Here is a 72,089-nt window from a genome sequence, read left to right as displayed (position 1 = left end):
GTCCCTTCCTCACTCACCCTGGATCCTGGGCTCCAAAATTACTGCAGACAGTGACTTCAGCCATGAAACTGAAAGACACTTGCTCCTTGGAAGAAAAGCTATGACAAATCTAGACAGCATATTAAAAAGCAGAGACATTACTTTGCCCACAAAGGTTCATCTAGTCAAAGATATGGTCAAAGTATGAATGTGAGATTTGGACCATAAAGAAAGCTGAACACCAAAGTACAGATGCTTTTGAGCTGTGGTGTTGCAGAAGAATTTTGAGAGTCCCTTAGACTGCAAGGAGATCAAACAGTCATTGTAAAGGAAATAAATTCTGAGTATTCATTGGAAGGATTGATGCTGAAGCTGAAGCTCCAATACTTTGGCCACCTGATGCAAAGAACTGACTCATTAGAAAAGACCCTGATCCTGGGAAAAATTGAAGGCAGGAGAAGGGGATGACAGAGGATGAGATGGTTGGATGGCATCACTGCCTCAATGGACATGAGTTTGAGCAAACTCCGGGAGATAGTGAAGGACAGGGAAGCATGGCGTGCTGCAGTCCATGAAGTCGCAAAGAGTTGGACACAACTGAGTGATTGAACAACAACAACCCCCATTCAAACACCCTGAACACTTTAGAATAAAATTCCCAACATATGCTAAAATGCAGGAGTCTGGTGATATTTGCATGAGGCAACAGTGGCACCTAGTGGTTACATAAGTTTGTCATACCCGTGCTCAGCTGAAGTGAAAAAAAAACAATAAAAAACCAACCTTTCTTCCCATCCCTTTGTATCTCTTATGCAACCAGATGGGTGGGAAGTTAGTTGGAAAATAGAAACTCAGTAAAACAGAGAATCATTAAAATGATGCATAAAGAACTTACTAAAGAAGAGAATGGCAAACCACTCCAGTATTCTTGCCTGGAAAATCCCATGGACAGAGAAACCTGGTGGGCTACAGTCCATGAGGTTGCAAAGAGTTGGACACGACTGAGCGATTAACACACACACACGCACAAACTCTTAATATAGCTAATGATACTTTCATTTAGCCGTAGATATATATCAACACACTGCAATATCCTTGCCTTGAAAATCCTATGGACAGAGCAGTTCATAGAGTCGCAAAGAGTCGGACACAACTGAGCGACTAACATGCACACACATATATCCAAGGTTTCTTTACTGAATGCAGATCCATTAAATCATTGCTAGTCTATGTTGCATAAATCAAACATCATACATCACCTAAAAAGGTCCAGTTTTTGTTTATTTAAATAGTAGAGAATCTTAAGTCTTGTGAAACAAAATTCCCTCCACTGAATTTTTTGAGTTTTTTCCCTTTCATAGTTGTCCCTCTTTACTTTTTCTTTTTTTAACAATCATAGTCTTTCAGGTTCAAAATTAACTTAAGGAGGAGAGATGAGTATGGGTTTGGGGAGCTTGGGTCCATGTGGCATCCCCCTTATTATGGGTGTCAACAGCTGTTCCAGTCGACCCTGACTCAGGAGTGGGGAGACCTAGTCAGCGACACATCTGATTCTCCAGTTGCCTCTTTCATGAGATCCAATTTTTAGGGGGAGGGCTGGGATGGGCCGCAAGAGGGAAAGAGCAGGCACCGACTTCTAGAAGCACTGTCACTAGGTGGTTTAGGGATTGAGAACTGGAACCACACTCCCTGGGTTCAGTTCCACTCTCTGCCACTTTTGAACTCTCTGACCTTGAGAATATCACTTGTCCTCTCTAAGCCCAGGTTCCTCATATGTAACCTAAAAAGGAACATTAGTACCCACTCTTAGGATGGTTATGAGAGTAAAATGAGGTAATCCATGTTAGGCCCTTAGCACAGAACCTGTCAAACAGGAAGTACTCATAAATAACTATTGTTATCTTGCATTTATTTTCTTTCCGTACCCCATGGACCAGCAGTTCTCAAACTTCTTGGTATCAGGATCCTCCTAAATTCTCAAACATTTTCTTAAAAATTATAAGGACCATACAGAGCTCAAAGCTTATATAATTTTATATTTACTTTTTTATGTGAATTCAAAATATCTGAATTCTTTTTAAAATGACAACAATTAATCCATTAACATAAACATTTTACAAAAAATAGCTTCACTTTCCAAAACAAAAATATCTGATAAGAAAGTAGCATTGCTTTACACTTTTGCAGATTTCTTTCATGTCTGGTTATCAATACAGCTGGCTTTTGCATTCAGTCTGTTCTAATATCTCACATTAGGTAGCCTCTGAAAAACTCCGTGTACAATCATGAGAAAATGAGAGTGAAAAAGACAAACACTATCATAGTGTTGCTATTAACATAAACATAGTTTTGATCTCAGGAACCCCATGAAAGGACCTCAGCGACTTGCAGGGTCCCCAGACCGCACTTAGAGGCTTGCGGCTGTAGCCCACAGCATCAGTCCAGATTTTCCACCGTCAAGATCAGTAGGGTAGAGTCACGGGTCTCATGGACCTGGATATGAAAACGCAATTGCTGGTGCAACCATGGCCTTGCTCTGCTGAAAGGTGGCAGCAAGCCCTTCCATCCAAAGCCTGCCTTACTCTATCTGGTTCAGAAACTCAGACCCAGTCGTGCAGAAGTCCAGATCCCCATTTCTCTACTGCACAGACAAAGCTTGGTTCTGACTAATAATACTTTTACAGGATCCCAACCAATTCTCTGGGTTAAGCTATGCAGCTGTTTCTATTGTTTTTCTTGTTTGTTTCACTTTCTTTTTTTTTTGGAAGAGAGTCAGTTCAAGGAAAATAAGATATTCACTTGGCATAATTTCTTTTTTAGAAAAAAAATTTTTTTAATCTGGAAATCCAATGGTTGGGTGTGACTTGATTATTAATTTGTTATTTTTATATCATCACAGGTTGACTTGTTGTTTGTGGCAAGCCTTTATGCAAATCTTGATGTTGGGTGAGACCCTATAAAAGTGTTTTACTTATTCTCTCTTGACCTTTCAAGCTACGTCAGTATAACTACCCCGTGCCATCATATTTACTGTGTCCCTCTGTGATACTCCAAATCCCATATGAGGCCAACTCAAGCAATGGAGGTGCTTCCTTCCAGAGTTTATCTCTAAGAGAATTTTCAAAAGGAAGGCAGAACCAGACTCTCTGGAGCTGACTGCTTTGGGTGCAGAGCCTCTGTTTTACCCTCCACAGGTTCTACAGCACCTCTTATCTCTCCCACTCCACTATCACTAATTATAGAAATTTTAAAAGTTACCTTATCCATCATCATCTTGAGCTGCTGGCACCAAAATCCATATCAAAGCAGCTGAAGTGACGAGGGATTTCTGGAGGAGATGCTCATTTACTGGAAACACTTTGCAATGTTTCCACTCAGTCCAGGAGCACTATGAAAACAAATTAAAAGACGCTTACTCCTTGGAAGAAAAGTTATGACCAACCTAGACAGCATATTCAAAAGCAGAGACATTATTTTGCCAACAAAGGTCCGTCTAGTCAAGGCTATGGTTTTTCCAGTGGTCATGTATGGATGTGAGAGTTGGACTGTGAAGAAAGCTGAGTGCCGAAGAATTGATGCTTTTGAACTGTGGTGTTGGAGAAGACTCCTGAGAGTCCCTTGGACTGCAAGGAGATCCAACCAGTCCATTCTGAAGGAGATCAGCCCTGGGCGTTCTTTGGAGGGAATGATGCTGAAGCTGAGGCTCCAGTACTTTGGCCACCTCATGCGAAGAGTTGACTCATTGGAGAAGACTCTGATGCTGGGAGGGATTGGCGGCAGGAGAAAGGGGGGACGACAGAGGATGAGATGGCTGGATGGCATCACCGACTCGATGCACGTGAGTTTGAGTGAACTCTGGGAGTTGGTGATGGACAGGGAGGCCTGACGTGCTGCGATTCACGGGGTTGCGAGGAGTCGGACCCGACTGAGCGACTGAACTGAACTGAACTGAACTGATGAAAATAAAAACAGTATGATGTGTCAACTGTTGGCTGTGAACTTTCTTTTTAAATTTATTATTTTTAATTGGAGGATGATTGCTTTACAGTGTTTTGTTGGTTTCTGCCATATATCAACATGAATCAGCCATAGGTATACATGTGTCCCCTCCCTCCTGAACCTCCCTCCCACCTCCCACCCTATCCCACCCCTCTAGTCACAGAGCACTGGATTTGAACTCCTTGCATCATACAGAAAATTCCCCCTGGCTATCTATTTTACATATGGTAATGTATATGTTTCAATGCTACTCTCTCAATTTGTCCCACCTTCCCCTGCTGTGTCTTCAAGTCTGTACTCTGTGTCTGCATCTCATTGCTGCCCTGCAAATAGCTTCATCAGTACCATCCTTTTAGATTCCACACATATGTGTTAATGTACGATATTTGTCTTTCTCTTTCTGACTTAACTTCACCCTGTATAATAGGCTCTAGGTTCATCCACCTCATTAGAACTGAGTCAAATTCATTCCTTTTTAAGGCTGAGTAATATTCCATTGTGTTTATGTACTGTGACTTCTTTATCCATTCATCTGTTGATGGACATCTAGGTTGCTTCTAGAAGTAGGATATATATGCAATAGACTACTACTCAGCCATTAAAAAAATGAAATAATGCCATTTTCAGCAACATGGATAGACCTAGAAATTTTCATACTAAGTGAAGTAAGTCAGCAAGACAAATATCATAAGATATCACATATATATGGAATCTGAAAATACAACACAAATGAACTTATATGCAAAACATAAATAGACTCACAGACACAGAAAACAAACTTTTGGTTACCAAAAGGGAAAGCGGTGAGGTAGGGATAAATTAGGAGCTTTGAATTAGCACATACAAACTACTATATATATATATTTTTTTTTTTTAAAAAAGATAAACAAGGTCCTGTATAGCTTTGTTATTATACAAGGAACCTTATTCAATATCCTGTAATAAACCATAATAGAAAATACATGAAAAAGTATATGCGTAACTGAATCACTTTGCTGTACACCAGAAACTAAGACAACACTGTAAATCAACTACACTTCAATTTAAAGATTTAATTATGAAAATGAAACCCAAAACAGTAGTAGAAGAAAAAAGAGAGACTTTTCAAATAAGCACAAGATGTGGAAAAGGCCCTTCTAAATGTCACACAAAATCCAGAAGATATAAAAGAAAAGACTGATGAATTTGAAAAAAAAAATGTTTCTTAATATATGTCAAAAATTAATATAAACAAATTTAAAGATAATCAGCAAAATGAGAAAAATATCACAACTCATATAACAGACAAGGACATTTTTCTTGCATAAAGAACTGGTATCCTGCTATATTGGGCTTCCCAGGTGGCACATTAGTAAAGAATCCGCCTGCCAATGCAGGAGACACTAGAGACATGGGTTCAATCCCTGAGTCAGGAAGATCCCTTGGAGGGGGAAATGACAACCCATTCCAGTATTCTTGCCTGGGAAATCCCATCGACAGAGGAGCCTGGCAGGCTCCATGGGGTCACAAAGAGTCAGATGGGGTCCATGTGCCATGGGGTCACAAAGAGTCAGACACAACAGTGCACACACGCATCTTGCTATATTTAAAATGAATAACTAACTATTGTATATCAATAGTATCAATAGTTATATCAACTATCAACTAACCATACAACCAACTATTGTATAGCACAGGGAACTCTGTTCATTATGTTGCAGCCTGGATGGAAGGGAATTTGGACGAGAATGAATACTGTTTATGTGTGGCTGAGTCACTCTGCTGTGCACCTGTAACTATCACAAAGTTCTTAAGTGGCTATACCCCAGTATAAATAGTTTTTAAAAATACAATTAAAACATATGCAAATTGTCCACATATGCAAATTCTAAATAAAATGCAAATACATTTAAAACAATATGCAAATACAATTAAAACATATGCAAATTCTAAATAAAATTCTAAATTTTATTTAGAATAAAACTGTATTTTAATTTTTTTTAAAAAAGAACTGGCATCAACAAGGAAAAAAGAGCAAAACTGAGCAAATGCTATGAACAAACATATAAAGAATTTTTAAATGAATGTTAACTTCATGCATGTTTTTAAATGCACATTAAATACCTGATAAAAAGATTTGATAAGATATTGAGTAATATGAGGGTAGGAGAAATTGGGCATTTTCACACATCTCCAACGGAAGTCAAAATTTATACACAGAACAACTGTAGAGAGTAATTTGGCAACTTGATCAAAACCTAAAATGCACACAGTTACCAGATAATTCCATATCTAGGAACTTATCCTATAGCTAAACTTGCTTGCTTGTAATATAACAACACACATACAAGGATATGTATACTCATCGATAAGGAACTAAATACTAAGTTGCTTCAGTCATGTCCTACTCTTTGCAACACCATGAATGGACTGTAGCCCGCCAGGCTCCTCTGTCCATGGGATTTCCTAGGCAAGAATACTGGAGTGGGTCACCATTTCCCTCTCCAAGGGATTTTCCTGACTTAGGGATTAAATCCGCATCTCTTATGTCTTCTGCATTGGCAGGCGGATTCTTTACCACTAGCACCACCTGCTTAGTACAGGTATGGAACTGTAAGCAATCAAATTAGCTAACAAAGGCCAAAAGAGTAAATTCACTGTGTACAGTAAGTTGAAAATTAAAGCAGCAATAAAAAGAAAAAAAAAAAAAAGGCTGAGGTTGCTCCCTGCACTCTTATAGAATCACCTCCGTGATACATAAGTGAAAAAGAAGGGTTCAGAAGGTTCTTATGCCACTACCTATGCAGATGCGTGTGTATGAAAGTGCTTGAATATGCATAAAATCTCTCTGGAAGGAGCTGCAACAAAGCAGTGGCAGTGGTTTCCAGTGAACAGGGAAACTGCTGGCTAAGAGACACGGTATGGAGGGAGACTTAGTTTTTACCATATGCTTTTTGTACATTTTGAATTTTCAACATGTGCAAATATTACTTATTTAAAGTGAAAGTTTACATGGAGAGAGTAGCATTTACATATATACATTGCGTAAAATATATACCATGTGTAAAACAGCTAGCTAGTGGGAAGATGCTGTATAGCACGGGGAGCTTAACTCTGCGCTCTGTGATGACCTAGATGGGTGGGATGGGGTGGGGGGAGGTCCGAGAGGGAGGGGATATATGTATACATAGAGCTGACTCATTGTTGCACAGCAGAAACTAATACAATGTTGTAAAGCAAATATACTCCACTTTAAATAAATCAGGAAGTAAATTTTTGAAACAGCTCCATGCTCTCTGGGTCTGACATTTAGTGATTTCATTATTCCGATACGAACATTTTTGTTAAATAATTCCATGACTCGGTGATTTGTTTCCCACTTGAAAAACGTACTAGAAACTCCAGTCCATAGCTCCATATGGGGGAAAAAAAAATACTTTAAAGCTTTTCACCATCTGCTAGGTTCTGTTGCATATACACTTGTGGAATTTAGCACGTATGTGTGATACAGGTTATATGTAACCTGACTTTTCACAGACTCAGCAAATTTTTGGTCCACATAGGGTCCCTGTAACAATGACTCAAACCACTGTTCTCTAAATGTGTGGATACCAATAGGGAAAGGGGTCGGGTGGAAGAAACTAGGAGATTGGAATTAATACATATACACTATTGATACTATGCAAAAGTAGACAACTATTGAGAACCTACTATATAGCATAGGGAACTCTACTTAATGCTCTGTGGTGACCTAAATGGGCGGGAACTCCAAAAAGGAGGGGATATACCTATATGTACAGCTGATTCATTTTGCTATGCAGTAGAAGCCAACACAACATGGTAAAGCAAACATACTGCAATAAAAATTAATTTAAATTTTTCAAAAACCATTGTTCTCACATATTTTGAGGCAGTGGCTATAAGGTCTTTCCATCCCCTTAACACCAGGCAATGTTTTCTTGAAATCCTCACAAGGTGCTCCTCTTTTTTTCCCAGAAGGTGTGCTCCTAGTGGGTGCTCCCAGTGGATGCTGCAGGCCCCCAAGAGGCCCACCCACCCCCATCCAGCCCTGCTACTTCCCAACAGATGCCATCAGAGCTGCTCCAGAGCCTTCCCTGTGAGAGAGCTGAACAGGCTCCTGAGGGAGCAGGGGGAGATGCCCTTGGATTCCATCACACCTGGGGAAGGAAGTTCCACACACAGGCTGCCTGGACGCCCAACTTTTGTGGAATTTCATTAAAATAACCCTTTTGTGACTTGCTTACAGTTATTTTGCTCCCCACAGGACTCAGCTGTGAACAAACATGGGGCTGGAATGAGAGGTGAAATTGGTGGAAAACTGCTTCATACTCAGAATCACCTCTCCTGCCACAAGGAGATACGAGGCCAAAGAAGATTCAAAGGTTGGAGGAAAGAACCCCATTCATAAAACGAGAATCACACTTCCTGTCACCAACTTACACTATCCATTATTAGGATGGGGAGGACAGAGCCAGAAATCATGGAGAGAGCTCAGGAGATGTCTGAGTCACTGTCAACAAAAGCTAGTAGCTCCTTATTAGTCATGGTGCCTACTATTTTGCCTTTTAACCTGTTATCCTCATAAAATGGCTATTCCAATTAACAGGTTGTTAATATGAATGATAAAAAAAACCTGACTAAACCAGGTTAAAACCAAAAACTGGAAGGTTGGCTGATGTAATAAGTGGTGTAGAGAGAGTAATTTTGCTTCAGGTATGGTCTGATCCAGGGGTCTCTGATATAAAAAGAGCCAGGTTTCTGTTTCTCAGCTCTGCTTGCTCAGTCTCAATTCACTCCTCCAAGAATCTCTCCCTGGATGAGGAGATGTTACAAGATGGTTGCTAGCAGCAGCTCCTTGGCTTTTTCCTTCCAGGTTCAAATCCACTAAAAATGAGCAAATCAGCTTTCCCCACAAGTTCAAAACAAGAGCCCAGGAATTGAGATTCTTTGTCTGTGTGCTTGGCCATGGGTCAGACACCATGGCTGGGAAGGGGGAGGATGCTGAATGGCTTAGCTTGGACTGCGTGCTCCTAGGGCATCAGCCTCACAGAGATGTACGTGGCGAGAGGAGAACAAACCTCTCCAGGACATTACTGCCAAAGGAAGAATGTTAATTCTAGGTCAGCAAAAATCACAGAAGTCTACAACAAACCTTGTGAGATTGAAATTATTATCCTCATTGTACAGATGTGGAAAGAGAAGGTTAAGAAACACACACAAAATCATACTATTGGCAAGTGTCAAGGGGTGGAGCTGATGCTATTAATGCGTGTGATAAGACTAAAAGGGTGGGTGGGTGGGTGTTTTCCAAGCAGACTGGAGCAAGGAGTGAGCTCAGGGAAGAGGTTAACAAATACACAGTTACAAGGGTGTTGGGAGAGTAAGAAGCTTTCAGGGCATTTCAAGTTGCTGTATGCAAAGGTCTCAGACGGTGCAGATAGTGCAGAGAGCTTGGGCTCTGGTGTCAGAAGGACCAGGACTCTGCCAGTTACCATGAGGTGACTGTGGTCAAGAATACAACCACTCACCCCACTTTTATCATCTCTAACACAGGAATAATATGTTTGTGGGGTTCTTAGGAGGGATATGCCAGCAAGATAACACAGATAAAGGAGCTAGTACAGTGCCTAGCAGATAAGATCTCAGCAAAGGGTTGACATTATTGTGCTGATGACGACACTGCAGAAGGCAATGAATGGGAAAGATGGTGGGAACAAGCTGGAAAAGTGACCATGGGCTAGATCAAGCTAAGGTAAGGGTTTCAACACTTGTCCTTCAGAAGATGGGAACCAACTGAAGGATTTTGACCAGAGGAATTGTCTGATGAGTTTTTCATTTTAGAAGAATTGCTCTGGCAGCAATATGTAGTCACACCAACAAAGAGAAGTGGGGTAGGCTGGGAGACTATTTGAAAGACCATTAAAACAGGTTGACCAGTGGTTGCCAAATCTAGTTCAGTATCAAAATTTCTAGGGGAGGTTTTTTGTTCTGTGGCTGCTTTGCTTTATTTCAATCCAGATTTATAGACTCTCCAGGGATTGGGAGACACCTGGGTTTGAAGTATCAGCTTATTTCCACCCAGAGAGCTAGTGGCCCCACGGGGCATTTGATCCACCTTCTTTTCAAGGATCAGCACTGCCTAAAGAAAAACTAGAAGTGTTATGGGAGTATATAGAAAGAAAGTATTAAGAAACAGTCAACTTTCTAGTTTTTTAACCTTAAGAAGAAGACTCTTGAGGCCCCTGGGATGCAGGGTGAAGCAGTCAGGTAAGGCTTGCCCATGCTGGAAGGAAGGAAGAGAATGGGATGGACAGTGACTTTGCAAAAAGGTCAGTGGGTTTGATCAGAGCTGCACACCAGGAAAGAAGTAGACTCCGCTTCAGGAGATGGCCAGCAGGGAACCTCATGGGAGCTGAACCAACCCCAAGTGTCCATGTATCTCCATTCAGTCCCCATTTAACTGAGCCCAGACTACCTCTGTGGAACAGCCACATTGCACGGTTCTGGTTTCAGCCATCATCCAGTAAGGGCCTCCCATTCATAGCTGTAGCCAGTGATTCTGTGATTCCAGATTTCGCTGAAATTTTCACCTGAACTGCCTCATGAAGGTAAGAGAACCACCATGTCAATGGTCCAAACACGCATGGGCCCTTACACTTCCACTTTGTAAATGAACCATAATTCATACAACTGTTATCCATGTCCTCAGATGTTTACATTATTTCCAAATTTCCTCTAGTAAATTTAATATTGCAATGAAAATTTGCACATAGGACTTTCATCACTATCACTTCCAACTCTAAAATACCTTAATATGCTTTGATGAAACTTGATAATAGCTATTTTCTCAAGTTCAAGATACAAAGTCTTAAGCATCACTTCCTTTTCAAACGATGTAATTTAGGGATCATTTGATAAAGTTAAATATGTGTTGATTTTTTAAAAACTCTTAGTGAGCAAAGAATAAAAGGTACTTTCCTTAACCTGTTAAAAGATACCTACCAAGAACCTCAGGAAACATTCTACTTAATGGTTTTCTTAAAAGTCAGGGATGAGATACGAATGCCTATTATCACTGTTTCTATCAATTCTGGAGGCCCTAGGGACAAAAAAAAAAAAAAGGCATTTTCGTTGAGTACTTCTGTAGTTACTTCAGTCTTCAAATATAGCAATTTGGAGGTGGAGATAAAAATATATACATATATATTTATATATATATTTTATATATATATATCTTATTTATATATCTTAGAAATTCACATATTTTCTGACCTTGCAACTCCATTTGGATGAACATACCCTAAGAAAATTCTTAGGTCTGTGCACAAAGATATAAGTGTTAGGGCAGTCTTTCCAGTACTATCTATAACCAAAAAATACCAGTTTGAGATACACCCTACCATATATAAAATAGATAAACAATGATTTACTGTATAGCACAGGGAATTATATTCACTATCTCATGTTAAACTATAATGGAAAAGAATCTAAAAAACAATATACAGATCTATGTATAACCAAATTAATTATTATATACCTGAAACTAACATAATATTGTAAATCAACTACACTTCAATATGAATTAAAAAAAAGACATCTCTTTTACAACAAGATGCTGTTGTGTGAATTCTGGCATGAACACATGATGAAATACTGGTCAATGAAATGCTGCTGTAGAGGAGCAGCATTGGAAAAACAAAGCTTCAACTAGTGTTCTCAATACACCTTTTAGTAGACAGTGGTGTATGTATACATGCAAACATAAACAAACAGCGGAGAGACCCATTCCAGAACACCGATGGTCCCTCGTGCTCTGTTTTCCAAATTTTCTTAACACATGTGTCACTTTTCTAATAAGGAAACATAGTATATTTAAAATGCTGCCTCAGATGTTGGCTGTATGTAGCAAAAAAAAAAACAAAAAAAAACAAGTAGCTCAGAAAGAGTCAAGGGAGATTTTATGAGGGGAGGCGGCAGCGGCTGTACGCTTGGCCACAGTTCTCTATTCATCTAGATTCCATAAGACCAGGAAGATAAACTACTGCTCTATTTTATTAAAACGAAGAGAAATGAAAGATCTACAGATTCATTTTATACACATACATTCACACACACGTACGCACATTCTTGAGCAAACTCTCTTACTCATGTTCAGGAACCCAGCATTCTGCCAAGTTCCTGGCAGATCATAGGCCACCTGGCAACCTAGCGATTAAACTGGGGTCACTGGAGTTTATTGGGCTGCTCCCTTGGTTCACATGAACAAAGGCCGGGGGGAGGCTGGGGGGAAGTTGACAGGAAGAGAAGAGGATGAGAAAAGTTGCGCAGCATTCTATGCAGGCGCTCAGATTAAACACCGCCACAATAGCTACAACAACGAGAACCTTTATGCATATATTTCTGTGATCAGTACAGTTCTTCAGAACAAGAGAGACAAAAAGAGGGAATACAATAGTCCAAACAGTTACAGCCCCATGTTGACATTACAAACTAGGTTTAGATTAGCGGGAGGCTTTTGTAAGAGGACTGAGGTGCAGAGACATAAATCGACTCCCAGAATAGTGCTGACGGGGTTACAGACATATCTTCAAATAAAGAAACCGCTACTTGGTAAGTACTTCTGGTGCTGGCGTACAGTGTCCAACACAAAGGAAGATAAAAGTCCACACTGGTCTTCGTACATGCTGTGTGTTACAGGCTACTGCAGATTCTTTATTTTCTAAAGTAGGCAAAGCTCACAAATTGACCAATTCACATGGTGATTACATGGTACAATTGCATGCACTTTAACAGGACAGAGTGCTTCAACAGGAATTTGTCAGTTTTGAAATCCCGATGTGGTCATTCTTACCTCAGAAGACTATTATCCTTTCAATAGTTTACTCATCATCAACACATACTTATCCCCAACTGCATGCCATCACATCCACCCTTTCCTCAGAAAGACCAACTGCAAGAAACTGGTACAATATGTGCTACAAACCCTAAGATAGGTAGCAGACAGCGATGGCACAAGCCTAAGAACTGCAGGAAGTACCCTCCACCTCATTACCCACCTCCCCAATCTCAGACCCCTCGGGGAGCTGGAAACTGACTCAAGAGAGGAAAAACAATTCTCTGTTCAAATCAGACATCCCTCCAGGGGACGGGACTCTTCTGACTCACTCGGGACAGGGGAGGAGAAAAGAATACAAGGTGGAATCATTCTTATCTGAAAGGCTGAGCAGATGGAAGAAAATCATGTCACTGGCTTAACATTGGAAAACATGGTCTCTTATGCAAAGTAATCCCGACTCTCCACCTACACTCTTCCCAAGACACAGGCTGTGGGTGTGGTTGCTTTTTAAGAAGCTGCATGCTAACTTTGGAGAGCACCAAATTCAAGACCCAAACTGCAATAACTTATTACTCAGATTTTCCATCTTCAATTCTTTAAGGGGTAAAAATACCACAAAAAGGATAACTCTTCTCATTGTATATATCATTCTCATATTTTCTATTCAAAAAAAGCCCACACAATCACATTCTCTATTTTATTCTAAAAATTAGTGCCTCTCCATAGGAAAAAAATCCTTTCTTAAGCTATAGTTTTGGTTTCAGAATTAGCAATCCTCCAATTAGGTCAAATGAATATTGTCTGCATCATCAAAACGTCTGCCAGCCTGGTCAAGGTCTTCCAGGGACGAGGATAAAATTGCTGAGTCTGTCTCTAAAGATGGTGGGAAAAGAGGGTTGTGGAGTGAGCCCTCTGTCCAGCCAAAATGACAGCTGCATGAAGTGTTTTGTTTTGTTTTGTTTTTTTTAATAAACTACCTTTTCAGATAAGCAGGTCAGAGCTGCTTTTACAAAATGCCATGACAGCACTCTGTAACATCTGGGAAAAGGTTCTTTGAGTCAGGAGGGAGTGCAGTGAATGGCTTCCAAGCCTTGGTTTCTAGAACCTAGGTAGCCAACGCATCTGTGTACAAAGAGCATGAAACCCGCTATTGCACTGGAGGAAACGTGGCTGAGTCACACTGAGTACCGAGAGTATTTACCTGGAGTATCTGAAGGGTTATTCACCTCTGGGTGACTCAGGGTTCCCATCTGCATAGTAGAGATAACAGGTACTATCTCTGAGGAGGAAGGGGTGAGAGAGAGCTAGAAAGTACTGGGGCCTTCTCCAGGAAAAGGCAGTGTTCAAGTAACAAAGAACTCCAACCTCCCCAAAAAAGCACAAAATTCAAGTAACAGAGTTGCAGGTACTATGTCCTGGCTTTTGAGCAGAAGCTTCCTGCATCTGTAGTGGAGAGCTGGTCGGTAAATGAGCTGAGTGGTGGAGAGTGCCAGAAAAGCTCTATGTAGAGCCCCTCAGAGATCCCACCACTGAGGACCTACACTCTCCTTAGGAGAAGAACATGGAGCTCGGGGAAAGCTTAGTGGAATCAGCAAGCTGTTCGGGGCAATTGCTTAATGTATATCCCCTTTGGGACCCCTGCATAAGATCTTCAAGTTGGTGATGAACCTACATTTCAACAGATGAGGGTTTTCTTCATTTTGCAGGTAGAAACAGAAAGTGAAGGAAAGGCTGTCTAGATTTTTCTTCTGAACTTCAGCACAAGAATAAAAACCAGTTTTGAGACTGGCCAAAACTCTTGAAGGAAAACTCACACATACAAACATTTCCCCGCTGCCCCAAATAGGGCATGAAGAGGGAAATTGGGAAGTTTTTTTTTTTTTTTTTGCAACTAAGAAATTAACTTTCTTTTTGCAGTTTCTGTTCTAGCCAGCTAGTGTGTGCATGCTTGAGTATTAATAACACCCAGAGAACTGGAAGTTTTGGGGGGTTGCCACTGGGACCCTGAAAGCCCTCAGAACAGGAGGGAAGGAAGAAGAGTTAACAGTCTAGATACAAAGTCTTTTCTAAACAGCTCACAAGGAAAAGTTGGGCAAACAATTTAAAACCTCAATATTTATTTTTCCACAAAAACCCACTGTATCAATAATCAGAAGACATCCCGGTTCTAGCGCCAATTATACAATTTCCAATTCCCATTTTTTAAGGACTGCTGCTCATCTCTGAACCTCTAGATTCACTCTCAGTGGACAATGGGAGCTCATCTGGAGCCATCCATCCAGCTGGAACCCTCTTGCCACCATGAAGAGGTGAATGTGGATAGTTTCTGAGAGAAGGTCACCGTTTCTTTGTGCTGCTGTTGCCACTGCTGGACTTGCTAAAGCTCCTGCTCATGTGAGGAAAGTGCACGGTTGGGGTTCTTTCTGTCGGACCATATAATCCCAAATTCCTGGCGGCGGTGGACTTCCGCAGTGGTTTAACGCTGGGAAAGGGGCTAAAGATGGGGGTCTTCGGGTGGCTACCACCTTGGGGAGCCTTGCCAGGGACCTTGTTTCCTCCCGGGGCATTGGGTGGTTCTGGGAAGTGCCGCTGGCTGGGTGGAGGCACCCTGGGCTCAGGTTCAGCAGCAGCACCCCTTGGGGTCAGTTCCAAGGCTTCTATCTTCACCTGGACCTCAGACACATCGGCATCTGCATCCCCAAACACCGGCTCTGGAGACTGCCCTTCGATGGTCCTGCCTGTGCTGCCGTTGGAGCAGCCGTCTTGAGCTGTCCCGACACAATCGGAAGGAGATGCCTTGGCCGCCCCCAGGGTGTGAGTCTTGGAGCCCTCGCTCTGCTCTTCTATCAGCCCGACCATGTCCCCGCAGCCCAGCTGGCTCTTGGTCCTGGCCATGTTCTTTTTGTGGACACGGATGTGGGTTCGCCATGGAGAATTGAGCTTGGTCCTAAGGTCTTCATAGGGAACGGGTGATATTTTGCCTCCTGTGTGACCAGGGATGTGGATGACAGCATTCTTGGCGGCTCTGTTTGACATTTTCATCTTCTTGCCTAAAAGAAGGTGGTTTATAACTGGAGAGCTGTTTACCTGAGACGGGAGAATGCTGGTCACCGGACCTTTGTCTGAAAGAAAGGTTGAAAGGTCGTGTGAAAGGTACCACAGAGAAAAACATCCATCTTGGAAGAGGAGTCAAGACAGGCTGTCCCCACCCGCTGCCCACATATTTCCCAGGTAAGGACAGAGTCATGTAACTGAAGGCAGCAGAAACTGAATTCAGTCCTTGAGCCTGGGGTACTGATTCCCTCCCTTCATACAGAGGAGACAAGGGGCTGAGGACACAAAGGAAACAGACTCTGACCCCTTATTACCAGTTAGAGTCCAGGCTCTCTAATGTTTTCTACAGAGAGCTTTGCTTCTGAGAAGCAACCTCCCAGGTTATATATCTAGGAAATCTTTGGAAAAAAAAAATTTTTTTTAAATAATAAGTCAAACACTATGACCATATGGATTACCAGCTGTCAGCATCTGAGAGGTGGGAAAACCACACACTGCATGTTATTAAGTGAGAGACAGCAGAATGAGAGAAGTGATACGGAGGTAGTAAAAACGCAGTGACATCACAGACATCAAGTGCCTGGTCCCAGGTCCACTCCTGTGTCCTTAACAGACTCTGAACACAAACTGAAAACAGGAAAGCACCTAGAATTGGGTTCTCCTGGAAGACACTATTAACAGAAGTACTGTCTCCCTCCTGTAGTGATGACCAAGCCCCTGTTTTCAATGAAGTTTGCACACTCATAGCCCCAGGGACAAGAGCTGCAGGCAGAAGCGGCAGAAAAAGACCATCTTTGTGTGAGCAGCCTTCCTTCTGACATCACCTAGGTCATGTGGTTGTGGTCGTCCTCCCTTCTATGCTTCTCAACTGCTCTCACCTCTCTACCTCTGGTCACAGGCCAGTCTTCAGTGAAACCTGGACACCTGTTTCCCCTTTGCTCTATATCCTCTTACCTCCCTGAGTTACATCACGGCCTCTGTGACTGACCCATCCTCAACCTGTCCAGTTCCTTCCTAAACATCACCCGGATCTGCCTCACATGAAAAATATTGGACTCTCCTATTCTCTTTGACTATTCTAGCTCTTAGACCTTGGATGTAACTATTCTTGGTAATGAACCATAGAGACTTCGATTCCTTGATCCCCCAGTCTTCTCATAATCTCTCACTGTCTCTTCGGCTCCCTTACACCACCACCACCACCCTGCTAGGCACATGGCTGATCCCTTGGACCACACCTCATCAATAACCACATGTTTCAGCATCCCTGTGGCTGTACCGCACATGCCCGACAAAACTCCACTCTAGAGCCACAATTCGCATTCTCTTTTCCAAAATGGAAGCTAAAAGCTGCTGGGGGTAGCAGTGAGGGGAATGGGGGATTCACACAGTTATGTGGATTGATATTCCTTAAATTCATAACTTCCTATTTTTTTAGGTCCTCAATTGCACTGAACAAACTTTCTTTCCCTCTCCCATTGCTTTCAGTGTTCAATCTAAATCTTCATTCCTTTCTTTAAGCTCCTACACGACCTTCAACTTACTCCCAAGCAAACAACTTTTTCTCCAATTTCTTCATAAAAACAGAATCTATTAGGACTAAAATGCTTAACTTCCTGTCCTCCCTAACCTAGAAAGCTGGTACCTCAATCACCACCATCCTCACCACCTTTCTTTAAATCTCAGAAGCTGAGGATTTTTGTTTGTTTTGATCGCACCACGCAGCATGTGGGATCTTAGTTCCCTGACCAGGGATCAAACCTGTGCCCCCTGCATTGGCAGTGTAAAACCCTGGACCACCAGGGACTTCCCAGAAGCTGGGAACTTTTGCCTCTAGCTGAATTTCACTCTCTCCACCTGTACTGCTAATCCTAACCTATACCATCTCCAAAACCTTTCCACTCAACGTGCAATCCTCACCCAGCAGCAGTGGCATCAGCTAGAGGCTTGTTGGATATGCATATCTTAGCCCCACCCCACAGCTATAGGAAGCAGATTCTTCATTTTAACATATCCCCAAGCAATGCATATTCACACTAAAGTCTGAGAAGCAATGTTCTTGAACTTTGCCCTTGAGCACCAATATTTCTCTAAAAATAACCACAGAAACCATGATCTAGAGTAGGGGTCAGCAAACTTTTCCTATAAAGGACCCGACTATAAATATTGTTGCCACTGAAGTGAAAGCCATCATAGACAATATGCAGACAAATGGGCATGCCTGTGTTCCAATAAAACTGTATTTATAAAAATAGACATTGAGCAGAATTTTACCTATAGACCATAGTTCTGTATGTCTGTACATATAGTACAGACTAGAATCCAAACAGTGGGCTGATTTAGTACCCAAAGGCAACTGTTCAACATCCCATCCAAAGCTTTTGAAAGTGGTTCAAACAGAACTATATAAAGAATCAAAACACGGGGGTTATAGCCCTGGCCTGACCACTCAATATAGCTATATAATCCTAGACAATTGCTAAGCCTTCCTGAATTACCATCTCCTTATTTTTCACAAGGATATGAAAACATCTGTTCTTGCTTTCCTTGTAGATTTAAGGACAAATAAGGACATGTATGCACCAATGCTTTGAAAATTAAAGTGTTATAGTTTTTAGTTTCTTTTGTGATAGATTTTTATATTGATTCAGGATAAAGTAAGAATCTTCAAGAAGTTGCCTACTTCTTCCCAACCAGTAAAAGGTAAATTCAGTTTTTGTGCAAGACAGTCACATGCTTACCAGTCTCTTAAAAACATGTCAAATTTATACCGTGGTTAACTCTGGACTGGCATCATTTTCATTAGGATTTCACTTAGAATAAGACAAATCAATTCCCAAATAAGCATATATTAAATAATAAAATAGACTGTTCACTGGGATTCGGGGAATTTAAAGAAAAAAAAGAAGCTCAACAATCCTTGGAAAAGAGCAACTCCAACTACAGTACAATTGTGTTCTTCTCAGCAGACTCCCCAGACACTGCTAACCCATCAGCCAGGCACAGAAATGGATTTTTCCTTTTCCTCTGATCACAACATCTGTCATATTACTATCTAAATGGCTGAAGAATAGCTTAATTTACTAGTACACAGACGACTAAATTCCACTTCCAAATGCCTGGAGCTTAAGAAGCAAGAGCTCCAATATGTCTCAGATCCAAGGATTGCATGGCTTTGCAACATTCTCATCATTTGTAAACCCTTCTCCAAAAGCAAAGAGGTGTTCAATACCATCAGCTGCCTGGTCCTTGGGACCTTTTTCTTCTTTAGAGCCTGATAAGATAAAATAAAAAGTGAAAAGGTAAAGATGCTGTTGTCTTCTGCCAGCTGTGTTGGTGGGTGCTGAGCCAGAGTTGAGCAGCAATCTCCAGGCCATCCTAGAAATACTTGTGTCGACTTGCATAAGTTGACACACAGCTGAAATTAACTCAAAGAAGTACATTACCTGCCCTGATATACACCTGATGAACCTGTTGCTGCTGCTTCTTTTTAATCCGAGAATATTGCCGCTTCAGTGCGTTGATATCTGTGGTCATGCGTTCCATCATCATACTGTTAAAAGCTGCATGGTATTCACTTCGGCAGGAATTGATGGCTCCTGGACTCAGCTCTGCAATGTTATTGGATCTCAGACTCTGGTCCCCATTTGATTCTGTATTCCAGGGAAGAGAGCCAAGGAGATGGTGTCACTGGAGGAGAACAGAACTAAGTGGGAATTGAGGACACTATATAACCCAGGGTAGTATCTCAACCTCCAGGAAATTCTGAACCACAGAAAAAATCCAGGTATACTAGAATGTGTCTCATACTTGTTTTTATTTGGTCCTGAAAATACTTCCTCATTTTCTTATTAGCCTAACTGTAATCTGAAATTAGCTCTGTGGGTTCGTTGTTTGATTTTATTACCACTTTGATCATTATATGGACATAAGGTCAGCCGTTTCCAGATAAAAATCACTGCCATTTTCTAAACTTCCCTTAGAAAAATACAACTGTAGCTGTCTAAAGTCAGGGTACAGATTTCCATATAACTGCACAAGAATTTACAAGGGATTGACCGTTTGCAGGGTTTAGTCAAGCATTAAAAGTGAGTTTTTTCCTTAGTTAAAAATAGCAAGACAAGATTATCAAGACTTCAGATCACAGTATCACTAGAAATTAATGTTTTTATTCATTTAATAAGCATTTCCTGACTCTCTGTTATGTTTGTTATATCTGGTGTGGTTTCTGCTCCTGTGACACCAACAGCTAGATTTATCCCTTAAATCTGAGATTACATCCAAGTATGAAAATGAAAAGTGTTAGTCACTCAGTCGTATCTGATTCTTTGCAACCCCGTATACTATAGCCTGCCAGGCTCCTCTGTCCATGGGATTTCCCAGGCAAGGATACTGGAGTGGGTTGCCATTTCCTTCTCCAGGGGATCTTCCCGACCCAGGGATGGAACCTGGGTCTCCCACATTGCAGGCAGATTCTTTACCATCTGAGCCACCAAGGAAGCCAAGAAACAGAAATAAGTACTGTGTGAGAATACACTCCCATGTCACACAGGCAAAAGGGGATAAATTGAGATTTTTCTAACACAGTATGTAAAACCAGCCTGGGGACAAGCTTTAAAAACAAAGATTATTAGGGGATTTTAAGTATCCTAACATCTGCTGAAAGTGTTGTTCAGATAAAGACTGAATATCTGATATGTTTATTGAAAATACTTCTCTAAGGAGAAGAAAATTAAAAGGAGATCTGCTAATCTAAACTAAAGTAAAACCAACAACAAAGACTAATGATGAAATTTAGGAGAAAGTTATCATGTCAAACCAGAGTACATAGTTGCACAGAAAAAATAACAGGGTAGAAAAATGGAACATAGACCCAGACTATAAAAATGTTAGAGTTAATAATACATTATAATGTTAGATTCAAAACGTTAGAGTTATAATACATATTGATCCCATGGCTGGAAACCAAAAGCTAAAATTCAGGCAACAAAAGAGAAGGAAGAAGACATTACAAAATCAACAGAACCCTGGTTGAGTTCAGATTTTTTTTAAAGTCATTTCAAAAGATGACAAGGGAGTGCATACCAAGGACACACACACACAAAATGACATGAACTGAACATTAAGCAGGTTAAAATACAAAACATGCTGAGGGTTAAAACTACCACGACCAAAACACCAACAACAAAATAAACAAACAAAAAAAGCATGAAGAACAAAAAATGAGAAAATAGCTCATGACTTTGAAATGGCAGTATAAAGCTAGCAGATGGCAGAGAGAATGCAGGGGTGCCTGACATCTTTTGTTTCTGTACTCTTCCAGCAAGGAAAATGGTCTTCAAACTAGAAGAGGCAGAATTAAAAGTCCTAAGGGAAGAACTGCCACCCAAGATAGGAAAGATCATAGTGGGAGAACAACAAACTGCTACAAAAGAGTTCATTGCATGGATAATGTCCACACTTCACAGGAAGTCTGTTCTCTGCAAGGAAAAAACAAACAGCATGGCATTCGATTTAAAGTACCATTTTTAAGAAGAATACTACCCAACTGCAGGACACTTAGAGGTGAATTTATAGAATATTAAAAGTTCTTGAAAACATATCTTTAAGAAATTCTGAACTTGGACCATGGAGAAAGCTCTAGGGGATATGATGACTGGTCTCAAGATCCAACAGACATCCAGCAGAAGCGGGAGCAGACTTGTTCTGTTTTGCTCTGAACAGAAGAAGTATTAATAATCAGAACTAGTAAGTGGAAGTTATCTTTTCAAATCTAGAAACCTTGGGCTAAGCAGAGGAATTTAGCAGAATGTCCTATGAGATAATACGTTTCTGGTCACTGAAATTCAAATAGAGGCTACCATAATGTTTTGGCTTTAGAGAATATTTCTATAGTGGAAAAGAAGTTAGTCTATAATGAATCCAATTAAACTCAAACAGAATATAGTAAGCATCTGTTATATGTCTGGCTCTGTGCTAAGGAACTGAGCACACAAACTTGAATCAGATGAGTGGAAAGCAAAACTAATCATAAAGAAAGAGAAATATGTATGATGTGTGTGACACATAACAGAGAGATCCTTTCAAATGATAAAGTAACAGAGAAGATACTTCTAATGAAGATCTTTAACAGTGGTAATCAGTTCAGGAAACAATAGGCCACAATATATTATATATTATAGGCCACAATAATAATACCTTGCCCATAGTGAACCTCAACACCTGTGATTATCTAACAGAGGCCACCTCTTTACCTTTAACTTGTTTCTGGTACTTCTGCAGTTCAGGTGCCAGGAGTCCACTGAAAGGTCCAAGACACCCCACTGCATTAGCAATGACATCTTCATCATCTGGGTCATTCTCTTCATCGCTGTCTCTGACCTTACCATGTCGTCTTGGAAAACATAAAAGAAAAAGCAATATTCAACAAAATAGTGGTATTACTTTTAAGTAACATACCTACATGATTTAAATGACATACATATATGCCATAATTTATATAACACATTTATATATTTATAATACACATTTTAATATATCTATATAGTTATTATATAACTATATATTAGGTTAGCCAAAAAGTTCATTTGATTTTTCTGCAAGATGTTACAGGAAAACCCAAACAAACCTTTTGGCCAACCCAATATAAAGTCCATCTCCCATCTTGTCCAACTTCTGCCTGGTTCTTGCCTCACGTAATCCCCATAGGTGATCACTGTTACTCATTTCTGATGTATTCTTCAGCTTTGTTATCAGGTAAATAAGCAAATATGACTAGTCTTATTTTTCTCCTCTTTTTCATAAGTATTAGCATACTACCTATGAGTACACTTTTCTGCACCTTGCTTTTATTCAACTGAAAAAAGAGTCTCTGTATTCACACACAGAGCTTCTTCCTCATCTTTCTAACGGCTGTACTATACTGCATGTATACATAATCATACGTATGCATGTACTGTACTATATCTATATAGCCCATGTTATGGACTAGGCTATTAATGATGCACACGAGTGGTTTCCAATATTATACTATTACAAACATCACTGCAGTTAATAACCTTATACACACTGTGTTTTGCATGTGTACAAATATATTTGTGGGATAAATCAGAAAGGTAGAATTGCTGGATCAAAGGATATGTGCATTAAAATATGGGGAAATACTGTCAAATTGCCTGCCCCAAATCCTATGGTAATTAACCTCTCATCAGCAAAGTGTAAGAGTGTCTGTTTCCCTATAGCCTTATCAACAGAGAGCACATTGACCTTTTGAAGTTTTGTCAATCTGATAGGTGAAAAAACAGAATCTCAAGCTCACTTTAATCTCACAATCTCACGTTGCGTTTCCCTGAGTCTAAGTGATGCTGCCTTTTATGTAAACTGCCTATTCCCCTCCTTTCATCATTTTTCAGTTGGGTGGTCATTTTCTTATGGACTTCTAAGAACCTTATACATGAGAGAAATCAGTTACAAATATTTTTCCACGAGTATTTTTTTGTCTGCTTATGGAGATTTTTTTTTTTTTTGGCTCTGTTTTGGTTTTAGTCAAGCAGAAAATTATTTTTAAAGTGCTTAATTTTTTCCTTTATTTTTAAAATTTTGAGTCAGTTATTAACACCTTCCCAATTACAAAGAAGTAAAGACATCCTTCCATATTTTCTGCTGCTTATTTTATTATTTCATTTTTTTCCATTTAACTCTCTCATCTATATGGAATTTATCCTGATGTGTGGTATAAAGTATGACTACTTTATTTCTTTCCAGATTGAGTCTCATAGGCCCAGTACCACTTACTAAATAGTATATCTTTTCACTGTGATGTACATTTTCATATATTAAATTCCTATGTACATATATTTGTCAATTTCTGGTCACCACAGTATTTTAAATTAGCTCATCTGTCTCGTCAGGCACCAATTCTACACTTTTTAAATTACTGAAATTTTTAATATTTGATATTTGTAAATAAGTTGTAGGGTTGCTAAATATCCATTCAGTTTATGTCCCAACCTTCTTCGAAAAGTAACACTTTCAAAAATCTTCCTCCTGAATTTAAATCAAAGCCTTTGGGAAAGAGATAGTCACATTTTAAGCACCAAGCTATTTTGAATGTATTTCTGAGGTTCAATAAATATAAATAACAAAATATTAAGTCTTTCATCATGAAAATAACAAGGCAAAAAAAAAAAAAAAAGATCTTACCCAGAAATTGAGGTGGGCTTAACTGTGGCAGGGAACGGTGTAATGTTGTAAGTGTATTTTTCCCTCAACTCTGCCAATTGTGGAAAGGGGAATGGAGCCATAGAATAAACAGTCTGGAAAACAAGAACAAAATGCCATGTCTGAAAACGTGGTCTTAACTTTATCAATCCTGCGAAGACATGAAAGTTCTATGATTTGGGTGTGAAGAGGTAGAGACTGCTCCTTACACAGAGGATGGAGAGAGTCCATTTCAATATTATCTTAGAGAAAGACAAAAGAATTTTTTAAAAAATTAAAAAATAAAACAATAATGAGTCCTCAAATCAATCCAGCTGCGACTGGGCACTCCACCTGGTGAACGCAGGGTAGGGGTGGAGCGGGAGAAATGGGGACAGTCTGACATCCCCCTGCTTCTTTGATAGATGGGTTAATTCAGAAATCCATAGCTCCCTATTACTTATTTCCCAGAGAACCCAATAATCTTCTTTATATGTACTGCTCATTTTCCAAAGCTTTCCTTGATGATTTTTATAGACATTAAATGTCAGCCTTCCAGATAAAATTAAATCTGGGGGACGATCCCATGATCACCTGCAAGCTTCCTCCAGAGATACCACCTTTTCAAATGTCTGTGAATGAGTTCTAGGCGAAAATTGTTAACTGTTATTTTTAAAGAAAAAAAAAAAAGAAGGAAGTGACAGGGGTGTAAAGCATAGGCTGTTAAAAAAATCTATAAATAAAAATGGGAAAAGTACCTGTGCTTCCTCCAGAATTTTAAGATGATCTATCATTCTACCAGGGAGAAGAAAATCATCTTGTTTGTTCTCTTAATTTGATAAAAACTTAATTGCTCCAAACATATTTCTTCAATCTTTTGGGCTCTTATTCATCAGAAGATGCATATTAGTCACATGAACTTTCATTTCTTCCAGGAAGCCATTCAATGTTCTGATGACATTTTTAGAGGAAAATATTTTAAAGTGGTATTTTTCTATTCAGAAGGTTTAGGAAATCTCTCATCTCTGCACAGGTAGAAAAAGGAGGGCTCTAAAAGGGGCTTCCTGGCGCTGCAGTCTCACCCCACAGCTCAGAGCTGCCACTGGAACAGTCCACCGAAAGCTCGATTCTAAACAGCCTGCACATCGGACTGTCTCCAAACTTCGTGTTATCCACTTATACTTTAGTGTAACATCCCAAGACTCCAAACACAGAAATGCTGGCTACGATTCCTTTGATTCTCCATTGCTTACTGTGCATAGTTACAAAGTGTATCAAGACCACAAAAGTCCTCTCTAAATCAATCAATCTCATGCATACTTGATCACAGACAGTCCCTGACTCACAACAGTTCAACTTAAATGATTTTTCCTCTTTATGGTGGTGCAAAAGCGATATGCATTCAGTAGAAACCCTTCTTTGAATTCTGAATTTGGATCTTTTCCTGGGCTTACAATGTGCCAAAGATACTCTCTCATGATGCTAGGCAATCAAGCTCCCCATCTGCCAAGTGATCACGAGGGGAAACAAACAGTATATCTACAACCATTCTGGACCCAGACAACTGTTCTGTTTTTCACTTGCAGTTCAGCATTCAATAAATTAAATGGGTTATTCAACTTGCCATTATAAAACAGGCTTCATGTCAGATGATGCTGCCCAAGTACAGGTTAACATAAGTGTCCTGAGTGTTTAAGGCAGTGTTTAAATATAGGTTAAACATAAATGTCTTCATGTTTAAGGCAGGCTAGGATGAACTGTGATGTTTGGTAGGTTAGGTGCATTAAATACATTTTCAGTGTATGATGAGTTTATCTGCATATAACCCCGTCCTAAGTCCAGGAAGGTCCGTGTACCAAAGTGGCTGAGCAGCAGCACAAACGTACTAACAGTGAACTGTTTCCCCCTGGAAAGAAGCAGAAGGCGCCCTGTGGCTCCCATTAGTCCGGAATGTGAGATTAGGCTGCTTCCCAACCTCTCTGTGCCTGCTTTTCCTCATCTGAGAAGTGAAGGCATGAAACTCACCATGAAAAAGTGAAGGATGGTGGTTACCTCTGAGAGGAGCAGGACCTGAGAGGAGTACATGAGGGTGTTCACCTGTGTTGTTAATGTTTTATTTCTTAAACTGGGTCATGGGTGTGTACAATTTATCATATTATTTTAATACATTCTGTTGCCTGAAATACTTCATATGATTTCATTAATAACATGGTCAGAGTACACTCTCTTTGATGCCACAAAGGCTGCCATCAGTTCACTGCCCAAAAAGCTGCTTTACTGACAGTACAGAATGCCAGTAGAGCTTTGATCCATGGTCAGGGAACTAGACACCACATACTGCAACTAAGATCTGATGCAGCAAAATAAATAAATAAATATTTTTTAAAAGTCTTAATTATGCACAGTGATGGATGTTGACTGGACTTTTGTGATCATTTCACAATATATACAAATACCGAATCATTATGTTGTACACCTGAAACTAATATGTCATATGTCAATCATATCTCAATAAACAAGCCCATATCACTGGGATTCAAGTTTAAAAGATGGAATTACTAGGAGGGAGGTTCAAGAGGGAGGGATACAGGTATACCTATGGCTGATTCATGCTGATGTCTGGCAGAAACCAATACAATACTGTGGAGCAAATATCCTTCAATTAAAAATAAATTTCACTATTAAAAAGATGAAATTACTAATGTTAGGAATTTCAAAATTCTCTACCAATGAAGGAAGATGTCTCATTGGAGCTGAAGAGTCACCTTTTATTTCTGCTAATTTTATTAAAAGTTATCAGAAAACTTCTTGGCCCAGACTCATGAAGGAAGTGTATAAGAAAAGAAAGAGGAGTACATTTTGGCCCTACTCTGTCCCATCCTGCCCCAGAGTAAATGGTCTGGGGTCTTACCAAGCTCCTTCAAGGGCCACTCAGCTAAAGACATTGAACCAAAAAGAACACTGGCTCCACTGGGATTCATGCTCTTTTCCTGCTCTTCCTTTCTCTATAATTTACTTTTAGTTAGCCCTTTAAAGTACAAATCAGTGTTTCTGAAAGAAATGTCCTTGTAGTATTTCGCATGTATTCACTCACTCACTTAAAGGTCTCACTTGTCGGCAGACATGTTTATCGCATGAAGGTACATGACATACCACCACAGTCCTCAGGGTACCTGCAAACTCTAGGTACCCAACTGTGCAAATCAGAGATTTACAACTGATTTCAAGAAAGGGCTTTTACTAATTATCTTAGAGCCAAAGTATAGTACACAAATAGTATCTTAAAAAGGAATTTAAATATAATTTGGTTCAACCTCCCTCCCATGCAAGAGCGCCCTCTAGAGCATCTCCAACATTTGATCACAAGGGTGCTGCTTGAACACTTCCAGTTATGGGCCCACACAATTTTGCAAGGCAAGACAGTTTCATCTTTGACAGCACTAATAATCAAATGGTATCCTTCTATTGGACAAGCATTCACATCCATGTGATTTCCATTTCATCACTGATAGAAAAAGGGAACAGTCTCATGGCACATGAAAGCTCTCCTCAGGTAACCGTAAATAATTATTGACAACCACTTTTGGTGAGGTTTCTCCAAACTCGTTTAGTAATTGCATGTAACTAACTTTTCTATATATAATGCCGCTGCTGCTTAGTCACTTCAGTCATGTTTGACTCTGCGCGACACTATAGACTACAGCGTGCCGGGCTCCTCTGTCCGTGGGATTCTCTAGGCAACAGTATTAGAGTGGGTTGCCATGCCCTCCTCCAGGGGATCTTTCTGACCCAGGGATCAAACCTGGGTCTCCTGCATTGCAGTCAGATTCTTTACTGCTGAGCCACCAGGGAAGGCCTCTATATATAATAACTATATACACAACTATAGAGAGAGATTTTCTTGGTGATCTAGTTCCTAAGACTCTGTGCTCCCAATGCAGGGGGCCCCAGTTCTATCCCTGGTCAGAGAATGAAATTCCACATGCTGCAACTAAGAGTTCACATGCCACAACTAAAAAAAAAATCTTGCATGCCACAACAAAGTCCTGGAGCAGTTAGGAAAAAAAACCTCTAACTTTTCTCTCAAAGAATCCATGAGAGACTTTGTCAAAAGGCGTAGCAAAATCCATATAAACTATTTCATCAGTATTCTCCCAACCTCTTTTTCTAACATTATCTCTTATTTAAATGGCCATTGCTAATAATATAAAAGAGTGATGAGATTTATGGTAAAAAAAAAAAAACCCCAAAAAAACAAAAAACCCAGTAGACAATTTGGTGCATGGCACCTAGAACTGAAAGAAATAAGGAAAACCAAACAGGGAAAATCTTTGCATCTCTTCAGTTCAAAAATAAAGATCTTGTATGTGGTCCACATTTTTCATCTGATTGGATTTTTCATCATTTCAAGTTTGCTGACAGACTTAAGGTCTACCGTAATTGGATCATAGCCACTGAATTAATTTTCTTAAGGAGTAAATATAGAAAAGAGAGCGCTTGAAATGACATTCAGCATCTTTCCTTAATACTCTACGATGTCAAGGAAAACCAATGAGTCTATTTACTGCCCAAACTACCAACATGCATTTAAATAGATATTTATATTTAGGTACTGCTGAAAAGGAATAGTATTTCTCTTTTTCATCATTGACATGTTTTACAAAAAACATGAAATCATAAGTTGTACAAAATTAGGCTCAGTTCATCTTTACCAGATGTTTTCCTCGGCAGGAGAAATGCTGCTAAAATAAAATCTAATCAATCAAGCCACAGTCTATGTTTTTCCTTCTAGGATTCTCTTAAAGCAAAGTAAAGAGGGGGCTCTCTTTTCTCCTGGTATCTAAGATAGGAAATTCCCAGAAGACAAAGTGCAATGTATCTGTCATTTACAATGTTTAAACTTCAGGTGAAATAAAATGTTGCCCATTCTTCTAAAGGGGATTTCAGATTTTAGAAAGACATGTTTTGAATAAACATGTGGAAGCCCTGTGTTGGGTGGCGAGGAGCAGCAGCAGGCCATGTGTTGAGCTTGGATCCCACCAGTTCTGGGCCTGCCACTAGACAACCCAAGAATATGGCAAGATGCTCACTCTCCATGTCTTAGTTTCTTCTCTGTTAAGTGACAGAATTAGGTTAGTGGACCTTTAAGAGTCTTTCAAACCAGTGTTTCTATAAGTGTTAGTTCAAACCACTTGCATAACCACCACCCATGGGCCAAATATCTGCCTTTTAATACACTCCTGACATGTTGCTTATACACAGTCAAGTTTGAAAAACACTGCCTCAAATTCTAATGTTTTATACTTCTGTGTATCCATGGAGCAGCCAGGGGGACTCTCAGCACTATGTTAGGCATTATGGCAGAGAAGGCGATGGCACCCCACTCCAGTACTCTTGCCTGGAAAATCCCATGGACGGAGGAGCCTGGTAGTTTGCAATCCATGGGTTCGCGAAGAGTCAGACATGATTGAGCAACTTCACTTTCACTTTTCACTTTCATGCATTGGAGAAGGAAACGGCAACCCACTCCAGTGTTCTTGCCTGGAGAATCCCAGGGACGGGGGAGCCTGGTGGGCTGCCGTCTATGGGATTGCACAGAGTCGGACATGACTGAAGCGACTTAGCAGCAGCAGCAGGAGAAGGCAGTATCTCCCTGGTGGCTCAGATGGTAAATAGTCTGCCTGCAGTGCAGAAGACCTGGGTTCGATCCCTGGGTTGGGAAGATCCCCTGGAGAAGGAAATGACAACCCACTCCAGTATTCTTGCCTGGAAAATCCCATCGACGAAGGACCCTGGCAGGCTACAGTCCATGGGGTCGCAAAGTGTCAGACACAACTGAGCGACTTCACTTTCTTTCTTGTTTCTTTCTAGAAGGTCAAGTGCTACATATTATGAGAAAAGAGTCCCTGTCCTCCAGGAATTCATAATATCGCTGAGGAAATAAAATCCAGCCTCAAATCAAGGTAGAATGTGATGAAGGCTCACAAGAGTGGTACAAGGAAAACCTGGTGAATCAAAGAAGGAGATGCTTTTAGTTGAGCCTATCAGAGACTGGACTGATGCTGAAGTTGAAACTCCAATACTTTGACCACCTGATGCAAAGAACTGACTCACTTGAAAAGACCCTGATGCTGGGGAAGATTGATGGCGGGAGGAGAAGTGGATGACAGAGGATGAGATGGTTGGATGGCATCACCGACTCAACGGACATAAGTTTGAGTAAACTCCAGGAGTTAGTGATGGGCAGGGAGGCCTGGTGTGCTGCAGTCCATGGGGTCACAAAGAGTTGGACATGACTGAGCGACTGAACTGAACTGACTGATGACAGTTTCATGAAGGAGATGGCACATGAACTGGCACTTTCACAGGGAGGCAGGCCTGAAACACGTGAAGAGACTGAACGGGGAAACACGTGAAGCGACTGAGGGAGACCGAACAGAGGGAGCAAAGGTGTGGAGCAGGCATATTCCCCAGTAGCTCCAGGAACATGGAAGACAGTGTGACTTGCCTAGACTTGGGTCAAGGGTACAAAAGGGAACAACAGGAACTATGGCTGAAAAGATAGGTAAATGCCAGACAGTCAAGAGCACTGGCTGATGAGCTGAAAAACCCACGCTCTGTGTTGTAGGTAATAAGTAGTCATTGAAGTTTCACGAGTGAGGAAGAAGGGATGAGATCTGAGTCCTGCCCGGGGCACGTGAATCAGGCAGTTCTGCAGGATGTCAAGCACAGGTCCCCAGCCCCCAGGCCACAGAGGGTACTTCCTGTCAGATCACTGGCAGCATTAGATTAGAAATAAAGTGCATAATTAATAACATGCTTGAATCTTGAATCATCCTGAAACCATTCCCCTGACCCTGGTCTGTGGAAAATTTGTCTTCTACAAAATCTGTCCCTGGTGCCAAAAAGATTGGGGACCTCTGAAAAGGATCTCATAGGTGGTATATGAGAATAATGTTTAATAAAAGACACTTCCCTCTACAAGAGAGAAGAAGCAAGGAAGCAATGGCTCGGGAGGTGTGACAAGAGCTGGAATCAGAGCACAGAGGTCTGGTGTAGATAGCATACTTCCTGCTCTAAGTCAGAGAGGAAGAAAGAAAGGAGAGACGAGAATGCAAAGAAAAGGTGAAATAAAAAATAGAAATGCTCAGGGAAATTCTACCGGGTAGTCAGTATTCTCAACAACTTGGGCAGCTTTCTGCTAAAAGTGAGGAGTTCCGAGAAGCAGGTGGAGGTGCCAGGAGATGAGGAGAGAAATAAAACCTCTTCTCAAGTCCTAAATGAGGGCCTGGGTCTTTGTTTTCTAACTCGTTGACTGGGCCCCAGCCACCAAAATGACCTCAGGTGTGGAACCCAACATTAAAGTTGAAACTTTAAAAAAGCAAGAGAGAGGCACGACAGAGAAAGAAGGAACCAACGCCCAACAACAACTTTGGACAAGAACCACTGCTGGTTAGTTTGCAGAATGAAGGAAGAACCTGGAAGAGATGTCATCAGAAGCCCAGGAGAAGACTGAGAAAAAAATCATGTTATAGAGCCTAATGGAAGACACAGTGCTATCTCTTCTACACTCACTGCCATTTTTAATGACTTGCCCAGTATGATGTTGAGATACAGTAACATGCCAGAAAGTAACAAAACCCTTCAAGTTGGAGATTTTAAAATTTATGATTCCTATGTAAAAATATGAGTTGCAAATGTGGACAAAACAAATAGACCAAAATGAGAAGTAGAATAATCTTCTTTTGATCCTCAGTAATTCCTTCCCAGAAATAATTATTTCTCCCCACCAGTCTTCCTTTAAGGCTAAGAATCAGATCCAGAATAAGCGCCTGGGGATTTGTTGGTGATGGGGGCCGGTGCTCTGATGGGGTTTTTTGTTTGTTTGTTTTTGTATTGCATTTTCTGGTTTTTTAAAAAACTTTCCAGCTTTATTTGAGCCACAATTGCAATATAACATTGTTTAATGAAAGTCATAATAAATATCCATTATTCATTTCTTCCTTCCTCTGCTTGTTCTCAAGGTATTGGGGTCCCCTGAGCCAAGCGGGGCAGGCATTGCCCACTCACCTGCATGAGTTCATGGCTTTCCAGAAGATCATTCTCTAGCATCTCCTGGGTAAGGCGCCCCATGGTGCTATAGAATTCATCTGCTGTCTCACAACATTCTATCTGCCTAGATAAAGAAAGGACAGAAAAAGGAATTGTTTAGGAGACCCCTGCCATCAGGCACACGCTGCAGGCACAATTAGACATGTTTTCCCTTGCCATCAAATCAACCAAGTTAGCAATCAACGGAAGTCAAAATCCTATGATTACACTCACAGTACAGCCTGTGGTAGGCAGAGAAAAGATTTTAAAAACTGGAAGGTCAACACAGTGGTCCTTATTCCAGGGTGAGTTCCTCTCTTTGCTATACCACTCTCCTGACTCACAGCTCCACATGTGGCATTTTTATTGCTCCCACGTGACACCTTCTACACATCTGAACACCCATCACTGATCAGAAATAATAACTAAGAAATTGGGTACCCAAGAACAATTATCCCCTGGAGGGAATCTGTTGCTCTCAATTTGCAAACAGCAGTACCATTGACAGACTGAAACCAAACCACGGTAGAAATGAAAGATGAAACACACAAGAACTTTATCTGCACATTTCATCAGTCCTCAGGATATTTTCACAGTCTTTCCAGTCTTCTCAGGACACTGCTGCGAGCTGGCTATTACACCCTGTTATATTTTTTTTTCTTATTTTGTATTGGGGTACAGCTGATTAACAATGCTGTGATAGTTTCAGGTGAACACTGAAGGGACCCAGCCATGTATGTATGTATGTATGTATCCATTCCCCCTCAAACTCTCCTCCCATCCAGGCTGCCACACAACATCGAGCAGAGTTCCATGTGCTGTGTAGTAGGTCCTCGCTGGTTATCCGTTTTAAACATAGCAGTTACACCTTGTTTCTTGCATTTGCTTCAACAGGTAAATAAAGACTGTCACCTGCCATCCTGTGAGACAGGTGAAACTTTAATTCTTCTTCTAGAGAGGGAAGAAAAAGGAATTACCCAAAGCAGAGACCTGGGTATTTGTTTTATCTATTATGTCATTCTTTGCATAGCAGAAAAACTACTTGCCTTACCAATCATAAGACATACTCTTTGACATATGCTAAGGTTGGGGGATCGCCATAAAGCCAGTCAAAAAAAAATATGATCCTGGGAAAACTTCAGGCTCTAGAGTTCTGTTCAAATCACACTGCCACAATCATGTAGGTAAATAAATGAAATAAACTGTTGAAGTGCTGATGCAAAAATTTAGAGCAGCATGTGGGCATAAATTGAAAAGTGGTTAAGTTTATCCTGGGGGCCAGGTGGAGAGTGAGGAAGAGAAGTAATGTTTAAGGTGAGTTTTGATAAATATTCTCCAGATTGACAAGGAGGAAAAAGCATCCCAAACACGTGGATACAGGAGACAGAAGGCCTTACCTGGGGAAATGCATGTAGGTCCACGGATCACAGTGGGGGTGGCTGTATGGCTGGGGGTAGCCAGAGAGAGCGGAGGGTGGTGGTGGTGTTTAGTTGCTTGCTGCTGCTGCTAAGTCGCTTCAGTCGTGTCTGACTCTGTGCAACCCCATAGACGGCAGCCCACCAGGCTCCCCCGTCCCTGGGATTCTCCAGGCAAGAACACTGGAGTGGGTTGCCATTTCCTTCTCCAATGCATGAAAGTGAAAGGTGAAAGTGAAGTCGCTCAGTCGTGTCCGACTCTTAGCGACCCCATGGACTGCAGCCTACCAGGCTCCTCCGTCCATGGGATTTTCCAAGCAAGAGTACTGGAGGTTTAGCTGCTTAGTCATGTCCAATTCTTTTGTGACCCCCTGGACTGCAGTACGCCAGGCTCCTCAGTCCATGGGATTTCCCAGGCAAGAATACTGTAGTGGGTTGCCATTTCCTCCTTCAGGGGATCTTCTCGACCCAGGGATCGAACCCTTGTCTCCTGTTTACCACTGAGCCACTAGGGAAGCTGAAGGTAGAGAGGTGCAGAGAGCAAATTGCAAAGGCCTCATCTGCCTGCTGAGCCCTCTCAGGACAAGAGTCACGGAAAGGCCTTTAACAGAGAGTGTGGGAACAGACATGGCATTGGCAAGGTTGCCCCCGAGGTGGCATGGCAAGTGTAGGGTGTGATGGAAGGCCATGGAGGGCTGTGCCAGGCATGAGGCAATGAGGGAAGAAGCCAAGGCAGTCAGGTCAGAGAAGAAAAGACACGTGAAAAAGATGCCACTGAGACTTTGCTGATGGTCGACAGTTTACACATTCCACAAGTGCCCTTGTATGAGCAGAGGAGGAAATTTCACGTTGCAGAATCAAGGTGATGGGAAGGGCCCATGGATACGCACACACGAAGCCCTGATGTCACTGAGGTACACATGACCCAGAGATCATCTGCATGATGTTCAGGACTTTTCCAATGGACAGGCTGTGGGGAAGACGACAGGCCCGGGAGTCAGAAAGATCCAGGGCTAAATCCCAGCTCTACTCACTAGCTGTGGGACCTTGAACTAATTAGTCAGCCTTCCTGGGGCAATTTTCTCGCCTGAAAAGACAGGGAGAATAATCCTACCTACGTCATGGGGTTGTGGGGAGAAGTGAGTAAGATAATGTGTTTAATCTTAACATAATGACTGCAGGCCCTTGATGTTGTGTGTTAGTTGCCTTTCCTTTCACTAAATGCTCAAAACGTGAAATTATAATGAGCAAAAACTCTGAAACATTTAAAATTCTACCAGTCTAACTCACAGATTCCTGAACTTCAGGAGCCATTTATAATCAGTAGATTCACATTATTAGAAGCACAGATAATAGAGCCAAGGTACCCACGCTCAAAATCAGGTCTCTCCACTTACAAACTGGGTGACGTGGGGCAATTTCCTTAAGTTCTTTGTGCCTCAGTGATGACATCTGTAAAATGGGGATGATAATAGAACCTACCTCCTAGGATGACAGTGAGATTAAATGAGTTAATTTTACATCTACAGTGCTTAGAATCATGCCTGTCCATTGCAAGCACTCTGTGAATATTGGATATTAAGTGTAGCTATTATTATTTCAATAGTGTGACATCCCTGGGATGACCATATTAATAAATTCTGATAGATAATGGGTAGAGTAGATAGGAATAAAATAAGAACCACCTCTTTTCCTCCTGCCCCATAATTAAGAACTAACAAAAAGGGGACTAGACTCAACCCAGCATACAATCAAGTGCTGTAGTATTTTAATCCTATAAGCTAATTATTCAGCAACTATCACGACGGCTAGAGTGTGATACTGGTAATAGAGAAACTACCAATGCTCAGTTTGCGAAGTAGTAGGCTGGAAATACACGACTGCAGAAAAAGGCTGACATGGGAAGAAAGTAAACAGGTATGTAAATGTCACAACAAATCCCCCACAGGTGAATTTATTTGCCTCACTGAAAAGCTATCTGCAGTGAAACAAAGGCAGAGGAGATTGCTACGTGATATTTAAAGACACTTCCACACAACAATGATTTTTTTTTTAATCCCTGAATTGTTAGTTGGTGGATTTTTCTTACAAAATTAAAAAATGCTGCAAGTCTCTCAGGAAACAACTTCCCATCAATAAAAAGGCTACTTAAGAGGTTTCTGAAACAAAACACTGGAAGTGATTTATAAGTTCTCTAACCTGTTGTCTACGGGCACCCACTCAAGTCATTTAAAAATAGCTCTAGGAAAGAAACATTAAAAACTTTTCTGCATGTTCAGTTAACTGTAACAATTTCATCCTGATGTCTCTCCCATTACCCAAAGGCAGATATTTAATGTAATAGTCATAATACATTAGAGATGGGTGAAAATACCCTAGTGTTTTCAGCCCTGATACTAGACAAGAATGTAAGTGAAATCTGTTTGGTGGTAATAGATTTCAAATGGAATTAACTCTTGATGAAAGGAAAGAAGTTCCATGTGTTCTACTATTGACTAGGCACCAGGCACCATGCTAGATACCTTTATACATAGTATCTCATTTAATTTTATCACATTCTACAAAATACCAACCCTAAATATTTACTGGAAGGATTGATGCTGAAGTTGAAGCTCCAATACTTTTGGATGTGAAGAGCCAATACACTGGAAAAGACACTGATGCTGGGAAAAATTGAGGGCCGGAGAAGAAGCGGGCAGCAGAGGATAAGATGGTTGGATAGCATCACTGACTCAATGGACATGAGTTTGAGCAAACTCCAGGAGATAGTGAAGGACAGGGAAGCCTGGCGTGCTGCAGTCCATGGGGTCACAAAGAGTCAGACACGACTGTGCGACTGAACAACAAAATAATTATAAAGACTCAAACATAAGCCAAATTGCAGTCTTAACCAACAAACCCACACAGCTGTCTCCAGATCTTTCAATTCGTCTTCCACCTAAGTCCCTCTCCCTCTCCACAACCAGGGTTAGGAAAGATGCCAACAGTGTGGACCTGCCAGGACGCCAGCACTGAGGAGGAGGAGAACTCCAGGCCTGAAACAGCCTGCCCCCTTCTCTGAAACAGCTTCCACTTGCCCCCAACATTCACTGATGAGCCGACAGAGCGTTCAGAAGGCAAAAGCAATTGCCAAGCATTCACAACTTTCTCTTTTCCTCACATTTAAATATTGATGAATATTGATTTAAATATTGATAAATATTGATGCATAAACATTGGAGAACAAAAGCGCTGTAAGGCTCTCACACCACAGTACAGAACAGGAAGGGGAAATTACTTACTCTCCCAACTTTGCCCAGATAGCCAGCGACACCCGTAGGATGATTTCCGAACCTTCAAAGAAAACTGAATCCCAAATCTTTAAAACTGTATGGTTAGGGAGACACGTAGCGAAGAGAGTCAGAAACCACTGCATCGTGAAGACATTGGTCAGTGGAGGCTCATATCCACCTGAAATTTAAAAAAACACTCTACATTTCTGCAGAATTGATGGTGTGCAAGATATGAAAATACCCGCTTTCAATCTCTCATGTCCACTCAAATATTAGCTTGGCCAAAAAGTTCATTTGGGTTTTCCCATAACATCTTACAGGAAAAACCAAAAGAAGTTTTTTTGGCCAACCCAGTATGTTATGGCTGCTTTTTTTTAATCTCTCTAAATTCTTGTTCTTTCTTTATTTGGGTGGGGGTAGGGGGAGAACATAGGTGTGTTTAATAAAAATCGCAATACTATGAACTTCACAAATTCTTTGTGACATTTCAGAAATCTTAACCTAAAATTTAATTTGAGTGTACCTACTGTGGGGCACTGAAAATCGAGGAGGATGCTCTCCCTATCAAAAACAGGATAAAAGAAAGGATTTTAACCACTCAAAAGTAAAAGCTGATTTCCAAAACCTCCTAAAACCTACTTTTATTCAAATGCTGCTGATAAAAATAAAATTGCTCATAAGCAATTACTTGTTTACTTGTTAATTTATCCATAGTCCTCAGACCACAATGGAATTAAATCAGAAATCAATAACAGAAAGAAAGCTGGAAAATCCCCAAATACTTGGAGATTAAGCAAAGTGACATTTTAAAATATTTTTAACTAAACTACATTCCGTTTTAAAGATCTGGGATCCAGCTCACTTTGAACTTTCCAAAGTCACTAAAACAAGAGAGTCTTCTCCCACTTCCCATTATGATTGCATAAGCATATATTTTAATGAAATATAAAAATTTAGATACTAGACTAATCCTTTCTCCAAATTACAGTCAGAAGGTACATTTACCCAAGTACAAGCAAAACAAGATCTGTCCTCCTGTATCCACTTTCTTCCTTCTTACCTACAAAGGAGTATCTTTGTTCACAGGCTAGTATCTAAGGTCACCAAGGCATTTGGGCAAATGTGGAGCCCAGTGAAGTGTGTCTGACTCTGGAACAGGCCAATCTGGTCTTGCTGGAAGCTTTATGAAATCCTCACAGGTGCACAAGTATACTGCACCGCCAAATTAAATAAGATTACTCCAACTACTTGGAAGAAAATGCTTAGAGACACCTGGGTGTCACTATAATTTCCAGTGTATTTTAATCATAGATGAGGTCCTCAAAACCCTTTCAGATTTTCCCAGATTTAAATTCATGGGTCAGGAACTGACAGCCTTTTAAAGAAAACATAGCAAATATCGTATTTTTGGTATCTGGAGAAGTGCAAGAAGTGGGGATGACGACAGCTACAAGCTTGGGTGCTTGGGAAGCTGGTGATGCCAACTAGATGGCAGAGACTCAGCCACTTGCAGAGCCATCTCCATTGCCACCTTAATCAACCCAGTCCCTTCCTTCAGGGCTCAGATTCTACCTGGAGGCCAAGAGAGCCCTTCTCCAGTAAGAACTGGTCCATTCATCTCAAGTAAGTCTAAATTCTGAAGGAGATCAGCCCTGGGATTTCTTTGGAAGGAATGATGCTAAAGCTGAAACTCCAGTACTTTGGGCACCTCATGCGAAGAGTTGACTCATTGGAAAAGACTCTGATGCTGGGAGGGATTGGGGGCAGGAGGAGAAGGGGACGACAGAGGATGAGATGGCTGGATGGCATCACTGACTCGATGGATGTGAGTCTGAGTGAACTCCGGGAGTTGGTGATGGACAGGGAGGCCTGGCGTGCTGCGATTCATGGGGTCACAAAGAGTTGGACACGACTGAGCGACTGATCTGATCTGATCTGAAGTCTAAATATCCTTCACTTCACATGAATGAATAAAAGGAGCATTAAACATCTCAGCCCAAAGGACTGCTTTTATCTCCTACAACTTTATGAAAATACATATTCTACTCTCCATAACCTCAATGGTTGAAGCAAAACCACAGGTTCGGCCAAGCTGTACCTGTAGTTCAATTTTAAAGAACTCCTATAGTTTTGATGCCAACTTACAGCAGTTTAACTGATAGCAAGGCATGGATACCATTCTTTACCTAGAGTACAGTATATAGTTGGTGAGCTGGTACTGGTGAGGTTCCTGACTGACTTCTTAACCATAACCAGTTAGAGATTCAACATCTGGCCCTCCATTTGGGTTTTGTTTTTATTTCTGTTTTTGTTCTCTAGAAATCTTTCACTGCACCAAGCTCTGACCAAATGAAATATCTGAAACCATGTTTCACCATTCAAGGTTTAGGCTCATAGGTACAGTGGTATCAGAAAAGTAAACTACTTTCAAAGGTATAATAGCATCGAATCATCACTACCTCCACTCTCCTTGTTTGCAGTTTTCTGAAGAGTATCCAGGTGCTGAGATAATTCAGGGAGATTCAGTCTCAAGAGGTCTCGGAAGACGGCCATATCCACGGACAGTGCCCGGAGATTGTTGACAAAATAGCTTTCAGGAAGTACCTTGTCAATAAGGTAAATCATAATCTGAAGAAAAAAGATATAGAACAAGATTGCTTCACAAAAACTGCTTGCTATACCAACACGTCCTACATAGAACATATTCAAATTGGCAAAAGACAGTTAGCCAAAGCACACCATTCTTTACACGTGTCAGCACCAAATGTTCTGGATTTTCAAGGCTCCTCTCCACTTCAAGGTAAGGAGCAGGTGGCATAATTGTCTACGTCAGGGGTCCCCAACCCCAGGGCCATGGACTGGCACCAGCCCTTGGCCAGTTAGGAATCTGGCCACACACAAGGTGAGCAGTGGGAGAGCGAGTGAAGCTTCATCTGCCGCTCCCCATTGTTCATGTTATGGCCTGAACCATCTCCTCTGCCCAAGCCCCACCTATGGAAAAACTGTCTTTCATGAAACCAGTCCCCGCTGCCAAAAAGGCTGGGGACCTCTGGTTTAACTCACTCTGACCCCAAATCTGCTGCTGTCTAAAATTTTTAGCTGGGCCACTAGACCTGAGTTCATCCTGGTAGTAGCTGTGATGATATAATCCTCAGCCTCCCTCTGACAAGCCATGGAGCTCAAGCTTTCTCAGCATCCAGAAGAAATCTCAAGGTCAGCTCCTTGATATCAATGCAATTTCACAACCTTAATCTGAAAACTCACAGCTGGCCCATCATGGAATATCCCGACAGCAGTCGATCGCAAGATTCACTGACCATCAACCTGAGTTTTTGAACAACCGATGTCAGCTTTTTGTCCACTTTCTCTCCTGGGACAATGCAACAAATGGTACATTTTTGTTTTGAGCATATGGTGCTTTTAAAATCAGATGAGACTGCCTCATATTCTTCAAATTACTGTTTTCATCCTAACTTTTCTATTTGTGGTTATCTTTTCTAAGATGTCAAGAACCACTGGAGAGACCCAGAAAAATACACCTGAGTTCTATATGTCAATCTCTGGTCCTTTCCCTGTCAGCTTGAATGCCCTGTTAATGCCCTCATCCCTAGACGACTTACACATTTCCCAGAATACAGGAAAAGCAAAATTAAGAGCAAAATCATAGCTGGCCCTATACAGTGATGGAGAAGTAGCTGTCTCATATTTTTTCACAAAATACTATTTTAAAAAAATTATCTCCCAGATCTGCCAAGGGCCCATTTTTCTCTCATCCTTGACTTGTAACTTCTACTTTCAGGGTCATAGTTTTGACTAAGTCAACAAGGGTGGGAATATCCTCTCAAAAAGGCCTCCCTGAAGCCTATATTACAGGAGTGACCCGTCCAGGGAATCACTTTAGCTTTCTTACACACAGAATTTACCAGGTATATGTATCATCACCCTAGAAATAAGAGCTTAGCAATAAAAGCAGTATATTCAGCTTGTGTGGAGGGAGGAAGTCCTTGAGGAGCCAGGCCAGTTCAGGGGGAGGACAGATTTTTAGCAGAGCAGAGGGCTCTGTCAGGGACCTCATACTCTACAGATAAGAAGAAGAGGAACTGATGGGATCACAAAGACAAAATTTATAGGTAACAGTCAATTATTGCACTTTTCATCTAGAGTAAGTTACATAATACCAATAAAGATTTTTATGATTTATATAAATGAATTTATAAGGTTTTATGAAAAGATTACAATCCCTCAAAATTATATGAAAACTAGAAAAAAAAATTCCAATTATCACAGTAATTCATCTGACCCAATGAAATTCTCTGTCCAGAGGCATCTCAAAGTCGAACATAAGACATAAGAGCCAGTTATGTTGCTCCACCCACTCCTGTATTTCAAAGAACAAACATTAGATTTAAAAAAAAAATAGGATAAATAATGGCAGTGGAACAAAGACAGTCTCCTCAACAAGTGGTGCTGGAACAACCCTACACTCTCCACAAAATGTAAGTCAAAAGGGATCATGGACCTAAATGTAAAACACAATACTATAAAACTCATAGGAGATAAATATAGCCTAGATGACCTTGGATATGGGAATGATTTTTTATATAAAATAACAAAGGCACAATCCATGAAAGAAATACTTGGTAGGCTAGAGTTTATTAAAATTTAAAACTTCTGTTCTGTGAAAGACACTGTCAAGAAGACTAGAAGACAAGCCAGAGATTGGGAGAAAATATTTGAAAAGACACATCTGACAAAGGACTGTCACCCAAAATAGACAAAGAACTCTTAACACTCAACAATTATAAGAAAACAAGCAATCCAATTAAAAAATGGACTGAAGACCTTGACAGATACCTTACCAAAGAAGATATGCAGATGGCAAATAAGCTATGAAAAGATGCTTCATATCACAGTCATCAGAGAAATTCAAATTAAAACAATGAGATACCACTATACACTTATTACAATGGCCAAAATTTAGAATGCTGCCAACACCGAATGCTGGCAAGGATACTGAGTAACCAGAACTCTAGATTTGCTGGTAGGAATGCAAACTGGTAAAGTCACTTTGTAAGACAGTTTAACAGTTTTTTATAAAATTAAACACACTCTTATCATACAATCCAGCAATCGTACTCCTTGGGATTTAGCAAAAGGAGATGAAAACATATCCACATAGAAACCTGCATGTGGATTTTCATAGCAGCTTTATTCATAATTACCAAAACTTGGAAGCAACCAAGATGTCCTCCAGTGGGTCCAGAAAATGGAATATTATTCACCACTGAAAAGAATTAAGTGTGCGTGCAAGCTCGGTTGCTTGGTCATGTCCAGCTCTTTGTAACCCCATGGACTGGGAGCCTGCCAGGCTCCACTGTCCATGGAATTTTCCAGGCAAGAATACTGGAGTGGGTAGCCATTTCCCACTCCAGGGGATCTTCCTGAGCCAGGGATCCAACCACTATCTCTTATGTCTCCTGCACTGGCAGCAGGTATATGGAAAATCTCTGTTTCTTCCTCTAAATTTTGATTTCAACCTGAAACTGCTCCTTAAAATGAAGTATTAAAAAAATAATGGGGAAGCTTCAAATTTTTAACAAACAGTTAAATCTTTGTTTGTAACTATTTTCAAAACTCTGTTTTTTACTATTTTAAAAACCTAAGTTACTAAGAAAAAACAATAAATGCAAAAAATCAGGAAAAATGGTTTACCTACTCTGATAAACTATTTATTTCCCTATTAACTAAAACTTACCAAGGCCAAAATAGCCCCTGGAAAAACATTGACATCCAATATTTCCCTTAGCATAAGAACTGTCTTCAGGAACCCAACCTTCCTCTGCATACTGAATGTCTAACCACAAGATTCCCAAATGATGATGATGTCATTTCATTCCACAGAGTTCATTTTCTTAGAAGCAGAAATATAAATATTCAGTTCCTCAGCTTTGTCTAATTCATCTTTTTATGTGAATTTTTAGCTTCTCAAGCGTCACTGAGATTCATGATTTGATTGGCATGTACATCCCATATCCCAAACCTCTCCACCCTACTCTCTAACCGGAATTGTTCATTTCAGCTTTTCAACTAAACAGCTCTCATTCCATAGTCGTGCAAATTACACCTGGGGGAAAAACGGAGTAAAGCATACAGAATGAGTAAACAAAATTGCTTTTAATAAAAAATGTTCTAAACTCATGTATTTGATTTGCCACTGCCTCCCCCTCTTCCACCCCTAACTATGTGATATGCAAGTAGCTTCAAAGCTGCTTCCTTAAATACATGAATGGAAAGTCTGAGAGGGTGAATACAGGTTGAGATCATGTCAGGATGGATTTATAATTAATTTCAACACAATGTGCATACAACCAAGAGAAAAATGTGTTCATTTTTCCATATGACATTAAGTGAGTTACTGAGACTATCACTAAGGAATGCACTATAATTAAACAGAATTGGGAGGAGTGGGACCTTGAATACAAAGACTAAGTATTTATCTCATACATCACACAACACTGCAATCAACAACAGTTTCAGGGTTCAAATACGAATTAGCAACCGTATATTACCCCAAGCAAATAAGGCAGTGGCCATCCTCGACACCTGAAATCCTTCATTTCTCATAAAGACTCTTTGTGGTGACTCACTGCGTCAGATTCAGACCTACAAGTTTAACTTACGAGCGTCCCATCTCAAAATGTTTCCAGAAATTTTTCAACTAAAAAAAGGCCCTAGACATCCAAGATTAAAAGATAAGACATATCATTCACTTTCATAGCCTTTCTCCACACAAGCACCTTTCAGCAGACATTCACTTGCAGCCTATTTCCTTCATACCTCACCCCAGATATGAAAGCAACCTGTTAAGAAGATTCAACCAGGGACTTCCCTGGTTGTCCAGTGGTTAAGACTTCATCTTCCAATGCAAGAGGTACAGGCTCAATGCCTAGTTGGGGAGCTAAGATCCCATATGCCTTGGGGCCAAAAAAAAAAAAAACAGCAAAACATAAAACAGAAGCAATACTGTAACAAATTCAATAAAAACTTTAAAAATGGTCAACATCAAAAAAAAAAAAAAAGAAGAAGAAGAACCAACCAGAATTAAGTATAACAAATAAGGCAATTTAAAGCATGCCCCCAGAATCTATACCTGCTGACAGTCACACTCTTGTATAAGCCCTTGCTCTTAAATAGGAGCTGGACCTAGTGAGTGACTTTTAATAAGTAAAACATGGCAGAAGTTTCTGTGTGACACAGGGAGCTCAACCTGGTGCTCTGTGACAACCTAGAGGGGTGGGATGGGGTGGGAGTTGGGAAGGAGGTGCAAGGAGAAGGGGACATGTGTATGCTTATGCTGATTCATGTACGGCAGAAACCAACACAACATTGTAAAGCAATTATTCTCCAATTAAAAATAAATTAAAAAAATAAAACATGGCAAAAGTGATGGAATGTCACTTCTAATACTAGGCTGCAGATCTGTAACATAGTCTCCTCTGACTTGCTCGTTCTCTTTTACTCTCTTGCTCGCTCTAAGGAATGCCAGCCACCATGCTGCACAACGGAAAGGCCCACAAAGCAGAGAACAACATCCAGCAAAAAACTGAGGCCCTCAGTCCAGCCATCTGTGGGGAATGAAATCTTACCAAGGATCACATGAATGAACTTGGAGGCCAGTGCTCTTCCCACTCAATTGAGCCTTTGGATGAAACTAAAGCCCTAGCTGAGAGTTTGAATACCACGATAATGTGACCCTGAGCCAGCTAAGCTGTGCCCAGATTCCTGACTCAAAGAAATATCATACACATTTGCTGTTTGAAGCAACTGATTTGCTATGCAGCACTGGGTAATCAATATAAGTAGTACTGAACTTGGTTTAAAAATATGATGTCTCAGGGATTTCTCTGGTGGTCCAGTGTAAGACTCCGAGCTCCCAACCCAGGGAACATGGATTCAATACCTGGTTGGGGAAGTAAGATCCCACATGCTGCACACCAGACAGAGAAAGAGAGAAAGAAAGATCTGTTCCCCCACCCTCATCCTCAAAAAGCCATAAATATATATGTGTGTCCTGGAGACAGAAATGGCAACCCACTCCAGTATTCTTGCCTGGAGGATCCCATGGACAGAGGGGCCTGGTGGGCTACAGCCTATGGGGTTGCAGAGAGTCGAACACATCTAAGCAACTAACACACACACACACATATATATGTCCTTACATTTCTCATAAGGGAGCTAAAAACATAATCATTCTCCTCAAATTTGGCAGCTACAGAAGTTTGTCCTGTGAGCTTTAACCTGGGGAAATCATGGATAATTAGAAAGATACAGTAAATACTTTGGAAGGAGGTGGGGCATCAGGGAAGAGAAACCACAGTTCTAGTATTTCACTCTCTGAAGAATGTCAGTTGCCTTCTTCAGAGTCTGATACTCACTTTCAGAGCATCGCCTTCGTTGCCTTCCACCACCTCCAGAATCAGTGCAGCCAGGATGTTAAAGCCTTGGCAGTACCCGACATTCTTGTTCCATCGGGCATAAGCCAGAAGGACGCGCTTCAACACGACCCTGTCCTGCTCGGCCTCCTGGCCACAGTACGAACTGCAGCCTGTGCGGTGGAGATCCTAAAATGAGAGGGGAAGCAATACTTTTTAAAATAACTCCTTATGCTCTCTCTAAAAGAAAAAAAAACTTTCGTTTTTTTCTTTGTCTCAGCATTAAGTCAGACTATCAAAATGGATTTTGGTTCTTTAAAATATATAAGCAACTTATATACATAGACCAAAGCTTGTATCTTTTAGTTTTCTAATATGCTGAGGCATTTTCAAGGGAAATTTCAGTCAGGCAAATTTTCTACCAAAAGTATTTCCAGAGTTAACACAAAAAGATCCTCAGAATTAACAAATACAACATTAGGCTTTCAAATAAATTGACAGTTTATTTTAATGTTGCATCTCAAATAAAACAAATCATTTCAACACATGTATGATAGATGCTAACATTATTTCTTTCTATCAAAAAAAGACACACACACACACACACACACATATATATATATAAATATTTAGCTATCAAAACTCCAAATAGTATTCAGGAGCAAAATGCAACCAGTACCAAAAAGACACAGAAAAATCATTCTGTCCAAGTTGTTTGATAAATATGTATAAAAGGACAGAAACATTTGCTGTGCTTTAATATATAATGAAGGCAATACCTATAATTATCAAGCAGAGACTATGATTTTCAGGACATATTCATTTTAGTGACATTCATTTCAACGAGAAAAAAAGATTCTAAGAACATGATTCTTATAAAACATGCATTGCCTTAACTCACCACTTAAATAGAAAGAAAGTATTTCAAATATGGAATACTTCATCTCTAGGGAACACATACTGAAATTCCAAACAAACAACTCAAATGTGCATAATACAGAGGCTTTTCAAGCATATTACAGTATAAAATTTCATTTTTTTTTGAAACTTGTCTGAAATACACCAAGTAAGATGAAAATATAGCTCTTTTTAGTTAGTATTTGCTCCTGAAAAAAAATATTTTCAAATCTGCCAAAACATTAGCCAACTTCTGGTGACCAAACTTTACATGAAACAACTTTCCTTTTAAAACCTCAGCTTAGCATCACACGTAATGTACTCATATAAAATAAAAAGCATGCCCTAGAGGCTTATGTAAGAGGAGAATAATGGGATTAAATCAAATCAGCATCCTTGGCTTTTGGTGCCAGGCTCTAATCAACAGTAATAATCCAGGTAGGTGAACCTCGGCTACCTCCACAGCTGGTCTGAACATTCAACCATCTGGTGTAAAGTAAACCCATCAGTCAATTTAACTATCTTCATAAAATGACAGTTAAGAAATTATCAAAATCCTAATAACTGCCCAATTATTCTAATATGAAATAGGCTTAACTAAATTTCTCAGTGACTTTGATGTAAAAATCCAGTTAAAAGCACTGACACATGCTGAACAAAAAAGGAACTTCAATTTCCTATCATGCAAGCAAAATAAGTTGAATATGAATGGATACATTTTCTTCTTACTAGCAACATGCAGATGCACAAAGACAAGGCATCAACAAATTCCCCATTTTAAAAAGTTGTTAAACTAATGAAATTAGGAAGCAGGAAATACATTCAAACCATGGCTTGATCCTCTGTCCAGGACGCATCTGGTTCTTAAAAATCTTCCAAGTTAAGACAATAAATCAAACTCAGAGGTATTACCTTAACTATCTGAATTCCCATAGAGTCATCATCAGGATTACTCCTCTCATTGAAAGTGAAACGCATGGTTTTGTCCCAGTCAATGGCTATACTGTGCAAATAATGATCTGCCAAGGTCAACCAAACCTAAAATAGTAATAAAGAAGAATGCTAAAGTAAAATACATAATTTCATCTTTCTTTATTAGGCAATACTGACTGCTTCCAGCAAGAAAATGAAAACTGTTACCAGAAGAGATATAGCCTATATGTAGAAAACTAAGAACCTCATTGAAAAGTCTGCTGTACTAAACTGTACCAATTAGGGACTTTTATTTATTCTTTCAATTAATATTTATTGAGTTCCTACTATGTACCAAGTAACAATCCAGCCATTAAGGATATTGTTCAGAAAACAAAAACCTATCAAATTTTATTTCAGTTCAGTAGAATAGCTCGATTATCTTTGCTGTTGTTGTATAGTTTCTCAGTAATGCTTGACTCTCTTGAAACCCCATTATCTGTAGCCTGCAAGCCTCCTCTGTCCATAGGATTTTCCAGGCAAGATTACTGGAGTGGGTTCAGTCCAGTTCAGTCACTCAGTCTTGTCCAGCTCTTTGCGACCCCATGGACTGCAGCATGTCAGGCCTCCCTGTCCATCACCAACTCCTGGTGATGGACTCACTCAAACTCATGTCCATTGAGTCGGTGATGCCATCTAACCATCTCATCCTCTGCCATACCCCTCTCCTCCCACCTTCAATCTTTCCCAGCATCAGGGTCTTTTCAAATGAGTCAGCTCTTCACATCTGGTGACCAAAGTATTGGAGCTTCAGCATCAGTCCTTCAGTGAATATTCAGGACTGATTTCCTTCAGAATGAACTGACTGGATCTCCTTGCAGTCCAAGGGACTCTCAAGAATCTGCTCCAACACCATAGGTCAAAAGCATCAATTCTTCGGCGCTCAGCTTTCTTTATAGCCCAACTCTCACATCCATACATGATTACTGGAAAAACCATAGCTTTGACTAGACAGACCTTTGTTGACAAAGTAATGTCTCTGCTTTTTAATATGCTGTCTAGGTTGGTCATAACTTTTCTTCCAAGAAGCAAGCATCTTTTAATTTCATGGCTGCAATCACCATCTGCAGTGATTTTGGAGCCCAGTAAAGTCTGTCACTGTTTCCACTGTTTCCCCATCTATTTGCCATGAAGTGAGGGAACCAGATGCCATGAGCTTAGTTTTCTGAATGTTGAATTTTAAGCCAAGTTTTTCACTCTCCTCTTTCACTTTCATCCAGAGGCTCTTTAGTTCTTCTTTGCTTTCTGCCATAAGGGTGGTGTCATCTGCATATCTGAGGTGATTGATATTTCTCCTGGCAATCTTGATTCCAGCTTGTGCTTCATCCAGCCCAGTGTTTCTCATGATGTATTCTGCATATAAGTTAAATAAGCAGGGTGACAATATGCAACCTTGACACACTCCTTTCCCCATTGGAACCAGTCTGTTGTTCCATGTCCAGTTTGAACTGTTGCTTCCTGACCTGCATACAAATTTCTCAAAAGGCAGGTCAGGTGGTCTGGTATTCCCATCTCTTTCAGAATTTTCTACAGTTTGTTGTGATCCACACAGTCAAAGGCTTTGGCATAGTCAATAAAGTAGAAGTAGATGTTTTTCTGGAATTCTCTTGCTTTTTCAATGATCCAATGGATGTTGGCAATTTGATCTCTGGTTCCTCTGCCTTTTCTAAAACCAGCTTGAACATCTGGAAGTTCATGATTCACGTACTGTTGAAGCCTGGATTGGAGAACTTTGAGTATTATTTTACTAGCATGTGAGATGAGAGCAATTGTGCGGTAGTTTGAGCATTCTTTGGTATTGCCTTTCTTTGAGATTGGAGTGAAAACTGACCTTTTCCAGTCCTGTGGCCACTGCTGAGTTTTCCAAATTTGCTGGCATAGTAAATGTAGCACGTTCACAGCATCATCTTTTAGGATTTGAAATAGCTCAACTGGAATTCCATCACCTCCACTACCTTTGTTTGTAGTGATGCTTCCTAAGGCCCACTTGACTTCACATTCCAGGCTGTCTGGCTCTAGGTGAGTAATCACACCATCGTGATTATCTGGACTGTGAAGATCTTTTCTGTACAGTTCTTCTGTGTATTCTTGCCACTTCTTCTTAATATCTTCTGCTTCTGTTAGATCTATACCATTTCTGTCCTTTATTGTACCCATCTTTGCATGAAAATTTCCCTTGGTATCTCTAATTTTATTAAAGAGATCGCTAGTCTTTCCCATTCTATTATTTATTGAAGTGGGTAGCCATTCCCTATTTCAAAGTATCTTATGAGCTTGTTATACTGGGCTCCAGATTACTCTCTATGCTCGGGCAAGAACTCCTTGGCCATCCATGGAGAGAGAGGGGGGTGGAGTGTGTTTTTGTTTGTGTGTGTGTGTGTGTGTGTACACACTCAGTCGTGTCTGACCCTTTGCAGCTCCATGGAGAATGGACCTGTTTTCACCTCTGCATTTCCACCATCCCTCTCTAACACACACAAGAAAACTGATAGATGGGTTCCCATAAAGAATAATTCTTTTAAAGGAATCACTGGATACCTTTACTCCTTTCATTACCTTATCCAGAAAAGTTGCTTCACAATGCCATTTTTCATGTGCACTTTGAGGAACCTTCAATGTTCAAATTCTAAGAGTATTAAGATTAGCTTATAATACGAACAAGCTTATTTACAAAACAGGTTCGCAGACTTTGAAAACAAACTTATGGTTACCAAGGGGGAAATGTGAGGGATTAACATATACACAGTACTGCATATAAAACAGATAATAACAAGGACCAACTGTACAGCACAGGGAACTCTACTCAATATTCTGTGGTGACCTATACGCAAAGAGAATCTGAAATGGAATGGATATATGTATATGTACAACCGAATCACCTTGCTGTACACATGAAGCTAATACAGCATTATAAGTCAATTATACTCCAATATATAAAAAAATTAACTTTTAAAAAAGAAATGGGAATTGTGGTTGCCAAATGGGGGAGCGGCAAGGATGGATAAGAAGTTTGGGATTAGCAGATGCAAACTACTATATGTAGAATGGATAAACAACAAGGTCCTACTGTGTAGCCCAGGGAACTATACTCATTATTCTAGACAAGGCAACTCAATATTCCCTGATAAACCATAGTGGAAAAGAATATGAAAAAGAAATATATAACTGAATCACTCTGCTGTACAGTGGAAATTAATACAACATTGTAAATCAACTATATTCAATAAAGATTTTTTAAAAGGGGGAGAAACTAGGTTTACAAATAAATAGTTGACATTTTGACTATCAACAGGTGAACAACTATCAACAGTCCAGTTTTGACTTTTGAACATGACTTAGCAGGACTAAGACTGATTAATATCTCTAGCCAGACCTCTGTCTTAAGCATCACAATCCTATGTGCAAATATACACTTGATATCTTCCATTTAGATATCCAACAGGCATCATAACCTTAACATATCCAAAACCAATCATCTAACCAACCGTCACCCCCAACTATATAGATACACACACACACACACACACACACACACACACACACACATGCTCGTCCCCTCTGGTAAAATAGTAACTCTACCCTTTCAGAAGCTCAAGTCAATCCTAAAGTTTTTGATGACATTGCTCTTACAGTTTATATTCAATCTAATAGGAATTCAAGTCAACTCAGCCTTCAAAATACATCTAGAATCTTATCCCTTCTCTCCATCTCCACTACCAAAACCCTGATCAACTCCTGCCTGAATTATTGCAAGTTTCCTACTGCTCTCTTGTTCTTACACCCCCTCCACCCCAGTCAGTAAAGAATCTGCCTGCAATGCTGGAGACCTGGGTTCGATTCCTGGGTTGGGAAGATCCCCTGGAGAAGGAAATAGCAACCCATTCCAGTATTCTTGCTTGGAGAATCCCATAGACAGAGGAGCCTGGCAGTCTACAGTCCATGGGGTTGCAAGAGTCAGACACGACTTAGTGCACTGTCTCACTGCTCTCTCTCTGCTGTTGCCCTTGTCCCTCACAAGTTAGTGGTCAGAATGGTCCATTTAAGATATAAGTCATACCATGGTATTCCCCTTCTTAAAACTTTCCACTGCTTCTCATCTCACACTGGGCCAAAGTCCTCCTATGGCCTGTAAGGTCCTACAGGATCTGCCATTCCCCCAAGGTCATCACATTACCTCTATGACCCACCCCCCACTGCTTTCCCCTTTGTCCTCTGTGCTTCAGCCACCCTGGCCTCTTACTTCTGCTTGGACACTCCGAGATGCTCTCACCTGAGGGTGTTTTCTATTTGGAGTACTCTTCCACCAGGTAGCTACGTGGCCACCTGCTCACTTCTTTAAGGGCCCTATTCAAATGTTACCTTGCCATTTAAAATACTACCTCCTTATCTCCATTCCCCTACACTCTCCTTACTTCTTTCTTTGCTTTATTTTTACGCATGGCACTTAGCATCATCTGAAATACTTTATATTATATTCATAATAAACTCTACAAGGATAAAAATTTTGGTCTGTTGGGTTTTTTTTCCCACTTCTGTATCCCCAGTACCTACAGAAAGTACCTGGCACAGAATAATCAATAAATACTTACTGAATTAATGAATAATGAAGAGGGACAGATTTCAAATTACTAAATCTAGAATATTCTTTTTGACATTCCAGACACTTTAAAGAGAGACAGAGTGATGGTCCTTTTGCATTTTAGCCATACAAATCCTCCTCACCTTTCTCCTCCATTCCTTTGGTATTCCTGTTGATAGTCTGGCAACTGCCTTTAGAGCATCGTACCACTAGAAATAAAGAAGAACACTGTCAAAGTGATAATATTGACCTGGTTAAGCACTTTTCAACCTTTTTTCCATCTTGACATTTGTAGAATACGATAATATTTATACAGAACACTGGGGTAAACATCCCGAGCTTCCTTCAGCCAGGTTTGTCTGGTCTAAGGGCCATGACTGCCCCAAGCTCCTCCACTTAGGCCCCCTTAACACACCTGTTATCCATTTGCAACACATGCACACAAGGGGAAGCTCTGGTTAAGAAATCAAAACATGTGTTGTCGATTCAGAATAACAGCAGTTGGTTTTTCAATTTTTTCCCCACACTTGAACCATTAAAAGAAAGTACAAAATCTTTCACTGCAAGTATAAATCCAGGCCCCTTAGAGCTTCACAAGTTATTTCATCCATAATTTTAAAAACTGACTCATCATTAGCCCATGCTAATCTTCCCACTTTGAGAATATATCTCAGTGTACCTTGTAGTTACCCCCAAATAAAGGTATTCTTGAAGCCAAAAATAAAATTACCTGCTGAAAACCATTTTGACCTAAAGATGGCTCAAGAGTGAACTTCAACTTTGTGTCAACTCCTAAAATAAAAAGACATAAATAACAGTTATTTAGAGAGAAAATACACCATATCAAAATAAAAGTAAAAATTAACCTCATACTACTGGGTCATCATAAAATTTTTAAAACACTTGTTTTTTACTAGATTACAATCTTGTTAATTGTCAATTTTGTTAAAAGAAAAAGAATATTAATTATTAAAATAGAAAAACATCCTATGGTAATAGAATGGAACTTATCCATAGAATGGTGGTTCCACAGCTGTCTGGTGCTGTGCAAAAACAACAAGTGACACATGGGCTTGCAGTCATACAGACTTGCATTCAGCTTTGGTTCCTACAGTCAAACAAATTATTTAACCTGAGTTTCAATTCTCCATCCTTAAAATGAGGATAAAGCCTATCTCAGTTAGTTATTGCAATGATTAACTGTAAATCACTTAGTACAGTATAATTAATATTTATGAAACATGGGAAGAGAATTCTTTACTTACAGAATTTTTTTTTAAGACAGTTGCATTGGTTAATTCTATTAAGGAAAATTCAGTGAAATATCAAAAGGTATAAAAAAATAATGTCATTGCCTTCCCACTTGTGCAATAATCCATATTTTAAAATTCTATCATGACAGACTTATTCATTAAAGATATGTTTGTATATTTAGATTACAAGCTAAGAATATAACTGAACCCCAATTCCAAGTTATCTACAACCTTAGATAAACTTCTTTGACTCAAATCTCAAATCTACAGAATAGAAGAAAATAAAGAGGAAAATGTATAAAGACTATATGCTATATTCATATTGGACTTTTTTATTATTGAGATGAAATTACATGACAATTTTTATTCCCACTTAAATGATATCAAAAATAATGTAACCAAATCTGAAAATGCTATGTATTCTTTTTTTATAATTTCAAAATGACATTTTAAGCCCATTTTAAACTTAATAATTCAAGGACCAAGATACACCAAAAATTATCAATAGCATTGTTTTACAATTTACAATTGTCATTTATGATGACATTTTTGCTTCTAAGATGTTGAACGGCAGATTAAGCATACTGAAACCTCTCCACAACTTCTACTACTTAGGGAGCAATCTGTCTTTAGAATCTGGTATGTAGATAAGAACATACTTTAGAATTTGTAAAATTATAATGATAAAGTAGACATGTCTTTTTAAAAGCATATATGGAGTCAAAGCATATAAGCTGAAAAGAGATGTGTCTGATTTACCCAAGCCCATGATAGTATGAAGATGCCCTTCTTGGAGTCCTAGAAGAGTACTATACATAAAAGAGTTTGGTCCTAGATTTCTAAAGTCAAGCTTTATAATCAGTGCCCTGATAATTCTTTTCAGAGCTTCCCAGCCAAAAGCATACAGTGTCTGGATAGATAAGATTTTCTTCTTTGAAGGTATATTATGTATCTTGATGGATTCTCATTACTGTGAGATGATTTAAATGAAGTCTTGACTCACTGTGCAATGATACAACGGGCGTTAAGAGTGCCTCCAGCTGGAGCCATAATTTTAAGACAAGATAAAACCTCTTGGTGAGGTTGCTGTCCAGATGCAGAGTGCTGAATAGAAGCGTTTTTAGTAATGGCGTTTGCTTTACAACATAACAAAGACCAGGAAATTCGGTCCCATGCTCTTATCTCAACCGATCTAAAATCCTTGGATTCCCCGCATGTACGACCGAATATGCTCCCTTGACTTTATCATAAGTACCTGCTGGGCATCGTGCCAATCGCCTTGCTGAGCTGACACCCGGCTGGGGTTAGTCAAAATCACAACTATTTTCTCACGATCAAAAATGAGTCACAGGATTTCACTGGAATTGATCATTCGCCGCCTGCATGTAAAAGCTGAAATCAGGTCATTTCTACCTCTTTTCTTCTAACTGAATAAGGAAGAGGAGAAGGTTTGTGTTTCATCTGGTAATCGCGGGATATTCCGGATTCAGAAACACAAAACACTTTTAACGTGGGAAGGAGTTTTTGTGTGTGTGTGTGTGTGTGTGTGTGTGTGTGTGTTTTTAAAGGCTAAAGAAAGACTGTGAACAACTACTACAGTCTTTGCAACTAGACACTTCCTTGGGGGAGAAAAACAAAGAAACCACGAGGTTCGGAAAGGCAGTGATGTGTTCCACCCTTTGGGGCTCGGTGCTTAATTCTCTCTGCAGCCTCAGGATAGCAGGTCCCCAAAGGCGCAGGGAGACAGAGTGGAGCGGGGAGGGGGTTCAGGGGAGGACAAACCCACCTGGAAGCCAGCTGGTGCCACCCTGGGGACAAGTGGGCGCTAAGCACGGGTCCGGGCACAGCCGGCTCCCTCTGCGGCCACTCCTAACCACGAAGCCTTATGCCCAGGGGCCTGAGCACGCCAGGGCTGGGCTCATAAAACCCCCAGGGAGGAATGCCGGGTGATGCAGCAGGCGCGGAGTTATGCAGCCTGGAGATGTAGGGATGTGTAAACACAGGCTGACAGCAAAGGGCCTAGCCTAACACAGGCAGCTCACTCGGTCTTTACCTACAGAAAGGATCTCTACTTTGCAGGAGTATTTCCTGCCTGCTCTCCACCCGGAGGCTCCCGGTGATATGATCCCGGCACTAACGAAGCAGGGACGCTCAAGAAAATGCACCAGATTTTTTTTTCCTTCGCGGTCACTTCCTTTCCCTCCGACCCCAAGTATCAAACCTGTGCCTTTCTCCGCCTCCCACACCTCCTTTAAGGTGTGGCTTCTTGTGAGTCCGAAGCACAATTGGTTGCGCGGCCTCTGACAGCCCAGGCAGCCGCCAGCACTTAGCCGGGCGCACCAACAGCCAGCAGCTCCGGGCACAAGCCAGGGCTGGACCACTCATAGGCCGCGGGGTGGGGGCGCGCGGGCAGCCGGCGGGAGCAGCCTCCTCCGCGCCTAGGGAGGCCGCTGCCCCGGCCAGGCCTGGGTCCTCGCTTTTCCCTCCCAGGCCGACCCAGCCCCGCCTGCGCCCAGCCGCGGCACCCAGCACCCGCCGACCGGCGGGTGATCCCGGGCCTAGCGGAGTCCCAGCTAAGGCAGAGCCATCAGCGTGGTGGGCGCCAAGCTACTCTCCAATGCCCCCTCTGCCGCCCCGGGTCCTCACCCGGCTCCAGGGTGCAGAGCAGCCGGGGCGCGGTCCGAGAAATGCAGCTGCGCTTCTTGAGCACATTGCTCAGGATGGTGCCCACGCCGCCGCCACCGCCGCCGCCGCCACCACCACCCTGCCGCTTCAGGCATCTCCCTCCACGTCTCAGGGAGCCGGTCAGCTTGTCCTGCCGCATCCGAGAGCGCCCTGGGATCCTGCGCTCCGCCTGGGTTCCCGCCGCTCCACTGGCCGCTCCACTGGCGCAGTGGCTTGGCGCGCGCTGGGGGCTTGGTGAGCTCGCTTAGTCGAGGGTCCCTGGGAAGCAGCGAGAATGCTCGGAAATCGAGGGACCCGCGGAGCACCGTGGGAGCCGCCAAGAGTAGGGCGGCAGGCAGGCATCTGCAGTGCGGAGCCAGCCGGGCTGAGGCTTGGAGAGGGCTTGGGGCGGGGAGGAGGGCGGGAGCGATCGAGTGCTGGGAGACGGAGGCGGCGCTCCCGCCCCCAATCCCGGCATCACCATGCGCAGGCGGGGCAGCCTTAGCTCCCCAACGCCTGGCAGGCTCCCGGCACCTGCGTGGGGGAGCCGCGGAGCACCCCCAGCCCGGCGCGGGCGGATGAGCAACGGCGAGACCAGGAGCAGTGACAGAGATCTCCGTGCTTCTCCCAAGATCTGAGACGCTGGAGGGAGCATCAAAGGGAGCAAATCTGAGGTGCAGAACACCAGCGAGTAGCTGGTGGATGGTGAAGCACCAGCTTCATCCCAAATTGTGTTAAACTTTTTCCCAGCATCTTAGAGGGGCATGGGAAGCACGTTAAAAGTATTATCATTAGTAGTAGTATTATATATTAATATCATTAATATATATGTTGTATGTTAATTATATATTAAATATATAATATTGTTATAATAATGGCTGTTTCTTATGGAAGTGGAATTAAAAATAAAACTGTTCCACTTAAAAGTGAAAGTGAAGTCGCTCAGCCATGTCAGACTCTTTGTGACCGTGTGGACTGTAGCCCACCAGGCTCCTCAGTCCATGGGATTCTCCAGGCAAGAATACTGGAGTGGGTTGCCATTTCTTTCTCCAGGGGATCTTCCCGACCCAGGGATCAAACCGAGGCCTCCCTCATTGCAGGCAGACGCTTTAACCTCTGAGCCACCGGGGAAGCTTAAAAGCAGGGATTTTTAAAGTGGCTCCTTCATCTCACCACCCAGAGACTTCAGTAGTCAGAACTACTAGCGATAATTACTGCTGCTTTTAAGTCATTCATAAACTAGGACATTCCAACATTCTCCAATGGATATTAATCATAAAGGTGAATGAGTCATAAGAAAGGAAAGGATGTGGAGGGAAATACGAAGATATTTGTGTATATATATTTAGAAAAGGCACAACAGATGGATTAAAAAAAACTAAATAGTATTTATATGGAAGAGAACAATGTAAAAAGAGAGGAATAGAAAACAGATTTCTCTGGATGTACCTTATGTAGTTTGGACTCTGAAATAACATTAATATTATTAATGGTTATTAATAGTATTATTATTAATTCATTATAGTAATAATATTAATAAATCAAACAAAAAGGAAACTCTAAAATTTACAAATGAATAGAAACACATGAACCTAACTCAATATCCTTTTGATGGCAGAAGAACACAGAAAAAAATAAGTTGCTTTAGAGTATAGTATTATGCTTGTAGAATGGTGGTATACCTTTTAAGAGCAAATAGAACTACAAAGAAATCTTAAATGTCATTCTGTAGCATTATTGTTATTAAAAATATTGGTTTTTTAAAATTCGTATGTACACTATAGAATAACCTAAATAAATGATGTTAATGTCAAAAGGAACCAAGGTGTTTTCAATGTAACAAAAAATAAAAGTGTGCAATCAAAGAAATTAAGTTTTTTAATCCTGCAACAGTGTATCTTAAACGGAAATAATGTATGAACTCATCTTTTTTCTTTTCAAAAATACATACAAAGCCACTGAATATGTTTAGAACTAAGAGCCACCCAGCATCACTGAATAACCCTAGCACCCAGAATTTGGTCTCTAAAACTCAGTCCCCACTAAAAGGAATCAGGGTTCCTTTAGAAACATCTTGATGAACAAAGGAAGAAAGGAGGTGCTTCAAGACTAACTGAGTCATGTCAAAAAGACATGAGAGCCACACAAACAGGACACTATTGGCCTATTTGGAACATTTTGAGCATCAAAAACAATGGTTGCTAATGGGCAGATGAATGGATAAAAAAAGATGTGGTATATATACACAATGGAATACTACTCAGCCATAAGAAAGAATGAAATAACATTCTTTTACAGCAACATAGATGGACCTAGATATCATCATACTAAGTGAAGTAAGTCAAAAGTGAAGTGAAGTAAGTCGCTCAATTGTGTCTGACTCTTTGCGACCCCATGGACTACCCACTGTACTGGAGTGGTTAGCCTTTCCCTTCTCCAGGGGAATCTTCCCAACCCAGGGATCGAACCCAGGTCTCTCGCATCGCAAGCAGATTCTTTACCAGCTGAGCCACAAGGGAAGTAAGTCAGAAAAAGACAAATACCATATGATATCACTAATACCAGGGATCCAAAACATGACACAAATAAACTTATTTACAAAACAGAAATGGACTCACAGATACAGAAAACAAACAGTTTCCAAAAGAGAAAGGGGGTAGAAGAGGGATAAATTGGGAGCTTAGGATTAGCAAATACAAACCACTGTATACAAAATAAACAACAAGGTACATCTGTATAGGATGGGGAACTATATTCAATATTCTATAATAAACCATAATGGAAAACAATATGAAAAGTATATATATATATATATGTATATATATATATATAAATGAATTACTTTGTTATACACCAGAAACTAGCACAACATTGTAAATCAACCAGGTGTGCTCAGTCCCTCAGTCATGTCTGACTTTTTGCAACCCCATGGACTGTGACCTGCCAGGCTCCTCTGTCCATGGGATTCTCCAGGCAAGCATTTTGGAGTGGGTTGCCATTTCCTTCTCCAGAGGATCTTCCAAACCCAGGGACTGAACCTGTGCCTCCTGCACTGCAGGCAAATTCTTTACCACTGAGTCACCAGGGAAGCCCATCTGATGTTTGACGTTAGCCAGTTTTTTAGAGGGCAACACAAACCCCTGGGTGAAGATGGTATTGAACATCCATAGTTAAAGGAAGAAAACTGGAAGGAGAAAGAAAATCCAGCTGGGAAGTGGACACATGGTCTGGTTTTCCAGAAGTCTCATCTGCTCAAACCACAGAGGGATTATGTTCTCAACACGAAAGGCTACCCATGCTCAGGTTTTAGCACTGGGCCAACAGGAAAGACAGCCTCACCAGCCAAGAGGAGGAGAAATGGACGCTGCTCTACAACACTGCCTCCAGGCTAGAGAGGAGGACATCTAGGCCAGGCTGACAGCCACCATTCAGACCATCCCACACCCTTTGGTTCAGACTCCACATTCACCAAACAAATTTTTGATTGTATTTGGCTTCATGTAGAGACTTTGCCACCGACGCGAGAACACACTGACCAGTTAACAGCAGTCAATATCCCTGAGTTCACTCAACTCTCAGTGAGTTGAAGAAATCATATCTCTAGGCTGCCATAGCTCGAGTATAGACCTCAGACTGCCAGATATGTCATGGCTGACAAAAAGGTTTGCCTCTGAAATTCTTCAGTTACAGCATTTCTCTTACTGTTAGTGACAGGGGCTTGTTTACCTTCAAGATCAAAATCTTATTGCACTTAGATTTATTATAAGGAAAAGCTGACTCTTAAAAGAAAAAAACTTTCTTGAAAATTTCTCATTCTAAACTACACAGAAGTTGACACACACACAAAAAAAAATTTAAGAGTTTCTACTATTAAAGCAATACATAATGAAGGAATTAAATAATATTATTTTGTTTACATGGGAGAGGGAAGCCAAGACTGCCAACTTTTGTAGTAAACAGATAATTAAACACTAAAATACAATGCTCTAAAAACAGTCACAGCACAAGCCTAGCATTATATTTATTGTATGACTCATAGTTTCTTATTCATGTCTGGAATATTGTTTTCCAAAAGCAAAAGATAAAGATGTCATCTGAAGTCAACTCGTAGAGGAAACAATGCCAGCATGAACTCAGCTGGAGGATCTTAGCTGGTGAGATTTCCACCCAAAGCCAACTTACCACCACCCTTCACTAACTGAGTGATTTTCCCTAATCAAATAATATTTGTGAATTCACGTTTGGGCAAATCAGCCTTTGGCATAGTCCAGAGAAGTTATGATTAAAGCTGAATTTAGGAAAACCAAAAACTTCACACTGGATGCGAATCTGTTACTGGCTTGCCAAAGAAAATGAGCGCTTGAGGAAATACTCTGAAGTATTACTCTGAAGAATACTCTGAAGAAGGAAATACTCTCAGAGTCCAATACCCATAGTGTATCCCCAGAGATGCAAGCTCCAGGCCAAAACAAGAAAGTAGGGATCATTCAGCTCGTTGTGCATCTCCAGGCCTACATGCTGGCGGTGAAGCTTTCTTGAGAGCAGATGACTCCTTTAATGGAGAAAGGAGACAAGTTAGCAGGAAAAGCAAGTCCAACATTTTTAAGAAATAAAAGCCAAGTCCCCTGGGGCTTCCAGAAGGGAATCAGGTCCGGGGTTTCTGTGATTTCCTAATGCTGCTATTTTTAACAGGTAAATCTTAAAAGAAAAAGGGCCTATGTGTTTATCCTTGGGGACTGAACAGAGCAAGTAGTGACAATTACCAAGAGAAAAAGCTCTGAAAACCCAAAGCAAAGAGAGAGAAAGCAAAGGAAGTTGACCCACTTTGGGAGGTAGCTTGAATTTATCCTCCCAGCTTCATTTCTCTCTGGCAGCTGTGCTCAAGCTCACAAGTGTTTGAGAGTTAGAAGAGATGTTCCAGACACCAGGCCCAGCGCTGTCCTTCATCAGGCAGGAGATAGTATGTCTTCTGTTGTTGTTGTTGTTCAGCTGCTAAGTTGTATCTGACCCTTTTGTGACCCCATGGACTATAGCCTGCCAAGCATCTCTGTCTATGAGATTTCCTAGGTAAGAATACTGGAGTGGGTTGCCATTTCCTTCTCCAGAGGATCTTCCCGACCCAGGGATCCAACCCATGTCTCTTGTGTTGCAGGTAGATTCTTTATCACTGAGCCACCTGGGAAGTCTGGTATGTCTTTGCATTTGTGCTAATGAAAAGGGTGGTGGTCTGGTGGCATGGGCTTTCCAGGTGGCACAGTGGTGAAGAATCCACCTACCAATGCAGGAGACACAGGTTCGATTCCTAGGTTGGGAAGATGCCCAAGAGTAGGAAATGGCAACCCCCTCCAGTATTTTTACCTGGGAAATCCCATGAACAGAGGAGCCTGGCAGGCTACAGTTCAGCAGAACACACACACACACACACACACACACACACACACACACACACTGGTGGCATAAAGTCTCCTCTCTCTGCTCTCCCCACAATTTCTGCAGGTCCGTGAGCAACTCCTAAAGGGACAGTAAACTGTGACCAGTCCCATAAGTTCTTTCCTCAGACCGAACTAAAAGTAGGGCCTTAATAAATAGCTCCTTCAACTCATTACCCAGAAAGGAGCCCACACAACTGTGAGCTCATGGAGACATCATCATAACCATTTTCCCTCATGAGAGAGACAGAGAGGAAAGGAAGAACCTTACAATTATCTGACACATCGCATGATATACTGGACCATTTTGTTTTCTTTTTGAATGGTTTCTCTTAGTCACAAAACCTATGTCTCTACTTAAATACAGGCATCCTTGAAGACAATTAGGTGTAGCTTTTCTATTTTGTTTATCTCAGAGATAGAATTCTGTTGCACATCGAACAGAGAAGCTTTGAAATTTCAACACCAAATCACACTCAGCACCATCTTCTACGTCCCAATGGTCCCTGCTTATGCTTTCTCAGAATTATGCTTTTAATCAGATATTTTCCAAAACAAAACCACACCTAACATTTCCCCCAAGCATGCTTGAATATCTTGGATGAAGTATTTTAAGGCTAACCAGTTTTATTTACAAACCAGAAGGTTTCAAAATCAAAACTTATCTAATATAAAAATTTAATTCCTAGCTGGAGTGAAGCCCTATTTCAGAGTACCATCCTGGAAGTACATGTAAAACCCTGTAGCCAGGTCCACATAACTTCAGATGCACAGCTAACCCAAGATTTTCTAGAAAGTATTTTCTTGCCTCAAAAGAATGGAAATTGAGGGACTTCCTTGGTGGTCCAGTGGTTGGGAATCCACCTGCCAAGGCAGGGGACACAGGTTCGATCCCTGGTCCAGGAGGATCCTGAATGTCGTGGAGCAGCTGGGCCTGTGGGCCACAAATACCGAGTCCATGTGGTGCAGCTACTGAAACCCACGTGCCTAGAGGCCCTGCTCCACAAGAGAAGCCCCTGCAATGAGAAGCCCATGCACCGCAACAGAGAGTAGCCCCCACTCACCACACCTAGAGAAAGCCCAAGCACAGCAATGAAGATCTACTGCAGCCAAAAATAAATAAATAATTTTTAAAAATAATAATAATGGAAATTGATTCAACACCACTTAAGGAAGGTTTACGTTGACCATATAAGACATCTTTAATTTCTGTTATTCATTCATTCATTAGTGAAAAGTTATTCCTCAATTGCTGTGGGAAAGGCATTGTGCTATGGCCCCTGGGAAATAAAAGTTTGAATTCAGTATGTTCTCTACCTTCAGGAAGCTCAAATTTACTGAGGGACAGACAAAGCAGATAACAGGACAGTGTGAAAGATTCATTTCAAATACTTTGCAAAAAAATATATATATATATTGCTATGATTTTTGTCAGAGTGTTCTGCCTATGTTTTCCCCTAGGAGTTTTATGGTATCCAGTCTTACATTTAGGTCTTCAATCCATTTTATTTTTGTATATGATGTTAGACAATGTATATGATGTTCTAATTTCACTTTTTTACATGCCCAGTTTTCCCAGCACCATACTGTTTTGGTTGTTCTAGCTTTATAGTATAGTGCAAAGTCAGGGAGCATGATTATAGCAAATATAATAAATACAAGTGGAATATAACCTTTAAGAATTGTGAATCACTATGCTGTACATCGGAGAAGGCAATGGCACCCCACTCCAGTACTCTTGCCTGGAAAATCCCAAGGACGGAAGAGCCTGGTAGGCTGCAGTCCATGGGGTCGCGAAGAGTCAGACACGACTGAGGGACTTCACTTTCACTTTTCACTTTCATGCATTGGAGAAGGAAATGGCAACCCGCTCCAGTGTTCTTGCCTGGAGAATCCCAGGGACGGTGGAGCCTGGTGGGCTGCCATCTATGGGGTCGCACAGAGTCGGACACGACTGAAGCGATGTAGCAGCATGTTGTACATCTGTAACTTATATAATATTATACATCCCCTATAATTCAATTAAAACTTAATTACTATGCAAGTACTTGGAGGGATACCATTATCTCTACTCCTATCAGACATTCCAGTGTTTTCCCAGGGCTTCATTTTATTGAAGTATTAAATTTCACCTGAAAGCAGGCTAAAAGGACAAAGCTCATCTCTGTTCTTCTCATAATTGTGATATTCAGCCTTCTATTTGCACATCAAGAGTAGAACTCAGACCACTTTAGAAGATGAAATCGTGGTTCAACCTGGTCACAAGTGGACTAGTTAAGATTTCCCAACCTTTAAAGCAAACTATTCTGAGATTCTTTTTGATCCAGTTGAGGAATATGAAAGGAGAGGTTTCCCATACCTATTGATGTGTATCGGACACGACTGAAGCGACTTAGCAGCAGCAGCAGCAAAGAGAAAAAAGGAAATAATATGCTTTAAAAACAACATGCTTAACTTTGATGGTAAAGCTATGCTACTAAGTCACTTCAATCATGTCCAACTCTGTGTGACCCCATAGACGGCAGCTCACCAGGCTCCCCCGTCCCTGGGATTCTCCAGGCAAGAACATTGGAGTGGGTTGCCACTTCCTTCTCCAATGCATGAAAGTGAAAAGTGAAAGTGAAGTTGCTCAGTCGTGTCCGACTCTTCAAGATCCCATGGACTGCAGCCTACCAGGCTCCTCCGTCCATGGGATTTTCCAGGCAAGAGTACTGGAGTGGGGTGCCATTGCCTTCTCCTAGTAATGCTATAGAGGTATCAAAAAGAGGAGAGAGAGCTGAATTAACATGAATGTTGACTTAGCTGGCCTGGGAAACTTAGACTTCCCAGCTGGATTCATTCAGAGGAGAAGATACAAAACATGTGACCTGATGAGGAAACCCGTGCAAGCTGCACCTGGTAAGGCCTCCAGGAGGCAACATGGTGAGTCAGAAAGGTCCTGGGGCGGGGGGGATATATGTATACCTATGGCTGGCTCATGTTGATGTTTGGCAGAAACCAACACAATTCTGTAAAGCAATTATCCTTCAATTTAAAGTAAATAAATTTAATAAAAAATAAAATAAAAGGAAGATCCTGATGATGCAGGAGACAGACCAAGATTAGAATGCCAATGCCCATACTTACTAGCTCTATGTCCTTGGGCAAGTTACTTAATTTCTGGGTTTCAGTTTCTCCTCTTTGGAATTAATGATACTTACTCGAGTAATTGTGAGAATGGGGTCGCATAATGAAAGTCAAGACTCTAACACTATAGTGATGCAAAGCAGTCACTCAATACCTTTGCACTGGGGTGTCCTCCTCAGTTGTTGACAACTGTACAAAATAAAGGTTAAATAAAATAGCCCTGTTCACAGTCTACTCAGAAGTCTGTGCAACAGGCCCAGGACCTGACCTACAGGGAAAGTCTGGCTGGCTAGAACACCCCCTTGAGGTCCTCACCAGATGCTCCCCTTTAGCACTCCTACCCTCATACCCTCACTCAGGGGAAGGAATATTGACTGTATATTCATGTTCACGTCAAAGTGCAAAACCAGAACCGCTAAAGGCGGTTACAGAGAGGCACACATCACAATTTAAAGACACTCTAACTGTAGTAAACTGTAGCCTCAGGAGTTCATAAATGCCCTTTCTTTGGAGTTCCCAGGCAAAGACTGCAAGCCCAGCAGGGAGTGCTGTGAAAGGACACTTAAAATGAGAGGAGGTTCAACTATTATCATCAGTAAGACAGATTCCAACACTATGATTCTCTGAGGCCAACTGAATGGATATTCAGTCTATTACTTTCTAAGAATTCCTCCATCTAATATAAATACTGACCAACTATAATACTTAGAGAATACAGCTTGGATTATTATAGTTTGAGATAAACTGATATTTAAGCAAAAAAGAGGCTTAATGAGGCTTCAATCCTCATTAAGGATATTTTTTTAAATGTATCATTATATTTTCTTGACTTAAAAAGAGGAGCCTGAACAAACTGAATTTTTATGTATTTACAAAAAATCTTACATTGTCTTTATATTTTTATTCTCATTGTCTGAGAGGCCAGGACAGGTATTAGAAAGGAATTGAAAATCACATTAGGACCTACATTAAAAGGAAAACACATGTCTCCTGAATTATACGGGTGACAGAGACTTGGGGGAAGAGAAATTTTATTGTATGTCAGTCAATATAGTCCTCAGCATTCTAAAAGGTAGCAAGTCTGGTGACTGATACTCACTTTTATCTTTACCTCCACAGACACAGGAATTCACCAGCGTAGTCTTAAAAACAGTCATCTATGTGTTCTAGTTTTTCAAGTCAATGTAAAGTTTTGGTAACAGAGAAAAACTAAGGAAGCAGACACTTTTACTAAATATACTTCCCAAGTGCTCTTCTGTTCTAGAAGCAATACAGGTGTGGCCTCGTATACTCATGTACTTAATAGAGCGGCACTGACACCTTTAATTGCCACTGTCTTTTGTCCCGGCTTGCCCGAGTGTCACAGGGTGGTACGTCACTCTGGCCTAATGCCAGCATCAATCACATACACCAGCTCCCAAGGAGGGAATAGATTATGTCTAAATCAAGTTACCTCTGGCTTCTCTAAACTTTAAATCTTCCTAATGCTTGAAAATAAGTACCACAGTCTATTTTAGGAAAGTTCAAAATAATTTTCTAGCATGAGGCCTAAAATACAGTAAGAACTCAGTAAATTTTTTTAATTGCATCTGTGACACAAAGACTATCAGGTTGGGATCCTGCTGACTGAACATTTTTAAACGGTAACTGCCTATATTTCAGATGCCACACTTCTCCCACCGCCACACCTCATTTATCCACGCCCTTGAATTATTTACACGCTTCTCAGTAGAATATAAATTGCATTGAGCACAGGGACTAAGACTTCTCCATTGTTGGATCTCTCGCCTCCCCTGCCTGCAAGCAGCATAGGGCTCATACACACCTGACACTCAGTACAAGAACACGAACAATAAATAATATCATAAACTCATGTCAAGAAGAGAGCCAGACAGTCTCATTCCTTAAAAAAAAAAAAGCAGAGGTGGAGGACTTTTATTAAACTACAAGAGAAATAAGCAGATGTGTTTATGAACAGTTATTTTGACTGACATTTATGCCATGTATCCAAAAAAAATCCATAATCACTATTCTTAGTCTCCCTGACAAGTTTCCAAAATATATGTGATGCTCAAATATCACATATGTGCTCTACTCTTCCCTGGTGGCTCAGACAGTAAAGAGTTCTCCTGTAATACAGAAGACCTGGGTTTGATCCGTGGGTCAGGAAGATCCCCTGGAGAAAGGAATAGCTACCCACTCCAGTATTCTTGCCTGGAGAATTCCATGGACAGAGGAGCCTGGTGGGTCACAGTCCATGGAGTCTCAAAGAGTCGGACACAAGTGACTGACTTTCACTTTCATCAGGTAAAACACTCCTACATTCTAGCTATTGGCAGTCCTCTGTCCACGGGATTCTCCAGGCAAGAACACTGGAGTGGATTGCCATGCCCTCTTCCAAGGGATCTTCCCAACCCAGGGATCAAACCAAGATCTCCCACATTGCAGGTGGATTCTTTACCACCTGAGCTACCGGGGAACCTCCAGGATAGTACACTAGCTAAAATCAGACTCTAGAACCAGCTACCTGGATTGAAACCTGGTTCCAACATTCAGGAACTACATAAAGTTGGGTAGGTTAATTATCTCAACTCTTCACCCATTAAATGGGAAACAATGTATTTCAAAACAGTTATTCTAAGGATCAAATAATACAAGGAAAGCCCTTATGGTACTGTCTGGCTCAGAGTAAGTTCTTTATAAGTGACTTATTGTTATCATTAGTACACAGTATTAAAGGCACTTAGAATTTTTTTAAGGAAAGACATCTTGGAAGTTTTTACATGAACATTGTTGTAGATTACAAACGATGCCACCTGGTCACTTGAGTGTCTTTGCTCTTTAATTATGTTACCTTGCTTTTGGGCCTAGAGATTTTATTGCAAAACCAGTCTAAGTGAAAGTGAAAATCGCTCAGTTGTGTCCAACTCTTTGCGACCCCATGGACTATACAGTCCATGGAATTCTCCAAGCCAGAATACTGAAGTGAGTAGCCTTTCCCTTCTCCAGAGGATCTTCCCAACCCAGGGATTGAACCCAGGTCTCCCAAATTGCAGGCGGATTCTTGACCAGCTAAGCTACAAGGGAAGCCTCAAAACCAGTCTGCTGCTGCTGCTGCTGCTGCTAAGTTGCTTCAGTCATATCTAACTCTGTGCGACCCCATAGACGGCAGCCCACCAGGCTCCCCCGTCCCTGGGATTCTCCAGGCAAGAACACAACACTGGAGTGGGTTGCCATTTCCTTCTCCAATGAGTGAAAGTGAAAAGTGAAAGTGAAGTCGCTCAGTCATGTCCGACTCTTAACGACCCCATGGACTACAGCCCACCAGGCTCCTCCATCCATGGGATTCTCCAGGCAAGAGTACTGGAGTGGGGTGCCATTGCCTTCTCCTAAAACAAGTCTAGGAAGCCCATAAAAAGGAACATTCATTTAAATTGACAAACTGTTTGCACTTCTCATCATTTAATTTTTTCAACATGTTACTTGGAAAGAATTCACTTCAGTGCAAACAAGCTAATCCTTCTCTGCTCTCATAAATTAATAAAGCCCTAGTATTAATTACCCAACAGCCTCTTGCTTTGCAAGATCACTACAAGGAAGAAACCAATCTTCCTCAGCAGAGTTTAAGTAAGCAATTTTCATCTCAGTCTTTCTATTCCTGCAATATCACAGCTTTTAAAATAATGCATGCAGTTATCTAAAATTTGGTTCAATCATTTTGTTTTAAAGGGTTTCCCAAATGTAATCCATCAATTCCTTGAGTTGGGGGCTGCAAATACACCCTAGAAGGAAAAAGAGTTTGTGGAAGAAAAAAATCAGTTTTAGAAGGTTGTCAGTTTTCAAGGACTAAAGTTTCTAATGGAGATGCACAAAGAGAGAAGTAAGGATGGAAGGAGAAAAATAAATAACAGCTACCATGCACCAGCTGTCTGCTATGGCTCAGGCACTGGCTAGGTGCTTTAGGTCTCTTATCTCATTTTAACCCCACAAGGTAAGCATTATTCCCCAAGAAGTGGGGAGTAAAGGGAGAGTGTACACATATATTATCAGGGTAATATTTTTTTACTAAGCATGACAGGGAAATGACTAAAAGAAAATAGATTCAACTATAAATAGTTAATTCTGAGTGGTAGGAATATAGCAATTTATTGTATTTTTCCTTGTACTTTTTAAATTTTTTTATTCCTGAAGGAAGAAAGGAAAGAAGAAGGAACAAATGAAGTGGTTAAATAAGTTTCCCAAGGTCATATGACTAATAAGTGGTGGAGCTGGGAGTTGAACCCAGGTCCACCTCCCTGAAAAGCTACACCAAGCCAATAAAATATAACCAGATAGTTCTGATCTAAGCAGGACCAAAAACACTCTGGAAGTTTTGAAAGGAGACTTGTTCACAGCCTCATTTATGTTACCAAGTGAATGAAACATCCATCATCTCCTTAAACTCCCCTTGTTTTACCTACTAAAACAAATAAGGTACTGGTAGCGATAACAGAGAAGTAGCATCAACAAGGTCCATGTAGCTGTGCCAATTAAATAAAGAGTCTATGATGCCAGAGAAAATGGGTGAAGCTCTTAGGGAAGGATTACTGAAGACCAGCTGTTTCCTCTAAGAGCCCATGGCGACATGGGGCTTGGTGGAAACCTCACAAGACAATCATTTCTGCATCAACCACCCTTATAACTCATCCAGGAAAAATCTGGGCCCCCTTGAATTTCCCCCAAGAAATTGCAGATATGATTTGTCTCTGAAAATAATCTGTCAAATGTGAAACAGGAAACAGGCTCAAGAGCTGAGAAAGCAACAAACCAAAGATCCTCTCCGTACAGAGAAAACATTCGATGATGAGGACTTTGGGCATAATTGTTCTTGAATAATTTCTGTGCCATTGCTGTGTTCCCTCTTGTGCAGGGACCAGCTGTCACAATCACTGTGTCCCAGAGTCAGGATAACATTGGAGATGATTCAAACTGAATTGCCCAGACTTTTAAAAATGTGTTTGAAAACTCTTGCACAATATCACACACAACAGAAAAAGCTCATTAACCACTTGCTGATATTGAGGCTTTGATGCAGTGACTCAACGCTTCAGATGCCTCCTTGCTGTATGTCCAACACTTCCATTACAAAATTTGGTGTACAACCGGTCAGAATGGCTGTCATCAAAAAGAACACAAAGAACAAATGCCGGCGAAGACGTAAAGAAAAGGGAACCCTCGTACACGGTTGGTGGAAATGTAAATTGGTGCAGCTGCTAGGGAGGATTCATATGACCCAGCAACTTCTGGGTATATAAACAAAAAACACTAATTCAAAAAGATACATGCACCCCAATGGAAGCACTTGGTACCTAAGATGAATGGTAAAAAGGATGTGTGCATGTGTGTATACACACACACACACACACACACACACACACAATGGAATGATACTTGGCCATTAAGAAAGAATGTAATAATGTCTTGGAGCAATATCCATGAACCTAAAGGGCACTGTGCTCTGTGAAATACTGTATGATATCACTTGTAGTTAGTTAGTGGTAGTCACTCAGTCATGTCAGACTCTTTGCAACCCCATGGACTATATAGCCCACCAGGCTCCTCTGTTCATGGAATTCTCCAGGCAAGAATACTGGAGTGGATTGTCATTCCCTTCTCCCAGGGATCTCCCCAGCCCAGGGATCAAAGCCTGGTCTCCAGCATTGCAGACGGATTTTTTTTAGCATCTGAGCCACCAGGGAAACCCATCACTTATATGTGGAACTTAAAAAACAGAATCAACTGGTGAATAAAATAAAAAAGAAGCAGGCTCACAAATACAGAGAACAAACCAGTGGTTACCACTGGGAAGGAGGAAGGGCAATATAAAAGGGGAGAGGAAAAGAGAAAAAAGGGTTATTATGAGATTATATGAAATCATGTGTGTGAACATTTTAAAAACTGTAAAGCACCATAGAATTTAAAGAATCTTTCATTCAATAAAAAAGTTTTAAAAATCAAAACAATACTGTATGACTTGACTCAAAATGAACTTTAGCCAAACAGAAGTGTTTAGAATGCCTCCACCATCCCACCTGACCTCATTCTAGATGAGCTGGGAAGGGTATGTAGAAGGGTAGCACAGGCAGCAAAGTTAACTACCGCTGACTCTCCTGTGAGGAAAAGTTTAGGCAAGGCCAGTGATGCGGGTTTACCGTCTAACTCCTGATCCTCTGGCTTTCTAACAGCAAGGGCAGTTGAGCCCTAAAATAGATTGTGCTTGGGCTGTCACTTTAGTCCTGTTGGACTCTTTGCAACCCAGATGGACTATAGCCCACCAGGCCCCTCTGTCCATGGGATTCTCCAAGCCAGAATACTGGAGTGGGTCACCATTCCCTACTCCAGGGGATCTTCCCAACCCAGGGATCAACCCTGAATCTCTTACCTCTCCTGCTTACCACTAGCACCACCTGGGAAGCCTAAAATAGATTATTGTGAAAGTGTTAGTCCCTCAGTTGTGTCCAGACTCTGTTCAACCCCATGGACCATAGCCTGGGATTCTCCAGGCAAGAATACGGGAATGGGTTGCCATTTCCTTCTCCAGAGGATCTTCCAGACCCTGGGATCAAACCTGAGTCTCCTGCATTGCAGGCACATTCTTTACCATCTGAGCCACCAGATTACTAGAGCCTAAAGGAAAAGACTGTCAGGGAGAAATTCCCAGAGAAAAATGGCCCAAGAACATTTAAGAGCAAGGATGTCCAAGATTCATTTCACCAGTCAACCACCTCTTGTATCCTTCCATGCTACAGCTTTCCTCCATGTCATCCTAAAGCCTTCAGTCAAGGACATTACTCACAGCCAGCCTCCCGCCAGCGGTACTTTGGGGACTAAGAGAGGAGGAAAGGCTTAGAGTGAAGAGAAAAGACGGTGCTACCGGGACAGACAGCACATGACCTTGGAGAAGCAGGATACCAGGCAGAAAAGATGTGAAACAAACCCCTCTCCCACCAGATTCCCTAACAAGGGCTGTTGGGAGTAGGGGCTGTATTTTGCAATAGGCCATCTCTAGCTCAGGAGACCACTTTTGACGTCTCTGAAGCCTTGCAATCGTGGGAGATGGAGGAAAGGAAGCAGCAGGGGTCAAGGGGAAGGAAGGGGGTGCTTCACACTGAACAGGGCATGGGAAGGCTGCTGCCAGTGGAGCTTCCTTTCTCCAGTGGGAATAGCTGGCAAAGCAGAAGAGAAAATGCTGGTGGGGAGGAGAGAATAGATGAGGGAAGGGAAAATATTCTGTTGAAAGATCCCAAACTCCACGAGGTAGAGAAACAAGTCTTCCACAACTGGGTCTGAAGCACGACTGATCTGAAAAAACAGACGAGAGGGTGAGTGTGAGTCACAGATGCAGAGGGAAACCACAGAAGCAGTTCTATGGTTTCATTTGCACAGAGTGACAATTTTACCTCTTCCCTTCCAATTTGGATACCTTTTGTTTCTTCTTCTTGTCTGATCGCTGTGCCTAGGACTCCCAATACTATGGTGAAGAGAAGTGGTGAGAGTGAACATCCTTGTCTTGTACCAGATTTTAGTGGGAAGGCTTTCAGCTTTTCACCCTTGAGTATTACACTGGCTGCGGGTTTGTCATAACAGAAGCAGTTCTAAGTGAGGAAAACAAGTTACAAGACCTAAACTGGGGAGACTGAAACAGGGAAGAAAGCAGATGGATGGAGAAAAATGACTCAGGATGGAGGTAGGAAGAATTCAGAGTATGAAAGCTGTGTTTATGTGATGCTGTGTGAACAACACAAGGACAGGCTTGTCATGCTTAAAAAGTCAGAGCTGCCCCATGTTCATGTCAGCCTTATTCACAATAGCCAAGGGGTGGAAGCAATCCAAGTGTCGATCAATGAACGAAT

The 72,089-nt window shown here is 41.1% G+C and overlaps 1 protein-coding gene across 3 annotated transcripts; it reads right to left on the bottom strand.

The window, feature by feature from the left end:
• Positions 1 to 12,347: 12,347 nt before the first annotated feature.
• On the bottom strand, positions 12,348 to 56,440 carry TBC1D30 (TBC1 domain family member 30). Of its 3 annotated transcripts, none has more exons than XM_044942511.2 (12): positions 55,625 to 56,440; positions 52,456 to 52,517; positions 51,869 to 51,934; positions 47,087 to 47,212; positions 45,281 to 45,466; positions 39,305 to 39,473; positions 36,855 to 37,023; positions 32,138 to 32,243; positions 24,071 to 24,183; positions 22,123 to 22,262; positions 19,315 to 19,521; positions 12,348 to 15,864 (listed from the first exon to the last, which is right to left on the bottom strand). In XM_044942511.2, the coding sequence occupies exons 1-12, from the start codon at positions 55,800 to 55,802 to the stop codon at positions 15,152 to 15,154; spliced, it is 2,235 nt and encodes a 744-aa protein (XP_044798446.1). In that variant the 5' UTR covers positions 55,803 to 56,440; the 3' UTR covers positions 12,348 to 15,151. The 3 variants fall into 3 exon arrangements, with proteins under 3 accessions (XP_044798446.1, XP_044798445.1, XP_044798447.1); XM_044942510.2 differs by having other exon boundaries at positions 12,348 to 15,936; positions 55,625 to 56,426; XM_044942512.2 differs by lacking the exon at positions 55,625 to 56,440 and adding an exon at positions 54,234 to 55,217 and having other exon boundaries at positions 12,348 to 15,936.
• Positions 56,441 to 72,089: the final 15,649 nt, after the last annotated feature.

This window comes from Bubalus bubalis, chromosome 4, assembly GCF_019923935.1.
Source record: "Bubalus bubalis isolate 160015118507 breed Murrah chromosome 4, NDDB_SH_1, whole genome shotgun sequence".
Taxonomy (NCBI): Eukaryota; Metazoa; Chordata; class Mammalia; order Artiodactyla; family Bovidae; genus Bubalus; species Bubalus bubalis.
Note: the sequence above shows the minus strand (reverse complement) of the source record. Positions and strands in the feature narration are given on the sequence as shown.

Bases quoted from the DNA above. Each gene is read 5' to 3' on its own strand.
- TBC1D30 (XM_044942510.2), bottom strand. From the start codon at position 55,802: ATGCGGCAGGACAAGCTGACCGGCTCCCTGAGACGTGGAGGGAGATGC. The intron at 39,474-45,280 runs GTGAGTATCAGA...TTTTTTCTTCAG, and splicing joins ACGAAGGCGATGCTCTGAAA to ATTATGATTTACCTTATTGA. The intron at 15,937-19,314 runs GTAATGTACTTC...CCTTTCTTTCAG, and splicing joins TCAGGTGTATATCAGGGCAG to ACAAAGGTCCGGTGACCAGC.